Raw genomic sequence first — 72,089 nt, 5'->3', positions numbered from 1 at the left:
TTGATTTACTTACACATATGGATCTTCTTGAATGTGTATGGTCCTCTTGAAATACAAAAAGTTTAGTTTCTACTTCATTTCTATGACCCAAGGGGAAGGAACATCTGTATAAGCTTATTTTAGGAATTCAGAGGCAGACTTTTGTATTATAATTAATACATAGTGCATGAGAGGAAAGTGGGCAGTATTTGCCTATTTTTCCCATGAACAGAGAAGGGCACCTGGCTCTCACTGAGCCTAATCATGCAGGTATAAAAAGATTTGGCTCAAACCATCCTACAGTGAGGGAGGAAGATGCTAGTTACATGTTGATGATTTTCCATCTCTTCAGTGGGATTCTCCCAGTGCCAATCTCTGAAAAGGCTGAAAAGCTCTGAAACAGATCTCCCCAGAAATGCAGCTGAGAAAGAGAAAGATCTGGAGCTTACCCCTTTCTGCATCTGTTTTGCATCTATGTTTCAGCCATCAAGGAGGCACAAGTGCTGTGCCTCTGGCTCAGAGGGCGCAAACTGTGAGTCACCTACACTGCCCTTTTACTCCAACCCCTGTGTGCACTGGCCCGGGCATTCTGAAAGCACCAGGTCATGCTAAAATGTAAAGAATTAATATCTCCTTGCAGATTTCCACTTTAATAGGTTTTCATTACTGAATAAATGCCCCTGGAGTAGTACAAAATGGGGAAAAATAAAGTAAAGGCTATCATATGGGGTCAGTTTAGGGATTTGAACCAAGAAAGAATGAAAGGAGAGAGAGAGAGAGAGAGGGAAGGGAAGGGAAGGGAAGGGAAGGGAAGGGAAGGGAAGGGAAGGGAAGGGAAGGGAAGGGAAGGGAAGGGAAGGGAAGGGAAGGGAAGGGAAGGGAAGGGAAGGGAAGGGAAGGGAAGGGAAGGGAAGGGAAGGGAAGGGAAGGGGAGGGGAGGGAAGGGGGAGGGAGGGGGAGGGGGAGGGGAGGGGGAGGGGAGGGGGAGGGGAGGGGAGGGGAGGGGAGGGGAGGGAGGGGAGGGGAGGGGAGGGAAGGGAAGAATTAAACAAAGGAAGAATTAAAGAAAAGAAAGAGAAGGAAAAAAAGAAAGGTCCTAAACTGGCAATTTCACTACAAGGAATATCTAATCTCATGAATGGTATTTAAAAAGGTGACATATCAGGAATACAAGAACAGTAACTATAATCAGTTTGAAAAACAGAGAAGAAAACTGAGACCTAGAGAGGCAAGACCCAAAGTCAAGGGCAACAGAAAATTGAAACTAAGCCCCAGCTCTCCACTCTTGCAGAGGAGCATACTTGCCGGAGTTCTTTCTCTAGGAGCCAGAATATCACAGTGCTCAAGAATTTGGTTCCTTCAGTTGGAGAAAAACGGTATTAGAAATGCAGGTCAGCCATGTACAAATTGCTTAACCTTTAAAGCCTTGCTGCTCAAAAGAAGGTTCAGAGGCCAGAAATAGCAGCATCACCTGGAGGCCTGTTAGAGCTATAGGATTTCAGGCCCCACTACAAAACAACCTACTGGGAAACCTCATTTTAACAAGACTCCCAGTGTTTGGTGTGGGCCTCAAAGTTTGAAAAGTACCACTTAAGATCAGTGATTCTCAGTCCTGGGTTTTCATTAGAATCACCTGGGAAGTATTAGACACTACTAATAATGCCTGGGCTTCACCGGGAGAGGTTCTCTTTAATAATGCTTGGGCATCAGCTTCCACCTGTCTTACAGAGTTAGTAGGTGATTTCAATCATATAACTAGTATAGAGGGACCATGTGCCTGGATGATTATCAGCTCTTCCCTCCTACAGGTTTTCTTAAGGATCACATGGAGTATCATTCATACCAGCACAGACCACGTGTTCACAAATGTTGTATTTTTCCTCCTCCTCTTTGTAGTCTTCTCCTTCTTCTTTATAACATCATGCACAAGTTAAAGTAAGTTTTCCCTCTTGGAAATGTCAAAAAGTTTTGCTTTTTAAGAATTTTTAAATAAATAAAATTATATATATATACACGCACACACATATATATATAAAATATGCCTAACACTGTTCTCTACTGTGAAACGGCAATGACTCATCATACATCATGATGTCCTTGAAGACAGACTTTGTTTCTGTCTCCACTACACACCCAGCCCTGAGTCCCTGGGTTCCAGCCTGCTTTATTATAGGAAGTTAAACCACTGTTGAGATACAGATGTACCAGTCAACTACATAGGGAGAGAAGAACACCAAAGCCCACACAAAACCTTTTCCTCTAATATCTAGAATAAAGGAAGAGCTTAATGATTTCTTCTCAGTTAAATTTCCTAAACTTTGAAAATTTATTATTTCCCCCCTTGAAATTCATAATAGATAATGACATTACCAATTTATCGCATGCAACAAAATAGTATTCAGAGAGTTTAAGTGAGAAACTACAACTGGAGACCCAGCACTGCATGGTCAGTGATGCTAATGATTGACGCCCCCCACCTCACCCCCATCTCTGCCCTGCGGATGTGAGGAATGGAACAGAAAAGGTACCTGAAGAGCTGCTTCAGGAATATTATGATCAAGGATTTCTATTTTAATATCTCCATGCTTTTGTCTGATTTGAAGATTATTATTCATTGTTTCTAATTGCTCCATTTCTGTATCTGTTCATAAATACACATCATAAAAACATTTTCAAAAGATCTGTCACAGGATTGTCTCTATTTTCTATGCTCTTAAATGTAAAAGCCTCCAAAAGAATCATCAGCAACTCAAAATAATGGTTATGTAAATGAAAAAAAAAAGCCTTGTTTATGAACCAAAGGAAGGAAAAGCTATTTAGAGCAAAGACCCTCCTCTCCCCACCAGGCCCGCCTTGCGGCCAGCCTCCTTCCTCCTCCCTCACACCCCACCCTTCCCCCCAGAGCACACCAACTGCGTGCTCCAGTGGATTAAGGGCCAGTTGCTAATCTGTACATCCACCCTTTATCATAAAATTCAAGCTGTTCTCGATTTTCTGGCATTGCATCAGGCCCTTAAATGTTTGTTTCATCTTTTGTGGTTTACTATAAATTCTGGTTGGAAGGGGTAAAAAGAAAACACAAGCCCTGCAGATATTACAATAAACACACACAGACACACACATACAGACACACACACAGAAGCAGAAAAAAATTTTTTTTCTATCTGCTTTGAGCTTAACAATCAGCAGGGCCCAAATTACCTCTTATTAACATTTATTTTACAAAAGAGGCAGGGTATAATTTGGTGATAGATTCAGATTTGGAGAGGAGCTATAATCAGCCTCCTGAAGTGCTCTGCCTGAAGTACATGGCTGCTATTTTTTGTAATTATATTTCTCTGCCCCCAACCTCCTCCCCAGTCTGTAGAGTCTTTCATGGGGATTTCTGGTGCTTGAATTTCTCCCTCCCCCTTCACTCTCTCCTTTCTCTCCTCACCAGCCCCCCTTCTCTCCCTTTCTCTCTCTAGGCCTCTTTGAATAATGGGGCCTCTTTCAATAGCCCAGGCAAGCTTGCAGATTAGGAAGCCTGTTTGTGGAGATGGGGGCTGGCTGAATAGGAGCAGGAGGCCCCACTCCCCTGGCAAACAAGGCCCTGGGAACCAGTCCAACTGTAGAGAGCATGTGTTGGGGGGGTTGAATAGGCAAGCAGCAGGCTGGCCCATATGTCAGCCTGTGCCACAAAGCCCCCTCTGCATATCTACCATGACAAACAGGATTACCGAAGACAATTAATCTGGCACGCTTTATCAAAATCAAGCACTGACCCCCGACCTCTCCCCTCGGTGTGCGGCAGATGCCACGCTCCAATTCAATAGACCTCAAGTGTTCCCGTTTTCACTGCTGAAAAGAATCCAAGGTCTGAATAAGCCTGGCATGGACTAATTGCAACTACTGTGTGATGGTGACAGTCCTAATCAAATAGGACGAGTTCACCTTTTCTCCCACTTTTAATGGAGATGCTGGGCCCTAGCTCCCTGTCTGCAGTAGAAAGGAAAAGAAATGCATCAATTTTACTTTTATTCCTCTTGTCTGGTGCCTGCAGCTCGCTGGGGTTGGGAGAAAAAGACAGAGAAGCAGGTTGTTGCTATTCTGCAGCTTACAGCTTGATATTTGGGACTTCAATTCCAGTGGGACAAGGTCCCCCAATGGCTGAAGGTCATACTGGTTTTCACAATTTAGTTCGCCCTGCTGTGTGGCACTATATTTGAGAGATAATAAAGCAGCAGAAAAGTCGTGGGGCCTCTGCAATCAACAAAATCTCAAATCTTGATTCCATCTAGTTTATTCTTATGACTCACCCAAATTATCTAAGTTTCTATCTACCCTTTATGGGTAGATAGAAATCTGGGGATAAGAAGAAGCCTGGATTTGTTTCTGTTTCGAATATTTACAAAACTACTACTTTAGAACTGAAAGCCCTTTGAAGAAAGAAAATAATTGTCATTTTTGACACTTTCATGGTTTAAGAGACCAATGAGAGAAGGGACGCCTCTGGCCATATCTCTTCTCACTGGGAAGAGGCTGTGGGAGAATCTGGAGGTCAGAATTAAGCAGAGTTGACATTAATGCCTTTTATTGTTCTTGTTACTCACAATGCTCTCTTCCTCTAGAAATCAGCCTCAAGACTCTAAGCACGGAGAAGCAATTATTAGTTGGTTCAAACTTGGTGACTCCTTGGTTAGACCTTTGAATAATTTCTCAGTTTTGGTTCCAGGAGTCTTTCTCTACAATCAAATGGGAAGCTACTACATGAAGTTGTGCAGCTTTTCTTAAAGCAGCATGCTCAAGTCACTTGCATCATGATCACCCAGAGAATCCATACAAAAATGCAGGTTGTAGACAAAGCTTCAGCCTTATTTCCTCCTCAGCATGACTTAGTGCTTTGTAGTCAATCAGTGATGGCCTAAATAACCCACCACCCCTGATCAGAGAGAATTAAGCTCCATGAACTTTCACTTCCAGTCCTCTAAAATCTTACTGTAACCTCGCCACATTCAGTTTTGAACTCAACTGTTTGTGGTTTCTTAATAAATTATTTATATCAAATAAAGCTTCCTGAACTATTTTTGACACTATTGTCTAAAAATTGGTGTTGTAGTTGAAAGGAAGGAGTTCCAGCCAGTCGACCATGTTCTAGATTCATTGTGGTTGGGTCATTCTCTGTACTTCAGTTTCTTCATCAATAATGGTAGCATTGGATCAAGATCTCCCTTGCCCAATCTAGCTTTAAAACATGTTTCTGTAGATCTGGTTTTCTAAGAGTTCCTTCCTTCCAGCCTGGGGATCTGACAAATTATGTCTTCCCTCACTACCTTTCAGTAATATAATTTAGGTATTGTGTAAGATTCTTAAGAAGACACTAAAGTGAAAGTCGCTATGTGACTTTCTTTCTGGGCCAGTCAGTAAAATTTAGTGGAGGTTGTCAAAGCTCAAGCATTGAGAGAAGATAGAGATTGTTGTTAAAAAGTATATGAATAGAATCAGATAACTGAAAAGCAGTGCTTATATTTGCTCAACTTGAAGAAATTGAAGAAAAAAAAAAGTTTTAATACACAGTATGCGCATCCAAATACTGGAGTGTGTGGGAAAACTGTATTCACCTGCATTGTTGTGACTGTAGCCCCATGTAAGATTTTCTGAATCAGAGTCACTTTTTACGTTTGAGGCATTGTAGATACCTGACTATTGGGCAGTAATCTCTGAGAAGTACAGGGATGCTACGCTCAGGAAAGCTCTCAGCTGTCATCATTTCAGTCAAGGCTGGAAGAGGATTACTCTCTGCATGCATGTCCACTAAAGGGTTACTCAGCCTCTTTGCATTTAGCTCCTAATTTTCCTCATGTAGAATTCTTCTCTAAAAATATAAAATTTTTATATTTTTACTAACAAAATCCTGTTTTACTGTATTACTGTATTTATATTGGAAATTACTTATAATTAAGTTATTAGTATAGGAATTTACAAAATCTAAGGTCACTAAGATTGTCTCCAACTAATGTTGAGCATCTAGCATTGATATATATATATATATATATATATATATATATATATATATATATATATATATATAAATAAAACTTTTAACACAGAGAGAAGCATTTCAAGAAAAATAAGTGAAGAAAAGTAAGGGCATTAATAATATTTTTTATTTTAGAAGGAAAATTGGAAGATTATTTGATTTTTTCTATAAGTCTTCAGAAGGGAATTATATATTATATGTATATATATATATATACATATATATATATGTTTGCTTTTTGTATCCTGTAACAAGAGACATAAAACTAAATTGATATATAGATAGACAGATAATTTCAGACACAAGAGAAGACTGAGTGTAGTCATAGATGTATAAGACATAAGGTTCTTTTTTTAAGTATATTTTACTGATGATTCTATCATAGTTGTCCCAGTTTTCCTCTCCTTTATTCCCCTGCCTTGCACCCCCCACCCTCCAGCATTCCCCCACTTTAGTCCATGCCCATGGGTGATACATATAAGTTCTTTGGCTTCTCCATTTCCTATACTATTCTTAACCTCCCCCTGTCTATTGTAACACAAGGTTCTTAGTCAATAAAATTTGGCCATTAAGTGCTTCACTAGACAGTTTCGGCTCTAGAACTATTTTCCAATTTTGACTTTCATAAGTCAACCCTGATACTTTAATGATATAAGGAAGCCAAACTCATCCGGACCTAAGCATATACGCATGGGTGAAAGTGGTCATGTGCTAGTTATTGAAATGATCCTGGACACAGTTAAATTTGCAGGGCTGTGGGAATGAGATAAAGTGAAGCCCCACGACCTTTATTTTCTGGGGATAAGTAGGGATGAGATTTCAGGCTGGCAGAACTCCAGATCTATGGAATCACTCTCCAGTGTCAGTGGTTGCTGCAGGGTTCCTCTCTTGGAGGAAACAATAGTTTAATGTCGATAAGCAACAGGTGATTGTCTTGATAAGGCAGCTATTGGAGGCCTGGCTTGATGAGGTCTGGAATACACTCTCTCTTTGGTACAACCCTCTCCTTTGGAGAAAAATGCAAGTGCTGGTGCTCTACCCTCACAAATCTTCATTCCTGTTCATGCTGTCTTTCTTTCTTTCTTTCTTTCTTTCTTTCTTTCTTTCTTTCTTTCTTTCTTTCTTTCTTTCTTTCTTTCTTTCTTTCTTTCTTTCTTTCCTTCCTTCCTTCCTTCCTTCCTTCCTTCCTTCCTTCCTTCCTTCCTTCCTTCCTTTCTTTCTCTCTCTCTCTCTCTTTCTTTCTTTCTTTCTTTTTCTTTCTTTTTTTTCTTTCTTTCTTTCTTTCTTTCTTTCTTTTTTGAGTGTCTCATCAGAAAATGCTCCTGTGATTAAACTTAGAGCCCTGGCAACATCTGGAAAACCTTGGGGCAACCAACTACACTTGAACAATGTAAAATTATCCCTACCCCATCCCCTTTATATTTCCTTTTTTGAATTTTTAAATACCATCCCCCCTGCCCTGTGGATACTGAGACAAACAGTTGCATAAATAATTCACTGTCAAAAATATTGAGCAGGCTTTAGTGGATGGCAGTTGTAATGGTTTTTTCAAATGCTGCAGCACAAAAGCTGAGCCCATCAAGATTTTTTGGCAGGCTTTGCATTTAACTTGTCATGTTATATATTGCAGAAATGCAATTCAGGATCAGTACAAATCAGCTTAGATGACGGGGTGTAGAGGGGAGCTGTGGGAACAGGTTGCATCAGCAGCACTTGGGCTAAACAGAAGGTGGCAGCATTTTAACATTCTGGGGTGCATGTACACATAGCACACACACAGGTTCCATTGCCATGGTCATTGGGTTCTTTTCTAAGTTCCTGATGGGCAGTTTACAGTATCATGCTTATTTCAGCAAGGTAACAGAACACAGAGTAATGAGGTTTATTTAGATGTAATAGCACTGGACACTTCCATAATCAATTGTCAAAATATACAGCAATTAGGAAACCATACATCTGGACAGAACATCCCCAGTAGTGTCAGAAAGTTCTCTGTTTTCTTTTCTTAGTTAAAACTCCAGTATTAAAGGTAAAGAATACACCAAATTAAGCCTAGAAAGGGATAGGCAGTTTCCATTTCTCTGATTCCAAAAGAACCTTATGAAACTAATTCATAACAATGGGAAAACTCTGTATTGTGTGTGAGAAAGTTATGCTCCAGGACACCATTTCTGAAAAGGGTGTGAATCCTTGGGTCATAAGAAAAAAGAAAGAGCCGTGCTTCAGTTAGGCTCCCTGGGGTAAGTCCTAGCTCCACTACTGGCTAGCTTATAACCTAGGGCAAATCTCCGAGCTTCAGTTTCTTCATTTTTAAAAATGGAATACTAAATGTTATTGTTAATCTCTCTGATAGGGTTGTGGTGATTTACAAGATCATGCATATAAATCCCAGTTCCTGGTCCATACTGTGTGTTCAATAAATGTTATTTTTATAATCATTACTATTTCTGTTATTAAGTTTTACTGTTTTCAAAAAATTACACACATTACCTCATTTGATTCTTAGAAGTAGAAATTCTGAGAACAGAATTCTTATCTTCATTTTATAATTAGGGTGAATGAGTGTAGGTTAAATGACATGTCCTTTCTTTAAGACTCAGTTTTCTCATATGTTAAATGAAGTGTTTGGACTAGAGAAGGGGAATTCTAAAGTTTTTTTTAGCTTTAATATTTGTAACTCTGTCCCTTAGGTTAATTTACATCATAGTAAGGAAAGATCCAGAGGAGGAATTAATCTTAATGGTAACTTACTACAAATAAAGACAATGACTGTGGTTATGGGCACACACAGGTGTACCTTATGAAGAATAAAAGAAATGTTGGAACACAGGGCTCCTGTGAGTCTCAACCAATGACAAAAATCAACTATAAGTGTGAGTACTTCACAAAAGAAACTCTGCTAAACTACACACAGTTAGGCCCTTGGCTTTATTTTGTCAGCTATATATCAGCTATAGTCCCCATCCATTAGCTCCTTATCCATGAGAGTGCTTCTCCTGAAATTAATCTGACCTAAATTTGTTCATACATGTTCCAGAATGAATGTAATTATCAATATGCTATTTGAAAGAATAACCTTCCAAGAGAGAACATGCAACCATTAGCGAAAGCAATTTAACTAACACAGCTTGCTAAGAAGTGGGGTGTTTTATTTATGACTATTATTTTGGCAAAATGTCTTAAATATCACAATTGTTTCATGTTATGCACATTTAGAATTTTTTCTGTGTAAAACCCTTTGTATGATTACACCACACGAGAAATAAAACTTCATGCATGACCTCAGCTATCTTTAAGATCACTGTGAATATTTTATTCTATCACTCAGATGTGTTTTAATTGCCACATCTAATGCAATGGCATAGCTGTATTTTACAGATTTAAATTAAACCTGTTGTTATAATAGCAAGATCTGCCAGAGTTATAATATTTTAGATGCAGGGAGGAAAAGAGTCTGTCATTCTAAGATTGTCAAAATAGAAGATAGCAAATGGGTTTGTGAGAAAAGCCCTTCTTCCTCAACAATACACCTATTCATGACAAACATCTGAGCTGCCTCTCTTTCTCTCTTTGCAGTAGACCCTTGACATTTAAGAGGTACATGTCCCAAGGTTTCTGCAAATCTTCAAATTCAAAAATATTTTTATGACAGCATTACACAAGTCTTATCATGAGTCAATGATGACTGATGTTGCAGAGACACTTACTGGTTATTGAATATCAATGTGTTCCCTCCAGATTTTTCAGCCACCTTAAAGTTAAGATGATGTGAATTGTACATTATCTGACTGATGGGACATAATTGAAACTAATGTACTTCCCTTATAGACAGGACCATTTCAGAACTACATTGAAACCCTCCTGCTTTCGTTTTCACTGTCTCAAAGGACAAAATCATAGAACTACAAGAGAGAAAGAGCCTATTTTTCCACATCTTTGAAAATAACTCCCCAAGTAGAGCTACTAATCCCCCAATAAACATTGTGTGGTGAAGAGTAAACTTTTACGTTTGTTACTGATTCAAAGCTAGCCTATCTGGATTAATCCAACTACCATAATAATAACAATGAAAGAAAAACCTATCTTCAACAACATTACACACTAAATAGCAAGTTTATAAGTGTGATTTTGAGATTGCTCCTCTATGTACTGATGTCATTGCAGCAAAACAGTAACTCTTGGAATACCCATGTCTCTACCAGATCTGACCCTATTCATGGAGAAAATTAGTGTAATACACCTAAACTCTATATATGTTTTGGAAATCTATACAATTTAAATCCACTCCCTTCAACTTCATTGAGAATGACTAGTGTAGGTCATCTGGGGAAATGTTGCATTAAGTCGAACATAGATAATCCTAAGAAGTAGATAATTAGCGGTCAGCAAAATTTGTTTACTACCAGATGGACTTTTAAAATCAGCCTTATACTACCTACATACTCAAAAGACTTATTCTGAACCTTTGTGAATTTACCTATTTCTCAGACTCAAAATAACACCTATTTGTACGAGGCTTGGATCAAATCTCTTCTTGCTTGTATTCTAAACCAGATATAGTCTAATGTTAGATATCATATGCATGAGATAAACTGTTCTCTAATTTCATCTCGTCCTATCAATTAGGGTCCATTCAGGAGACAAAAAACATACCTGTTATTTAACAGAAATAAAAAATATATGTATATATAAGAATTAACTGGGCATAAAGTAATTTAACTAGGTTTAAGTTGGCTAACTGGATACAAAATGGTCTTCCCATTCAAAAGGTAGAAAAAAAATACTAGAAATAACAGAGGTAGTATTGAAGGAAGCAGCCTTTACCCCTAGGGCTAAGGAGTCAAAGAAAGAGGTTGGAATTATTACAACATGGAAGGTTAGAGGAGCCGCATGGAGTGGAAGCTCAGGTTCTGAGGAGGAGGCACTGTTTCTCTTGTGCTGGTGCCTCTGAGCAGAGGAAGAGCCAGAGATCTAGGATCCAGACTCTCCCCTCTGTGGAGGAGGCACTGGCTGGCTAGTGCTGCTAAGGTGTGAGTGCGCACAGTAAAGCTGGTTCTACAAGAGTTTCAAGTGCTAGTGATTCAGTTGCTAGTACAGTCAGGAACTGATGTTATTGGAGTGAAGAAGCATTGCTAGGCTGAGTCAGGAACAGAAAACAGGTGAGAAAGATGCAGGGTACCTACAGGAAACAATTGTGATGGAACAAGTCCCTTCTCCCTCTTCCTGCTATGTAAACAGCTCCTAGTGCCCCTACTGACAAAACCAGTATGGTTAAGTAGAAATAGTGTTTTAAGATTTCATTCCCATTTTAAAAAGGCTATTAGAGAGGGGCAGACTTGATGCTAAGAAACAATAACTAAAAGTTGACAGATATTTTCCTATAAAACTTATTTCCTCATTTACTTTGGAAATAATTGCCTTTCAGTAATTTAAAAAACAAATAAGTGATTCTGACAATTACATTTCCATCTTCATCCATAGATTAGCCATTTTATTTTTTTTCTAAATTTTATACTTTAATTAAATTTTCTTTCTGAAGTAGAAGTAGCACTAGCATTAGAAATAATAAATCCTAGCCAAAGAATTAAAAAAAAAACTGGGTTTTGGAGGATTACAGTGGGAAATTACATAGCTTATGAGATTTAATTACCTCATGGAGATGTTCTTAAATTGTAAAAATTTAACATGATATAATTATGCCTTTGGTACTATGATTGCCATGAGAATACATCTGCAAAACACAACCACAGTTGTATAGACACAACTACAGATGCTGTGCTCTGAAATCCATCACAGCAGTTGCCCTGAGACCACATTTCCCATGGGAAGCTCCAAACTACAGACTGTGTGTGACTACCACACTACAGTTGGCCTGTTCCCAGGAGACAGAGGGCTCCTGTGACAGCCTGCTTTATCTCAAAAACTCACAAATGTACTAGTTGTATTTTCCTTAGACTAGATGGGAGTCTAGGACACTTCCACCCAACTTTCTTTTTTTCCTCTACTAAACTTGAAATTAAACTTTCATGGTGACCTGTGGTCTCTCCCAAATTTCCTGACTCCCTTTCCATTCACCTTGAGTTACTGATTGAAATTCAGCTCTCCAGATCTACATGAGTCCCCCAGTCAGAATTTTCTGAAGTTGGGAAGAGTTCTCTGTATTTATAAGTAGTTTATTAGGTTATCATCATTAATATTAAATCAGCTCTACTGCCATACCAACATATCTTTAAATAACTTTAATGATCTCACTTCCCTCTTCTCTTACTTGTATGGTTTCTGATAAGAAATTGAGTATAATTTTTGTTCCTGTTCCTCTGTAGGTAGAGTATTTTTTTGTTCTCTGTCTTCTTTGTTTGTTTGCCGTTCGAGTATGATAAGCTTAGGTGTGTGGGCTTTTACTATTGCTCTACTTATCTTGCTTGTTGTCTAAGATTCCTGGACCTGCAGTTTGATGATGCTCAACAATTCTTGGAAAATCCTTGGCCATTGTTACTGCAAACAGTTCTTCTGTTGCAGTCTTTCTTTCCTCTCCTTTATTTTAATTTTACATATGTTATCTATACCTTTTGAAATTGTCCACATTATTGGACATTCCAGGTTGTTTTTTCTTGTTTTCATACTTTATTCTTTGCACTTCTAATTAGGACGTTTCTTTTGACCTGTAACTAAGTTCAGTGGTTCTTTTTTCAGTTACATCATCTACTGATGAGCCCATCCAAGGCACTCTTTATTTCAGTCAGTGTTTGATTTCTAGTGTTTTCTTTCACTCTTTCTTAGTACTTCCATCTCTCTTCTTACCTGCGTGTTAACTGCTTTTTCCATTAAAACTGTTAATATATTTTTCATACTTATTTAATTTGTTCCAACCTGATAATTCAAAAATCTGTGTCAAATCTGAGTCTGACTATGATGATGGCTTTCTCTCTTCAGGCTCTGTTTTTCCTTGCCTTTTGGCATGTCTTGTAATTTCATGCCAAAGCCTGACATGTTGTTCTGGTAATAGGACCTGAGGTGATAGGCCTGAGGTTAAAGATACATGTTAATCTGACTACGGCTTGTGTTGTGTTTAATGTGTCCTGTGGGTGCTAGAGACTTCTCAGAGAGAGTCTATGTCTTGTAGCTTTCATCTGGAATTCATTGTATTATACTGGTGACCTGCTGGAGTGAGGGAAGGTATGAAGTAAGAGTGTAATCTATGATCTTAATGATTGCAACTCAGTCTTTTTGTGGCTGGATGTTTTCAACACAGACCTTTTATACCTTTCTGTCTTCTCAGTAACTAGTAAGAACCTTGAGAAAAGGAACTTATTTATTTTTGTATCTCTTGTGAAATAGAAAAGGTTCAATAAGTATTTAATGAGTAAATAAATCTAAAGTTATTATTATCAGGAGTTTCTATTTTTAAATTACTAAAAATGGTTTAAATACATGTCCTTGACTGGTAGCCCCTTTTAATAAAAGTATAGGAATAAGATAAATATTTATGTGTATAATAAGTTATAGGCAAGAGCCTACATAAGTTCCCACTTCAATATTAATTTAAAATTTGTGGAGTATGACATAGTGGTAACCAGTATCTACATGCCTAACTAGTTATTTCTGTCCAAGTTAAGAACTGTCCTTAATATCTTGTTCAACTTCTTGATTGTTGGCAATATTTTTATGTCTTACTCTCCTTGGTACTCATATTTTAATCATGAATTTTATGTAATCATGTACTTGTCATCCAGTTATTAGTTCTGCCATTGATAATTTATCAGGAATAAGTTAATAAGAGTCCTCTTCTAGTTGCTGTGATAATACAAGAAAAATATATGGTCACTTGTTTTTAACTAACTTTAATATTGTAGGTTCAGGAAGGCTAGATTACCTAAGATGGAAATGGTATTGCAGGAAAAGCTTTACAGAAGAGGTGATGTGAGCTGACATTTAAAATATGTAAATATTATGAAATAAAACATACATACAGAGAAGAGATACTTGTACAGCTCAATGAATGTGTACAGCAAAGTGAAAACCAGTATAACAAGCACAGAGTAGGAAGCAGAATGTAACTATGACCCAGAAATACCTGCCTGCTCATTTCAATAACTCCCCATCCCAAATTCACCATTATTCTGATTTCTAATACTATAGATTAATATTTTCTATTTAAAAATTTTACTTATATACATAGACTTAATTAGACTTTTATTTTTTTAAGGCATGTATAGAATGTATAGAAGTCATATAGTGGTTGTGAATGTTATAGAAATGTATGTATGTATAGAAGGTATACCTTCTATCAGGCAGGTAGAAAATTAAAAAGAGTGGGGAATTCTAAACAAAGGTAATAATCTGAACAGAGGGTAAGGGTCAGAAACCATTTCATCCAATAACTGCATTCCATTTCTGTGCCCACTCTGGGTCTCTCATTGTACTTAGAAGAGGAGGGACTTAGCTAACTCTGTGCTCTACCACTCTCTCTTCATCTTTGAAGACTTCTCCCTTGAAGTGAAATTATAGTAATGATTCTTCCCTTACCTTCCTTTGCTTTCCTTCTATAGATATTGTATTTATTCTATAATAACATCAGCATTTCTCATCTTATATTGTAAATTCCTATACAGCATGGCTACTTGTTATTTATTTAAACTAATTTTTTTAAATTAAAACATTATACTCATATGAGGGTACTTTAAGATTAATATCTTTTCAGTTATGTGATTGTTTCATATAGAAAAGTATGCATGATGAACTACAGTAATAGCAAAAATAATATAATGAGTATATATTTGACAAAAGTCATAGTTATGGTACCTTTAAAAGTTATTTCCTAAACAGTTACAATAAGTTTTTATTTTCTAAGGATATAATGTTTATCCTGTCATTCTTGTTTCAGTAATGTTTACAATGCTTTCATATTTACTCAAGGCTTCATTTTTCCTTTTCTGTGATACATTTCCTATAATATTTGCTAGTCTTAGTGAACACCAGATGCACTACCATCGTGTACTTCAGACTTGCAAGGCCCTTAAAATTAACCAGAAATCTTTTCTCTCTTTCTGAAGGAATTGGGTGATTTTTATGGATTTTTTTATCACTGATGCTGGCTGTGCAGAAATGCCTACTAAAAGGTCCACATTGTTTTATAGTATGTTTTAATTTATCCAAGCCAATGGAAATCATGCTTATCTCACTTTAAAATGCCTAGCTCAATGACAGAATTCAAGTTCATTATTATTGTGTTACCCCAGCATTTAAGACTGTAATTTGTTTTGTTTGTTTGTTTTGGGTTTTTTTTTTTTGCTATTTAAGGGTGACAATAAATGTTTTCATTAATGGCAATCACGATAATTCAAATTTGTTGCGTGCCTGCATGGGTCTGGCTCTCTTCTCACTGCCTTATTAATTTATTTAACATTCACAACCACTATATGACATACATATGACTATCATCATCCCTATTTTGTACAGGAGGAATCTGAAGTACAGCAACACTAACTTACCAGCTTTTCAGTGGTGAAACTGAAACTCCAACCCAAGCAACCTGACTCTCAAACCTGTGTTCCTAACAATGAGACCTTGGTCCGTGTGGAGGATTGAAGACTATTAGCTAGAAGCCATGTTAACTTTTTAAAAAATCAAATACTACTCATAAATAAGTTCTTAGTGAGTTACTGTCATGTTCCTTTACTATACCAACAGAAGAGATGTTCCCTGAAATTTGGGAAGAAAGCAAGGAGACTGATGTTCCCATGCTCAATTTTGGTGCAAAGAGGATTAATTATCGCTGTGACCATATAAGGAAGGAATGGCATATGAATAAAAATAAGTAAGGACAGCTGAACAGAAGAGGCAGCATCTTTCCAGGCTTTAAAAATTTGGGAGGATTTAAATAGGCAAAGAGAATAAGGAAGAGCATCCCCCCAAAATGAAACTGATGAACAAAATGGGGGTGGTGATGATGCACCAGGGCTGTAAGGAGTCTCATGACTCTGGACCTGAGCAGAGAGGAAATGAAGGTGAATGTGTACACTACTACCAGAAAGGTGCAAGATGAGACAGAAAACTTGCAATCACTTATTGTCAAAGTGAAAATTTTTCATTTGCAGATATAGGTAATTTTAACATATTTGGAGTTTAGACAGAATATGTCTAGCATTGCTCCTAATTCTTCATGAGTCAAGTGGCTCTGCTTAGAAACTCGAGAAGATGCTTTCAAGAGAGTGTGTATATGTGTTTTTAAGGTGATTTTTCAATTTTTTTCAAGTTTTGCGCTTCCTGACTTTTCACATTGATTATTAGCCTTAATACATTTATTTATGATTCACTTATAATTCACTTATAAAGAAGGTATGATGAAGCCTTAAAGTAGACAATTTGAAGATTGTAGAATAATTTCCTTATCATGGCCATTTAGTTTCCAAGATGGAGTGGATGCAACTGAGAACTTCTGGGCTTTTTCCAGAATTTATCATTCTTGGAATTAAACTCTCCTCATCAAAGGACATTCAGTAGCACGCAAAACACACTTTAGAAGTGAGGAGATAAATATTTCCAACTATTGGTCCCTTGGGATAATAATCCCATGGCTATCACAGAGTAGCCCAGTGACCAACTACATCAACATCACTTGGGAGCTTGGTATAAATAAATATTCTCTAAGACCATCCAGGCCTACTGAACTAAACACGCTAGGAGTGGGGTCCAGCAACCTGTATATGAGCAAGGCTCCCAGGTGATTCTGAAGCACACTAAAATTTGAGAATTCACTTTGCAGTAAGTGTCTAAGTTTACATTTAAGTAAAATAAAGAGGATTAAATGTGATCACTATCCCCATCAATCTAACTCCTGACCTCCTAAAATTATAAACTTTCAAAAGCTCTGCCTACTACTGATTAGAAAGAATTTAGCTGGACTAGCTGTATTTCTTGGGGAAGTAGGCATCTTGAGATGAGTTAGCCAAGACCTGAATGCTAAGGTGATAGATAACAAACCTAGTAGATCTTCTGTTAAACATTAAGACTTCTTAAATGTTATAATTACTTTACTCACATTATAATAAACAGGCCCAGCACTACAGAAAAAATGACCCCTTTAGTAACACTAAGGATTATGTATACTGTATCTAACAATTCTTTTGTGTTGTTGTTTTATCAGGAAAAAGAACAAGGCCATTAGACTCCTTTTTAATTACCTGGAGAGGCTCAGCGTTCAGGACTGTATTTGGTATCTACTGGATCAGAATCATTAAAATATTTTTAAAACATTTAAGATACTAAAAAATAGTTAAATGGCAAATTTTGGCTATAACTATCAAAAATTGATTAAAATATGAAAAGAGAAATGACTGGAGAGGAACACATCTATTGCCCTAGTTGGAGACCACCCAATGATTTAAAAGTGAGCATATCAGAAAATAAACACTTTTGCAGTAAACAGCAAAAAAGCAGCTGTAAAATAATCACCCTCTCTTAAAACCAGAATTCAGAAAAGATGTCAGTTTCTGTTATCTTTGCCAGAGGAGGAGCATGGTCAGTCCATATGCAGGCCCGCGCAGCACAGCCCATTGCAAGGATGAGGCTGGAGGGTGCTGGAGAGCGTGGTGACACTGGGCAGCTAGAGAATAGATAGAAAAACAAACAAACATACAGCACATTAGGTGACCTCATTCAGAAGAATAATGTGGTTTGCACTGAATAATATCCCTATAGCCATTTCTCATCTATATTTTTATAAAATTAACAAAGGCAACTATTCTCTCTGTCTTGTAAGCTACTTATAGTTGTAGAATCCGACGATGGGTACTTCTGACCTTAAGTTTTGGCAGTAGTAGTTTTATGTGGATCTCTATTTTTCTTGTTTACTAACAATTAAACTTTGTTTATTTACGTTGATATTTTTTGAAAATGAAATGGAGGCTTATCTTTTTTACATTTTATACTAGCACTGATATAAAATTAATTTTGGTTGCCACGCAAAAGAAAATACTCACTGTAAGCTAAGTTAAAAGTAATTTATAAGGCCTGGACCTAAACCTGTATATACACAAGGAAAGTTTGACACACTTGCATACATATATCCTCAAAAGTGACTTTAAGTGATCTAACTTTGCTTAGAAAAACTAAAAAACCAGCATTTTTAGAAAGTAGGTATATAATTCATATACATTTCTAGATACTCATAACCATAGTTACATAAGATCCATGAGAAATTCATATGTAAATGAGTGAAAGGCAAAATCTTAGTTTACTTTTGCTATGTAGACTAATGGGTGTGATTGAATGGTCCTTAGATTCACACAGGGTCTCAGCAGCATCACTTCACAGACCATGGATGGGATGAGTTGGCTGACCTTTCTGGGTATTATTGAATTCAGCTATAACTTTAGCAAATAGAGTTGCTATAAGAAGGAAGTGACAGTGGAAGAGGGACTTTTTCCTATGTGGTATCTACTTAAAAATGATTGATATATATTAATTATCTTCCTTTTCATGAATAGAATTTCCTTTACAACATCCTCATATAAGGTCTTTAGTTCAACAGAATTCTGTTATAGTCATCTTCTATCCCTCCCTTCCTTCTCTCTCCCTCCTCCTCACTCCTTCCTCCTTCTACTTCTCTCCTCCTCCTTCTTTCTCTGTCTCTCTCTGTCTCTTTTGTCTCTGTTTCTCTATCTCTGTCTCTCTCTTCTTTACAGAAACTTGCATTGGGAACTTACTATCAGCAGGATACTGTGCTAGATAACGAATATCACTGATATGAGTGACATATTCTGGTTTTGAAAGAGTTCATGGACTCCTTGACTTTGACAAACAATAAATCAATTATACCAAGGAGGGATGAGTGCTCTGACTGAGAAAGTGGCAGAAGAAGTGGGTCAGGAGTTCACAGGAAGACACATGGGGAGAGTGTGCTGAAGCAGGGAAGAATTGATGAATGGGGTGGAATAAACAGTTTAGAACTTCTAAGGAGTTTTAAATATGACTGAAGCCCATGACGTAAGTCGGGAACTTAAAAAAAAAGACAAAATAAAGAAGTAGAGTGTATTAATTATAATGGGTCTCTCAATTCCAAACTTCAGTATTAGATTTTATCGTGAAGATGACTGTCAGTCACTGAAGAACTTTAATTAGAAGAAAGAGATGATTAGATCTGAATTTTTAAAAAATATCTGCCTTTTCCAGTAGGAGGGTTTAGAGTCGGGGTTTTTTACCGGATTCACAACCTTTAGGGGGCACTATACAGGCTTCAGAGGTCCACAGACCCCTAGATTACCGTCGTGATTTTGTGTGTGCATTCATTTACGCAGGTCTCTTTGGAGGAGCAGATTCAGTTGAGGAGTTCATGATTCAAAAAAATAATTAAAAAGAACTAGTCACTTAAAAAGAAAAAGATAAAGATAAAGCAATGGTAGGGAGATTATTTACGAATCCTTTGTTCTCATTTAGGTGAGAGAGAGAAGAACAAAATAAAGCCAATGAAAGTAGTCAAGAGAAAAGTATCAATTTCAGGGATATTTCACGGGAATCATATATAGTTTTTGGTGTCCATTTGGATGTGGAAGATAAAAGAAATGAAGAGTTCTGAAAAGACTTCTAAATTTTTAAGTGACCATTGTGTGGTGAAAGTAATAATGAGGATACAGAAGACTTCCTAAAAGAAATGGTGAGATCAATTTTGGGAGGTTTGATTTGAAAAATTAGTGGTATGCCCAGGAGATATATATAAGGAAGCTGAAATAAGGGTCTGGAACTGTTAGGAAATCATAGCTTGAAACACTAAAATAAAAGGAGATTACAGATGAAAGAAAGGAGTCATCACACAGATAGAGAGAAAAATAGTAGAGAAAAAATGCCTAAAAGGTTTTTGAGTCCACTTACTCCTGACCATCATAAAGTAGAAGAGAGAGAAAAGGAGGATGGTGGGTCTGAGGTTATTCCTTTTTAAAAAGGTAAAACAGCTTATCAACAACAGTGGTCCAACTAATTGTCCTATATTCTAACAAAAGTGTGGCATCTTCTTCCTAGAGGGAGATCTAATAAGTGGTTGAATTAAAAAGCTAGAATTGTTTCTCTACTTATGTCCCTTTGCTTTTGTTTCCCTCCTTTTAGAGTGTTTTTAAAAACGAAGCTTACCAGCTCTGATTGTGGTTGTCCAGGTGAGCAACAGCCACCCTTGGAGCTATATTTAATTCTTGCCTGCCTAGGTCCCTGTCTAATCCAGGTGAAAATGATTTCTCTATTTTCTTAATGCAATATTGTATATGCCTACCCATGTTGCTCATGTTGAATGTGTAACATATTTACTGAGAATCAGAAACTCAAGTTGCTCCAGAACCATATAGCAAGAATGTGAATCCCAATTCTACTTCTCACTAGCAGTACAATATTGGACAAATTCTTGACCTCTCTGAGCCACAATCTCCTTTGCAGTTGAAATAAACACTGACTGCAAACATTGCATTGTAGACGACTTATGGATATTAAGTAAGTTGGCCAATGTAAGGTTGTTGAATAATATCTGGAACATACTAAGAGTGCAGTAAATGTCAGCTTTCATCTCAGGCATTGTTTCTGTATAAAGAATAATCAAATATGGCATGCAATAAGAAGTTCTTATTTCTCATGCATCTGTGGATTATCTAAAAGAGCTCTGTTAATCTTGACTAGATTCACTAACTTGTCTGTGCAGTGGCCGATAGTTGCCTGGTTAAGTTGGTGGCTTCGGGCAGCTCTGCTGCAAGCTGCAGTTTGGTAAGTTGGCAAAGTCACTCTGCTCCTTTGTTACCCCTTTTCCTTGGGCAAGTAGCTAGCTAGGGTATGTTTTCAAATAGTGAATGGAAGAGGCAAAACCAGACAGGTACAACCAAACATTAAACATTTCAAGTTCCTCCTTGTATTATGAATGCTAAGGTTCTGTTAGCCAAAGCAATCTATATGGCTAAGCCCAAAGGCAAGGGGAAGAGAAATATATTCTTCCATGAAAGTGAAGGGGAGAATGGGACTAAATATTTTAAACAATAAATACAATATTACTTATCATCAGAAAAATGCACATCAAAACCTCAGTGGGATATAACTGCACACAAATTATAATGGCTATTCTTTTCTGGGCATTTACTGGAAGAAAATTAAAACACTGATTTAAAAAGATGTATGTGCCTCTATGTTCATTGCAGCATTATTTACAGTAGCCAAGATATGGAAGCAGCCTAGGTGTTCTAGATGTCCATTGACTGATGCATAGATAAAGAAGATGTAGTGTATATAATGGAATATTACTCAACAGTAAAATAGAATGAAACCATAAATCATGCAATTTGTGACAATATGGATGGACCTAGAGAGTATTATGCTAAGTGAAATAAGTCAGACAGAGAAAGACAAACGCCACATGGTTTCACATAGAAGTGGAATCTAAAAAAGCAAAACAGATGAATGAAAGCACAAAACAAATGCAGACTCAAACAAGCAGAGATTACATTGATAGTTGCCATAGGGATGGAGGTGGGGGGAAGCATGAAAAGGGTGAAAAGGAACTAAGTCAATGATATTGTGATACATTTGTATGGTGGCAGGTGATTAGCAGACTTAGTGCGATAATCACATTGTAAGGTATATAAATGTCGAATCACTAGATTGCACACCTAAAACTCATATAATATTGTATTCCAATTGTATTTAAATAAATAAGAAATAAACTACCCCAGCTAAAATGAGCACAAGTGTTTGTAATGTGAGTTCCTGTTTGCTTTGCTCATTGGGCTTAACATTAAAAACTTTGGAACTCTCAAAGCAACTGGCATTGAATCTTACCCACAGTAAAATAAGATTTGAAGTTTTAAAGCTGGAAGAGATAAATACAGCTTTACTAATCACATATTTGTTGATAGTTTGATTAATTGAGCTATTTGTCATTGAAGAAAGAATGTACTTCGAATTATCACTGAACTCAAATAAATGAGTCATTTATTATCATCGTCAGCCACTACCAAATATTGAACTAATATGCATTTGGGGGAGAGAAGAATTGTATATAAAGTACAAATGATATATTTTTCCCTTAGATAAATCTGACATTCATTACATTTCCTTTTGGGGGGGAAACACCTCCCATATATTGTGATGTATACATTTCTATGTCTTAAAAGCATTGTGTGATGGTATTAGAGTTGCAAGAATGAAGCAATTCTTAATTTTAATCTCGAATTTGCATACCTTAAAATAATTAGAGTATATTAGAAGGGAACTCAGCAACTTTTAAAAGTAGTATGGGATAAAATACAGGATCACAACTCTTATAAAGAAGAGGGGAATGTTTTCCTTAATTAAGCCAAATTCTGGCTTCCAGAGGCTTGAGGATATCTATACACAAAATAACTGATACTATCACATTTCTTATGGAAAAGAATTATGTAGTTCACTTCTCCTGATTTTAGAGGGAAATTTCACAGTTATAGTAACTGCAAGGAATTAAATAATATATCATGATATACTATTTTAGACATTTTACTAATAAGAAACATTTGGTCAATTTTAACCAATATGTACTAAAAACTCATTCCATAATCCACCAGACAAGATTTTATGAAAGTAATCCCATCTGAACTTATATCAAAACATATTTATAGAGTGAATGTAAAAGGGCAAAGGATAATGTCAGGTAAGAATTCTAAAATAAATATTGTGCTACTCCTAAAGCAATTCTCTAGTTCTTCACTCTCCTTTTTTATTCAAGGGATCCAAAATACAGTTTCAAATAGCTCTGATAATATAATTTGGTTACAAACAATTCATAATTTTGCATTACATAGAATTGACTTTTTATACTTTTATTGATATAACATTTATAAATAACAATTTCAAAAATACCAATTTTAGTATATAACAGTTTGTGTTTTGTTTTGGTCTTTCTGTTTTAGAAATTTTAGGTGAAGAGTGAACACATCTTCGACAATGAGTTATCAAAATATATCAGGGCATCACCCTGAAACAAATGATAGCCTTTTAGATAGTTGAAACATGAATATTTTTTATAAGATCTATTAAATTTTAATGGCATCTCTATGTAAATTCAAGTTAATTGAAACAGTTACTACACACAGAGATAAGAGGTTAGAATTCTTAAAATTAATGTAATTTTCTAGCTGACTTTTTGTCCTGTCTTTTCCCTTTCATTTTGTAAAACATTTTTTGCATACTACTTCTGACCTCTTTCTGTTTCCTTCACCTGAATCACAATTATTAGTGATACTGGTAGGATTACAAGGACATTGACACACACATACAGTGAAACTCATTTTTGGCATTCAACTTATAATCATTTTTGGCTCCTTTTTAAATAAAAGTATTCTGTGGGTTATAACAGATCTCCCTGAATTGTCCCCACATGGAGGGTTTTTGTGCTGATTACAGGGCAGTTCTTCTATTGCTCTTTCTGCGGGCCAAATCCCCCAGGATTCTGAAGATTTCGGACCCTAGACCCCTGGAGCTCAACTCCATATGCTTCACCTGAAGAAGAAAATCCAAGCAGATGGCTGCTCAGTCTGCTTTGTACATGTGATAAAAGAGCCCTGAACAAAATAAATCGAGGAGGGCTATATTGGTGAGTTAAGAGAGAAGGCAGCTGACAAAGGGGAGAGAGAAACAAAGTGGTGACACTACAGTAATTACATATCTGTCAATTCCCTTTCTTCCTGTTAAACACTCACCTATTTTTTCCCTGTGAAAAGTTCATTTAAAGCTGTCTCCCTCTAGCTATATTAAAAAACCCCGCCATGTATTCAATAGTATAATACGAGTCCAGAATGTTTTCAAATTTCCCTCTTTTGTGGGTTTTGAATTGACAGCTCTATAATTAGGGATAACAAAAAAGAAAGGAATTAATAAGATTCAAATACAGGGCCCCAGTCAGAAATCTGGAGTGGGGAATAGGGGGAGAAAGAAAATCAAGGGGTGTAAATCATATAATTTTATTGTAGACTGGAAAGTTAGATGTTCAGATTTTATACAACAGTCATTTGTTTAGATTTTATATAAGTTAGAAGTTCAGATTTCTGTAGGTCATACAAATCTTAAAATTGATCCTAGGACTCCAATGTATACTTATTGATCTGAAATATAAATTTGGTCAAAATTTCCACCAAACACTTGGTGCATTAAAATGTCTCCATTGTTAATCAGTCTCCTGAACCATAGGTGAATACGACTGTCTTTGTCAGAATGAAAGGCTCTGGGACTGTGGTCCAAGCACCCTGCTCTATACCATTATTTTAAGCAAAAATCACTGACTTTAATTCCAGGGAGCTCTTCTCACTTTTTAGGACATATTCTTTCATTCTTTACTTGTTGTTGTTGTTGTTGTTACTGTTTATTTGTTTAAATTAACCCATTTGGTGTTAAAAAGGATTTAAAAAGTCATGTAGGTTTGTCTCTTTTAATTTTTTACAGTATCTGCCATATTGTATTGTATTGCATTTCTTCTACTTATTTTATTTATTTATTTAACATCTTCTTTTAGATATTTCTGATTTAGAATAGATTTCTATGATCTTCTTCCATTCAGCAAGTCAACCTACAGTGACAATAGCACTGGAAGTTATTTGGGTGTTTATTTAGTCATGTATTAAATGTTAATGTAAATTACTAGTCAAATGTAAGTTGCATGGGGTATACCTTTAACAAATAACCTTAAGGAAGCATATGAAAAACTGAAATAGTTATCAGGAAACCAGCTTTAGTTATTAACTCTTGACACCTTTTACACATGATGCGTGGGTCACCGGCCAGCAGTGATCACGGAACACTGCAGATGGCTTGTCAAAACGTGAGAAAAACATACACAGAGACAACCAGGTCCTGTGGGGGAATAGAAACGGCAGGGCCACTCCTCACTTGGGGAGCACGCCACTGGGCCACCCTCCCTGGTGTGGAGAGCGCACTGTTCCCCCCTCCAGAGAGGCTTTTTATTGGTTTCATTTGAATAAGAATTCAGGTAAAACCATTACTCATTGCTAGGAAGTAAGGATCAAACAACAGATAACAAGGAAGTCTGAGGGCCTATTTTGAGTCAGGATCAAAGAGCTTTAAAACTTTAAGGAACAAACTTATTTCTTCCTTGGGCCCTTATCATTCATCCGGGAAACCCACCCTTTTCAGCACAGAGCTGCACCACCCTGTCATTGTTTCAGGCTTAGGTGGAGCAAGGGAACTAAGGCAACCAAGGGATGAGGAGATTTTCTCCCAGACGATGAGGACTCAGGCTATGTCAAAGCAGCGGAGTGAGGGTCCATCACCCCCTATGGCTGTAGCCCCCAAAGTCCTTTCTCAGGGGCCTCCCACGTGATCGTGCCTGTCTTAGGTCGTTCCCCCCTTGGGGAATCTTAACCGTCATTGGCTAACCGACCAAGCTTTGGGGTTCAGTTATGAACGAAGCAGCAGAAGCAGTGCTCCTGCCAGGGAGATAAGCTTTTGTCTCCTTGCTGGCTTATGGTCCAAGGCCACTCCTCAGCCTTAGCCTTGGTGGGGGTTACAGCTTCTGATACCAGGCAGGGAGGTTCCCAACATACACATCCTTACCAATTCATTTTGAATATTTATTTGTTGACAATGCAAATCTCTCATTGAGATACTAAAACATTAGTGAGGAATATTAGCAACCAAGAGCAGAGTGATTTTACATAAGCTCTAAAAGATTCAAGAAACTTGTAAATATGTAATAGGTACTGGAGATAAAGTTACAAAAACCATTGGCCCTACCTAGAATGAATAGGAGAAGCATTAGAGAGAAGAAAACCTTTAGCCCAGGGTTTTGTAGGACAGAAATTCTTCAGCAATCAAAAGGAAAAAGGGGACTCCCTTGAGGCAGAGGATTCAGCCTGGTCAACAAAGGTAAAAAGGACACTGAAGTATGTGATAAGCAGTGGGAGGGTCTAATACTTAGGTCCTAGATACAGATGCACTTACAAAGGAAGAGAGCTCAAAAGATACAGAGTAATCAGTGAAGGTAAATGGAAAAGCCTTGTTTAGTGGAAAAAGCTTTAACATGAAGATTAAGGGATTTCAAACTTTAGTGTCACAAACTCACCCATGGAACTGTTACAGCTCAAATTCTTGGGTCTCATCTTCAGATATTTGCATTCAAAAGATCTAAATTAGGACTTAGGAATCTGCATCTTAATAATTAGCTGCAGGCAGGACTGCTATAGGCAATGTGAAACCATTGAAATATGTAATTAATGAAATGACATGATGATCTGATGTAGATTTTAGAATAACAATTCTGTCTTCAATGAGAACAATGCTATGGAAAAGGAATACCTTTTAAATATTTCTAAAAAGTTATTGCAAACATTCTTCATTGTTTTATTTATTTTCTGTAGGTTTTTTTTTTTAACAAGGGTTTAATTTGTCCTATAGTTGAATGCTAAGGACCCTCTTTTCTTTCCCAATGACTTGATATCTAGTTCTCAGATAAAATCTATAAAGCAACCCAAATAGTCAAATACAAATTTTGCTTTAAAGCTATATTTAGCCTCAGGTTTTAGGAAAGATATTTTTCTCTATTGTGCTTTGTGTCATTATTATTTCTTAAATCTTTGTTCCATATTTGTAGCTTTCATGGCAAGTTATCTTCTAATGTTTTCAAGAAGTAATGAACACTAAAGATTTAATGAATAATCAATGTTTTGTTCACTTCTAAAAATCTTCAATAGTATCTTTGTTATTTTCCTCTGGCCTCCGAAATTATGAAAGAAAATTATTTGTATGTTTTCTTTCTGATAGCTATTTAGGAACTATGACTAATGAGTAAATCAATTAGGTAGCATTGACAATGGGTAACTTAAAACAAGAACTAGGATTGGGTTATTGACTTGTTATAAACCTGTGATCTAGGCTTCATTTAGAAAAATAATAAATTATGCATCAAGGTGTTCACTTGCAGTAGATCATTCAAATGAATTGTTTCATGCCCAGCTCAGTACACAAAACCATAAAAAGTCAAAATATTCATCAGTAGTGTTTTCATTAAGTAAAACTGAACATCTTTATTACAAATGGTATTTTTTAAAGTCGAATTTTTTTCTGCCTCAATTACCTCTATTGTTTTTCTTATTTTATTTTAATTGTTGTTCAAGTACAATTTTCTATCTTTTACTCCCATCCCAGCCTATGGTTTTTTATTGAATTCCTTCCTTCTTATCAACTTCTCATTTGCAGCCTGCACCATTCTAAACCTTATTTATTTTTACTTATTTTTCAAGCTACCTCCTGTACTTTAATATTCATTTATTATTTATTTGTTTGTTGGTTTGTTTGTTTGTTTTACTCTTTCACCTCCAGATAGTTCTTTCTGTCCACTTTATCTTCTATTTTTTTTTTTGATGTTTTGTCTTCTGAGAATTTTGAACTTTTTTTTAGTTTATCCCCAAATAATTCTTTGCTTTCTGGCACATCTTCAATAATCAAACTGACTCTTATTTTTATAAATTTTAAAATAGTTTTATGTTTATTGCTTCTCATTCTTTAGTTCCTAATTTTCTCCATAACTTAGCAAAACATCAACCTAAATGATTTATTTCATGTCCTTGACACAAAAAAATACGAGTTATGTAAATAAATGTACAGACTGAGTTTTACAGGTGGCTCTATTACTAGACCTTCAAATTTAAGACCTTTAAGAATTAACCATTTGGTCATTTCTTCCTGTCCCTCAACAATAGGTCATGAATTCATATAAAAGCTTCTTTGGGGACACACAATCAGTAGTAATTCCAATAAATAAGATATGAATTACTAGAAAATTTAACAGAAATTAATTGCAATGTTTGAAAGGCTCAGGGATATCACATTTTTACTTGGCAAGGTTACATAATGGAAAATAACAGAACTAAGGAATTTTATTAATTCACTTAGTTGAGTACACAAACTTACGTTGAATCATCCTATCTCAGAAATATTTTCCATAAATACATATAAAAGACCAACACTGCCACAAACAGTAAATTTATAGACAGAAATGAAGATATTTTAAAGTTCTATTAATCAAACAATTAAACTGAAGGTGTATGCTCCAGAATGTTTTGATATTAAAGAGAATTTGTTAAAGGAGAGGGAATTTGACATATGGTTAGCATTTTTATCAAATAGCCTGAAATCTAAAGTTTCTAAGAAGATTATTACAACCTACAGCATTGAAGTGCTTTAGAGAAAATATAGTGTCAAGGCAAAAACCTACCATATCCCAGTGAATAATATATTTTCACCTGGTAACACTGTTCATATTTCTTTGGTACTTTAACTGCTTAAATATTTTATGTATTCTAATTGAAAAGACTGAATTAATCTTTATCACATTCTAAGAAGTGGGTACAGTGAGTGTCATCATTCCCATTTTAAAGTCTGAGAAAAAAGTTCACATAATTATTATTTAAATTATTTGAAAATATATAGATTTTCCTCACATTAATTCAAGAGAGTCAGAAAGCCCATTTTCATCACAGGATTTCAGAAATTTTACTTTCTTACAGATATAAAGCTGCTTGAGCAAAGTATTTTTCAAATCATAAAATTCGACTTGATTTCTCTCTTTTGCAGAGCTGTTAAAAATAATAATTTACTCCAATAAATTTAAAGATAAGGCCAGGGAATACAACTAAATAAAAATACACTTATAAAAGTGATATACCTGGTAATCACAAGAGTAATTTCTTTTTGCTAAACTATCAATCCTAGGTCTTAATTCCATTATTTTTATTACTATAGGATTCATAAACTCCCTCAAGTTTTTATAGATCTTTTAATGCAACAATCATTTGAATGGTAATAGAAATGGTTACTTTTAGGGATCACTTGTGTTTTTAGGTAACATTTTGTAATGTGCTACAATGCACCCATCTTTAGGGTCTAAAATCAAACATGCAATGCTTGATATTGCCCTTCATCTGCTCTATGATTGCTCACCCATGGTAAGTTTTATTTACCAGTGAAGGTGCAAGGCTTTCAGACATATCAAAAGGAGATCATTTAGTTTCTTTCTATTACAGTTTCCTTGCTTCCTAGTTGTTGCCTCTATATAAACAGTGATGACTGTTGGCATGGTATATTATGTTCAAATATCTTAGCTTTTCTCAAGATTGAAAAAACTTTGGAATTAAAGTAATACTGAACAAAACAAAACAAAAACCAAGCTGCCCATTTCCTGTTTTATCAAAAGCTGTACAGGTTTTAGCAAAGTATAAAGAAGCAAATTAATACTTTTCTAATAAACATTTAGAGACCCCATCACCAAAATTAGTTAAGAAGTGACACAATCAAAAACAAAAAAGAAATATCATCAAACAATAAAAAACATTTCATTATCAAGAATTGAAATGCCTCATTTTAAGGCAATGCCAAAGATTCAACTTAAGTATACACTTAGCTACTTCTTCCATTTATCCACTGCTCATTTATGTAACTGGTTCTGAAATCCTAAGTATTCATATACCACAAAACAGCTTCCAAGCAGTCAGAGAGACACGATGCACTCTTACTTATAGGTGGTTTTAGTTTCTTTTTCTCAGAGCAAGGGCACTGCCTTGACTTCACAGCACCCTTCTGCCTATGGCTACAATCTTTATGTCAGGCTTTTACACTTACTGAGTAAATGATTCATTATGATAAAAAACATCAGACTGTTAAGGCATAGGTTATATACAGTTAAATAAGTTAATATGTATTTATAAGTTAATTACAAATACCCTGTTTACATCTTTTACTGGCATTCCATGTATCTACTAGTTGGTAAACAGAAAAGTTCTCTTTTTTTTTACTTTATTTTTCAGTTACAGTTTACAGTCAATATTATTTTGTATTAGTTTCAGGTGCCCAGCATAGTGGTTAGCCAATCATACACTTTACAAAGGGTTTCCCTCAATATTTTGTACCCACTTGGCATCATACGTAGCTATGACAACAGTATTGACCTTATCCCTATGCTGTTCTTTACATCACTATGACTATTTTATAAGTACCAATTTGTACTTCTTAATCTCTTCACATTTTTCATCCAGTCTCCCACCCCTCCTCCTCTGGCAACCATCAGTCTGTTCTCCCTATTTGAGTCTGTTTCTATTTTGTTTGTTCATTTATTTTGTTCTTTAGATTCCACATATACATGAAATCATGTGGTATTTGTCTCTATCTGGCTGGCCTAAGAGTGGATAAAAACACTGTGGCACATATGCATATATACAATGGAATATTACTTGACTATAAAAAGGAATGAAATCTTACATTTGCAACAGCATGGGTGGACCTAGAGGGTACTATGCTAAGTGAAAAATTTTCATTGTATGTACTGGTTCCAAATGTAACCTGAAGAACAAGGGCAAGGTGAAAGGGACAAAAGAGGCAGATCACTTTACATTGCTAGGTGGCAGATTTAAGAAGCAAAGGAAATGACTTAAGAAGCTTGTCTTAGATGGCCACAATACAAGCATATCTATGTCCCTGCCCACCAGAATCCTAAAAGTTTAATAGAGGCCTTAGCTGGGTTCTGTCACATATATTGTCTAGATAGACTCAACACCATATTGCTCTCTCAAGTCTGCATTCTTAAAAACAATTCCTGCTATGAGAACGGTGGGCAGAGCACAGAGTACAGGGAAAGGGCCAGGGCGTGAGGAGCCTGATATCACCAAGGTCCAGCTGGTGGGTCAACCTGTGTTACATCCTCTCACTGACTTTCTTCAATACTCCATCCCTCATGCATGGCTCTTACAATCTTACGCACTCCCCTCTTTTACTATGGGCCTTGAGTGGCTAGCCAGGGGTTTCACTAGAATGGAGGGGGCTTGTTTGGTGGTTCTTTGGCTACACTGGAGGCTGAGATTACAGGAATGATGTAGGCACATGCAAGAGAAAACAGAGATTAAGATAATTATTTCCAAAATAAGTGACAATTTTTTTTATACCAAGAGCCTCATAATCCAAACTGCTGTTAGTTATTAAGCCCCCTCTGCTGGAGGTTGGATCACTCAGGGCATTCACTTGTGGCCTTGTGTGATTTAATAAAGATGACACATTAGCAGATGCATAAACACATAACATTCTATTTGATTAATGTCACAGGTGCCTCCTTACCAGGCAGTAATAATGTCCAAGGCCATCCTATTTCAGAGGACAGTTTTTCTTATTAGAGACATTTCAGTGTTCTGTAAGGGCAGTGTCTGCAGGCTACTATTTAAGGCACTCTGGGTGCAAGTAGTAAGGGCTTCGATGTGTGTCTTATAACATCTTCCAGGCCAGTGGAGGGGACAAAGATAGAGACCAAATAGGAAATAAAGCATGCTCACCTGGCCTTGAGGAAAGGGGATTGGCAATTTTTGTTACCATGGGGTGGAACCTGTTCCAAGAGAAAACCCAGGGAGCAGTGGCCCAACCACCCAGAAGGAAGCCATGACCAAAAGCCTGTGCCACACAATCACTGGGAACTATTGGGACTACCCAGTGCATACCTGGGCCGTGCAGCCAGACAGTGTCAAACCAGTTTCTGTCCTGTATATGTGATGGAATGACTTCACATATCCAACCCACATTTCTCATACAATTGGGTTGGTTTTGCTTGGAATGATTTTTCTTTTCTTAACATAGGGCTGCCTTGGTACTCAAATGTTCATAACCTGGGGTGAGCCACAGGAACCCATTCAAAATCTGAGTGTAACCACCATGGATCTGATGGTGGTATTTTTAGGATCCTTTGGTATTCAGGTTAAATGGGCTCCCTATGTAGTCTGATCGATAGGGAATGAATATCATAACCAGTGTTGTTGACAGTGTGTGACAGAGGTCAGGTCTCTGGATCAATATTGGTAATATCAGAGGAATTAAGAGTATTAGTCCTAGTGTGTCCATTCTTAATGTACTGCTTTAGGGCCTTCTGATTCCCTCCGTGGAGTGGTGAAACCCACATGGCAATTCTGAGGAACTAAAGATGGGCAGCTTCCCACATGACCAACAGTTGGACTGATTTCTTTGTTAAGCATATGAATGGACCCCATTGCGGAACAGTATTTCCATCAAGTACCCATCCTATAACCAGACATCACAGGAGCAGCTGAAACCTAAGGTAAAAAAAAAACAGATATTTAGTAGGACCATCTACGAGAAGGTCTTTCCCTTATATAAGAATTATATTCGTGGCCTGATCCTTAGCTGTTAAGGGATTCGGCTTTAAAAATTTGAGCTGGTTGTGCATACCAGACATGGTGGCCAGGGGTGGCACTCTGTCAGGCATGAGGAGATGGAGTGGGGACAAGATATGCCAGACCAGTATCCCTACCTTCCCTCATCTTTCAGTGGAGCATGTTTCACCCCAGGTATAGCAGCAAAACAACAGGATTCTAGTGGAAATTGAATCGTTCCCCCTTGCCCAAGGGTACAGAGTAACTTACCTATCCCAGTGACATCCATAGCAAATTTCAATAGGTAGCGCCTCTCCCAGGCATGATGGGGCTTGGTGTTCTCAGAAGCATAGCACATTGATCCACAGTGAGGGTCCAGACAATGACTGTTTGCTGTGACTTCCATAACTTAACAGTATTGGGTGTCTTCAGGGAACCCCAGTCTGGCATATGGGGCAATAGGCCCCACTGGTTGACCATTCAAATGTGTTAAAGCCTGGGGCAGTACATTTAGTCTACTTGGCCAAGGTGGTTTTTATCTGTTAGTATTTTAATCTGATACTTTCATATCCCATCTAGAAGTAGAAAAACATCACATATATATCATACATTCAGACATGTACAGACACACAAACATAAGTAGAGACCCATTGTTTTCACTCCAAATTTTAACTATAAATCAGGAAAAAAAAATAATGTTCACAGTTTGTAGTTTAAATTTATAGTTTAAAGTTTATAGTTTTTAAATAACAGCTAAATCCAAATTGTGACCAGCAAATAGAACAAGATATGGTTACCAGGCAAATGGCTAAAGCTTCTGCCCCACTAATATTTGTAGAGAGACTTTTAAGATTTATATTTTCCTTTGACCAATATCTTACAGAAGCTGTGGACTAATTTTGAGTAAGGGAGTATAAGCAGTCTGTATTTTAAAAACCCTCTTCTCCCAATTTTTGCTTCAGTCTCAGGCAATCCTGGGTGGTGTTTTTACTCATGTGCTGGGATGTTCACATTTCAAAGAGATACGATTTACAACTTCAAAGGACAGAGAAAGAATGCAAGTTTTCCTCCTATGAGTTTTGAATATTTCTCTGTTTTCAGAAGTCTAGGGTAACTACTATTAAAGTTTTTCTTTGTATTAGGGGTCAGACTGTATGGGGCTTTTCATGTCCACTTTACTGTCCATCCATAACATCTTCCCCTTCCTCCTCACACTACCCCAGGGATTCCACCTTTGAGTGTCTGGGTGAGGCTTTGTCACAAGCTCCAGGACCTTAGTCCGCTACAGTTTGTGCCCTCGCTTTGCAAAGCAGCTTATTGTTCTGCTCTCCCACCTGTGTGCTGCCCTGATGCTAGCAGAGGAGTGAACAACCTCAGCTCTTCTTCCAACTTTCTAACTGTAGGGTTCAGACTAGTGAGGCATCGGTGGCAGCTGGACTCCCAGCTAAAGGCCGGTCCACTGCACGGCCACGACTCATTGCCACAGGTGCCCGGCACAGTTGTTCAACAAATGTGTGAAGCCAGCAGCTGTTTTCCTCACATTTGAGTAGTCACATGACGGTGCACAGCCTCTGACCTGTGGCCACTCTACCCACATAGAGGTCGATGGCCAACTCAGGATTTCCACAGTAGATACCACTTTCCCAAAAACCATTTCTTCGGTCTCCTGGTTGTCTCACCAAATGTGAGCAGGAAACTCAGCCTTCGTACATGGAGGGCGGGAGAAGATGGAAGAAAGAGGTAGACCACTCCAGATGGTCTGTGGCAGGTTTACTAAGCAAGGGAACTTAGGCAGCTTGTCCTGGATGCAGAACATGAGTAGTTTTCTGAATCCGCCCACCAGCATCTTAAACACAGCGGCCTTTAAGGTGTTGGTTGTCTCACATGTACTGCCCGGGTAGTCTTAACACCACATTGCTCTTTCAAGCCTGCATCCTTGGAAAGGGTTCCAGCTGTGGGAATGGTGAGCAGACCGTACTTTCTAAGGACAAGGAAGGGGTCGGGAGCCTCTGTCTGCCTAGTCCAGCTTAGTGGGACAATTGTAATCATGTCACCTTTGGGACCCGCTCCAAAGTGCTGTGTGTGAAGGGTGGCAGAATAAGCCAATTCAAAATATGCCACTTTGGCCAAAGGATTATTGAGCTAAATCTAGTGAGTCAAAAGAGTTCTCTGAGCTCCCCCTTTTCTTCCTGACAGTAGGAGATAAAACTCCCAGTACCAAGAGGAAAGAAACATTTTCATTGCCAGAGAGGGAGCTCCAGACTGAGAGAAATCTGTACAAACAGACCTTGTTAAAATAACTTTCATCTCCTGTTAGGTTCCCTATATATTTTAGCTACTTTTCTTCTCTTTGTTCAATGGAGTAAAAGCATGAAGGTTTGGTATTTCCTTGGGTCCCCATTTCCCTGTGAGGGCTCCCATGTCACCTAAAATTTGCATGAAATAAATCTGTAGGCTTTTCTCCTGTTAATATGGTTGATGTTGATTTAATTCTCGGTTCAAGCTGAAGACGCTATAAGTGTGTAGGTAAAGTTTTGCCCCCCATACATGGGCATGGTGAAAAAGTAAATGAAGTGAGTAAGACAAGCTCTGAATCCACATTCACTGTCTTTCACTTGGTTGTCAAAAACAGGATAAATGTTGGTGAGGATATGGAGAAGCCTGGTGTGCCATTGGTTGGATTGTAAACTGGCATAGTTTTTGTGGACTGCAGTATGAAAGTTCCTCAAAAAATTAAAAACAGAACTATCCTATGATCAGAAATTTCACTTCTGGGTATATTTATGAAGGAAATAAAATCAGTGTTTTAGAGAGATTTGCACTCCCATGTTCATTGCAAAGTTATTTTAAAATCCAAGATGGAAATACACTAAGTGTCCATTGATGGATGAATAAAAAAATGTGATGTATTCACACATACACATACACATGCCACTGAAAAATTCAGCTTTGAAAAAGAAAGAAATCTTTCTATTTGCAACAACATGGATGAAACTGGAGGACATTATGCTAAAGTAAATAAAGTAGAGAAAAAGACAAAGTAGGTTTTCATTTATGTGGAACCTAAAATGAAAAATGTGCAAACCCATAGAAACAGAATAGAATGGTACTTGCTATATAAGAAGGGTGGGGGGGGTGAGAGAAATGAATGGATGTTGGTAAACGGATACAAACTTTTATTTATAAAATAAGTAAATTATGGAAATCTAATACACAGTATTGCAACTAGAGGTTTTGTTTGTTTCAGCTTTATTTAAATATAAATGACATAAAATTTAAGACATTTAAAGTGTACATTATTTAATTTGATATGCATGTACATTGTGAAAGAATTCCCTCATGTAATTAAGACATCCAACACTTTACACATTTATCTGTCAATATGGAATACAGTGTTATCAACTGTAGTCATGATATTTACATTAGATCCTCAGACCTCATTTACTGTATAGCTGAAACCTTTTGCCCTTTACCAACCTCTCTCAAATTTAGGTGATACAACTTAAGACACAAAGATCACTCTGGATTATCTGTGTGGGCCCAATGTAACCACACTCTTTATGGGTAGGGTGATGGGCAAGAAGCTCACCTCTAAGGTCTACAAATGTATGCAAGACATTTTTTTGTTTCATAAATAATTATGCTGTTATATAATTGTGTTTTGTTTGTTGCCTGTATGTTTTTAAGTCATAAGTGATATAAAGTCATATTCCTAAAAGAGAAATCTCCTATCTCTTGCCAGATTTCCACATTTCCCTGAAGCTGTATAGCCTACTTGGTACTGGTTTTGAGTGATATGATAATAATAGAGTGTTATTCCTGATTGTAGTTCATTTTGCTTGCATATCCATCTTGCTGTACTTGAATGTATACAAAGAATACTAATCACTGTACTGTATGTATTTAATCTTTGTCATAAAGAAGCATCTTTATTTGCATATGCATAATTTCCACTAATATTTGCATAAAGAGAAAGTCAGACACTGATTACTAGTAATCTTTTCACAATTTATAAGGTTTTATGCTTGAGGATAATTTTTTTCCCTTAATTATTTTTGTTTTCTTGTTAGGTTGAAGTTCCTTTCATTATGCCCATCTTAGGGTATGTATCAATAAGTAGCAATTCATCAAGATGGCAAATTAGAGAATCTGAATCAAAAATTGTCAATGCTGCCCTGGCTGGAGTGGTTCAGTGGATTGAGCGCAGGCCTGTGAACCCAAGGGTTGCTGGTTCGATTCCCAGTTAGGGCACATGCCTGGGTTGCAGGCTAGGTCCCCAGTAGGGGACACTCAAGAAGCAACCACACATTGATGTTTCTCTCCCTTCCCCTCTCTCTAAAAATAAATAAAATCTTTTTAAAAGATTGTCAATGCTGATTAATAAACTATCAATTATGAGTAAACTGTCAATTTATGAATATACTCAGAACAATTCTTAATCTAGGAAGCTAAAAATTTAATTATTTAACCCTTTAACTCTCATATTTTCTCTCCATTTCCAGATCATAAAAAGGAAAATTATCAAAAATCCAGTGTTTTACATATAATACATAAAATTACATAAAATTTTTACATATTTTTTCAAATCTTGTTTAACAAAGAGATAGACAATTTTTTTCTTAAAAAGCTACAAAACAAGTTACATTTTCAGAAAAAAATTGACAGAGCACCAAGACTATTTTGTCCCTTTTCCCTTCAATTCTCTCATAATAACCTTATTCTGAAATGTGTGAAAATCTGCAATCACTTCCTGTTTAAAAATTTTGGAAATGTCTGTGTTCTATGGCAAGCAACAAGCTAAACCAGGTAACTGTGGTCGGCTTTTATTAGGGTTTTCAACTATAGCTACCAATCTCTTCCACAGTGACAACTTTTGAATATCGTGCTTCTGGATATCCACCTGCTACTCCTTTATTTTTCTACTGATCACACTAAATCTCTGAAGATCATATCCTAGGTCTCATTCCATCAGCTTCAGCCCAGCCAAAGTTCTGTAATAATGAATGCTCTCCTTTCTTCATTCTGGTGACAATTTTGTATCAAATTTTCTTCATAATATCTATGTTTAAATATATTACAAAGTAATTTTTGGTATAATGTGATATAGGCTATAATAAGCTATAGGAGAATTGAAGGAACTAATTAGTAACTCAACCTTCTAACACATAGAATCTCTGAAGTTTGTCACTCCTTTTGTTTCTGAAGTAGTTTGAATTCATCTCCCTCCCACCATTTTATTGAATCTCCCATATGTGTGCAGACACAATGCGGACTTGTGGAAATGCTAAGGGTTCTACAACCTATTTTTATGCTGCAAGGAACCCTCATCACAGAAGCTCTGCTCTGAACTTTCAAAGCTAGTGTTTACTTGTGAGATATTTTGCATTTATTTTACAAGCATGAGAATGTAAGATAACACTGTTATTATCCCTATTTTGCTCATGAAACAAACTAAGAATTAAGAAGGTAAAATAAGATGCCCAAAGTAAGATACAACATCTAGCAGCTTGACCATATTCTGAACCTCATGCATTTCACAGTTGTCCATTTTCTGTTAAAGTGCTACCCAGGCCTGCCTTAAAATGGAATAGAATTAGCATGAACATATTTTGTTATTTGATCCTGATAACTGTGAAATGGGCAGGAAAAATATTTTAGTCCCTTTAATAATTGTTCCAGGACAGGCAGACTGGGGCATGTTCAATATAACTGTAAGGAGCATTGACAACATTTCTACTTGTTTCCTGGAAAAAATTGTCTGCCTTCTTGTCACTATGTGCTGATCTATAAAGGTCTACTGTGTTGTTTGGGTCAGTCAGTGATACTCTCCCCATTTCATTTTTTTTGCAGTGAAATTATATAATTTCTACATGCCAAACTACATTTGGATGGGATAATCTGTGAGGGGATGAAGGGCAAATTGAACTAAGTTTTGAATCAATATGTTTTAAAATATTTTATGTTTGTATTGAAGGTTTGGTTTGCAACAAATGTGTCTGCTATGTGTTGGGACTGAAAGGAATAAAATATGTCTATGACTCTCTTATATGGTAGCTATCTGAAAAATATTTGCAATAGCCTCTTTCTTTCATTTAGCTTCACTTAGAGAGACATATGGGAAATGAAAAAGCAACCCCAGGAAGATCGAGTCCATTGCCTTTCTCTCTCTCATAAACACAGACAACTGTGCAAGATTCAAAATCTGATTAAAAACAAATTAATTTGACTAAACATGACATATAAACTATACTGAAATGTGGCATGCCATAAGGTGTTCTTAATGGGAAGAATTAATATGCTTTCATGTATTCCATTTCCAAGGGGAAAACAACATACACAACTAAGCAAAATGCATATGAATCTCTTAACCACGCCATATGCATCTGTCTTGACTGCCTGTCAATGCAGTAAATGTGTGCACTCAACAAGTCTATCTTGAGCACCTACTGTGTGCCACAGGCATAAATTTACAGGGCAAAAAGCAGACCTTATATTAGTAATCAACCAAAAAGTAAACACCAGATTGTGAAAACTGCTGAGTGAGATAATAGGAAAAAAAGAGGCAGCAGTGACTGAAACCATATGATCAGGATAATGGGACAAGGTAAAAAGTCAGAGTGAAGGGTCAGGCAGCAGCACAAATAGCAAGCAGTCTGGAGCCAGACGGAGTATAGAGACTGGTAGTGTAGTCATTATTTTCATCACAACACATAATGTCTCAATACAAAGAAGGCAAAACTTTTGTTTGTTTTTCTCTGTAAGCAAGAATTTTTTTTACAATATACTAAGCGAGTTTCAGTTATGCAAGATGCAGAAGTTCTAGAAATCTTCTGTATAACAGAGTACCTATAGTTAATTCAGTATCGCATACTTAAAACTCACTTTCAGAATGACTTAAAAGGAAAAACTAACAATCTGTCACCTTGATCTTGGACTTCCAGCCTCTAGAATTCCTGGGCCTACCTAGACTTCAGTCAGTTAGAATCACTGAAGATGGAGCCCCAGAGCTTACAGTACATTGTCTGCTCATTTTCCTGGAAAGCTTGACTGTCGCCAACATGAAGACAGGGACACATTGTGATTTGTTCAGTGCTGTTCAGCCAGTACCTAGCCAGAAGCAGGTGATATGCTATGTGCCCCATAAACATTTGCTGAATCTGGAACAAATGTTCCATTTAAATTCTATAGTTAAGATAGGAAGGTAAAAGGAGACTATGAAGGTATAGCCTCCAGGTCCCATTTGAACCACAAAAGAGGATATGGACTGGAAGGAAAGTCCAGTGAATTATCAAAGGCAGAGAATTGAGGACTTCCAGCCAAGATGGAGGCATAGGTAAACATGCTGTACCTCCTCCCACAACCAAAAGGACAACAATAACTTAAAAACAGAAAACAACCACAATTGACAGAAAATCGAACTGTATGGAAGTCTGACAACCAAGGAGTTAAAGAAGACATACTCATCCAGACTGGTAGGAAGGGCAGAGACAGGTGCGCAGAGAGGACTCACAGCAAAGCGGTGGCTGGAGGACCAGGGCAGGCAAGGCTGCAGCTGGCGGACCCAGTGCTGGGTTGTGAAGTGGGTCATGCAGGGCTGCGGCTGGCCGGCAAGGCTACTGTGGCAGCTTGTGGAATAGGCAGTTCCACATTCTCATGAAGATAAACCAGGAGGAACAACTGGGGAGCAAGACAGACCTCGTAACCCAGAGCTCCAGTGCCAGGAAATAAAGCCTCAAACCTCTGACTGAAAACACCTGTGGAGGTTGAGGTGCCGGGAGAGACTCCCAGCCTCACAGGAGAGTTCGTTGGAGAGACCGACAGGGTCCTAGAACATACACAAACCCACCCACATGGAAATCAGCACCAGAAGGGCCCAATTTGATTGTGGATAGTGGGGGAAGTGACTGAAATCTGGCAGAGAGCAGAGCAAGTGCATCAGGACGCAGTGATGTGGGTTGCCCCACCCTGGTGAACACCTAAGGCTCCACCCCTTATACATAACAGACACACTAAGACCAAAAAAAAAATGGCCCAAATCAAAGAACAGATCAAAGCTCCAGAAAAAAATACAACTAAGTAATGAAGACATAGCCAACCTATCAGATATGCAGTTCAAAACACTGGTAATCAGGATGCTCACAGAACTGGTTGAATTTGGTTGCAAATTAGATGAAAAAATGAAGGCTATGCTAAGTGAAATGAAGGAAAATGGACAGGGAATCAATAGTGATAGGAAGGAAACTGAGACTCAAATCAACGGTGTGGACCAGAAGGAAGAAGGAAACATCCAACCATAAAAGAATGAAGAAACAAGAATTCAAAAAAAATGAGGAGAGGCTTAGGAACCTCCAGAACATCTTTAAGTGTTCCAACATCCAAATTATAGGGCTACCAGAAGGAGAAGAGGAAGAGCAACAAGTGGAAAAGTTATTTGAACAAATAATAAAGAGAATTTCCCATTCTGGAAAGAAAATAGACTTCCAGGAACTCCAGGAAGCTCAGAGAGTCCCAAAGTTGGACTCATGGAGGAACACACCAAGGCACATCATAATTACATTACCCAAGATTAAAGATAAGGAGAGAATCTTAGAAGCAGTAAGAGAAAAGACAGTTACCTACAAAGGAGTGCCCTTAAGACTGTCAGCTGATTTCTCTGAAGAAATCTTGCAGGCAAGAAGGGGCTGGAAAGAAGCATTCCAAGTCATGAAAGGCAAGGACCTACACCCAAGATTGCTCTATCCAGCAAAGCTTTCATTTAGAATGGAAGGGAAGATAAAGTGCTTCTCAGATAAGATCAAGTTAAAGGAGTTCATCATTACCAAACCCTTATTATGTGAAATGTTAAAGGGATTTATCTAAGAAAAAAGAAGATAAAAAATATGAACAGTAAAATGACAGCAAACTCACAATTATTAACAACCACACCTAAAACAAAAACAAAAGCAAACTAAGTAAACAACTAGAACAGGAACAGAAACACAGAAATGGAGATCACATGGAGGGTTATCAACAGGGGAGTGGGAGGAGGAGAGAAGGGGAAAAGGTACAGAGAATAAGTAGCATAGATTGTAGGTTGAAAATAGATAGGGGGAGGGTAAGAATAGTATGGGAAATGTAGAAGCCAAAGAACTTGTAAGTATGGCACATGGACATGAACTAAAGGGGAGGAATGTGGGTGGGAGGGGATGTACAGGGTGGAGGGGAGTGAATGAGTGGAAAATGGGACAACTTTAATGGCATAATCAATAAAATCCATTTTTAAAAAGGCAGAGAATTTTGTGACTATTATTTTGAATAAGACTATTCTGTCTTACTGCTATGGATTGGGAACTTAATGAAGAATCTATGTTTGGATTATTTTCAATGCCCGTGTTGGAAGCAGGTTGCTTTTCACAAACTCTCTGACTAGCTACAATAGATAATACTTCTACATCATATATAAAATATATAACATATATAAAATGTATATAATAGATAATGCAACATGTATGTATGTGTGTGTGTTTATATATATATATATATACAATATCAATACATGTAGCTAGTGTTTTCACTGCATACTTCCCACTGTGCAGTGGGACAAGCATTTTACTGAGAATAAAAGTTCTAGAATTTTATTTTAACTCTGACACAAGCTACATGCTCAAGGGCAAATTCATTAAAAATCTCTCAATATCTGTTGTCTGACATTGAACTTGTTCTGATGGGTCCTGAACACTGTAAAAGTCAATGATTGAACCCAATGATTCCATCATTGAGAAAGTTATTATTCTCCCAATCACTGATGGTTTAGCAAGGAGGCTTTCAGAAGATACCAGATCTCATTATGAGTTAATACAGAGAACGAACCCCTGCTACCCATGTAAGGCCTCCTAGATCTTTGAAGAGAAATAAATATTCATATTAGTCATGTTTGGATCACCATAAATGTTTTGTTTTATATTTTGTTGCTACTTTTTCCATACACATCCATGAGACACTCATATGCTAGAAGACAATAAATCAGTAATTTTCAACCTTTTCCATCCTATGGCACATATAAACTGATGGCTAAAATTCTGTGGCACACCAAAAAATTTACTTTTTTGCTGATCTGACAAAAAATAGGTATAATTTTGATTCACTCACACCTGACAGCTATTGTTGTGTTAGTGGTTGTCATTTTTTTTTATTTGAAAATCTAAGAGAAAAGAGGTCAGTGCCCCTGACTAAATGGTCAGGTATCACATATTTAAAAAATTCTTGTGGCTCACTGGTTGAAAATTGCTGACATAAAGGCAGTAGTTCTGTCACACCAGTATAAATCCAAGCATGTTCCACTCTAATCTTGTTTGATGTAATTAGCTAGATTCAACTACATGAAATTAAAAATACGTATTTTATTTGGTTAACTGGGACAAAATGTTTTTATTTTTGTTGTTTATGTGTTCAGTATTTGGTGGGAGAGAATAGATGTTGATGTAGGACATTATCTATTCTGGAGAAATTAGAGCATATTTGTGAGAAATAATAATGAGATGAACTGCAGATATGTATGGATCCTAGGCTGCCTCACAAAGCCATGTCTGATTGCTGCTTTTGGCCATGGAACAGAAAGGAATAAGACTAACATCAGTCATTTTGTAACTCAACTGCTTTCAACATGTCTTAAATCATCCCACCACGTACCTCTGTGATTGATCTGGCAAATGCATGTGACTGAGAAAAAAATTCATGGGAAATCAACAAACATTCCCCAAGCTAGTGCTATTTCATTGCTATGTCTTTGCCTTCCCCACTTCTGTCTGTCTCCTCTGTCCAGAGTTTTGAAGTAAAATAATAGTGACCACTCATTGTTTTTAGGAACAAACAGGGGATGGACTGAATCATGGAGCAAGCATGGGCTGCTGTAAGGTAAAGTGTGGAGACAAAGTCTTTTTTGTGTAATTGTCCCTACTATTACAATTCTCTGCCTACTAAGGAGGCTAGGGACTGAGAGGGAACATAAGAGTCCTCTGGTGTTCTCAGAAAGCCTCCAGGAAGATTGGGAGAAAATGTCATTGCTACATAACTTGCAGCAAGAAACAGTGGTAAAATTAATTTTGTTTGGAGAAAATTAAACAGAATGAAAACTAATTTGTTTATTTTAGAGGTATGTTCCCATTTGATTGTATTTAGTGGAAACATTGACTGTTAGCAAACAATTTATAGATCCGATTTATTACTATAGCAGTAGGAGAGCTTTAAATGAGCCTACTGAAAGCCATTACTTAATGAAATACTTTGCATATTAGCAGCAAATCTGCACCCCCTTTATTCCTGAAGAAAGACACTTACACACAGGGTATATTCCCCAGGAAAATACATTACTGCATGTAAACAGGAGCACTTGTGAGCATAGAGTTTTCAAAACAGTGCTACAGAACTGTGCAGCCTTCCCCACAGCCTGCTTGGCCAGCTCTTTGTCACTGTCCTTTCTGGGGCAGGAGTCAAGTTCAGCCACTCTCCATTGGCTCCCCTGATATCTCAGTCTTTCCATCACCAGTACTGCAGCGCCAGTCACATGCATACACAGGCTCACACACAGAAACCTTATATGAATTTCAAATACAGATCTATTAAAATTCAGGTAACTTTAAAATAGGAGCTCTTGAGACCATTCTAAATCATTGATCTCTGGAAAGACAGTTCAGGTTTTGGATCAATCTACAGAAATTCTCTTTTCTTTAATTTTGCTATTGCTGTTTTGCTAATTCATACCTTAGGGTGTTTCCTCTATCATTTTGAAACTGTTTTTTAATCAGCATCATTGTATTATGATTTTGATATTATAAAATTCACTAATTTTAAGTGTACAATTAATTGACCTTGAATAAATGCATATAATCAAGTGACCAACACAAAAATAATAATATTGAGTATTTCCAGCATACCAAAGGGCACCCTGTGCCCCTTAGAAGTCAATCTGCTACTCCCTTCTTCAGCCACTTGGAAACATACCTACTTTCTGTCAGAATTGCATTACATTCTAGAGAATTTCACTTGATAGAATCATTGACCGTGTAATCTCTGTGTCTGGCTTCTTTTTCTTAGCATCAGTACCTTGTGTCTTTTTATTACTGAATTGTATTCCATTATATACATATTGGAATATGTATACAAATTACATGATGTAATTTGTTTATCCATTGACCATTTGATGGACATTTGGGTTGTTTCCCCTTTTTACTGTTATGAATAAAGCTGCTATGAAAATTGGACTGCTAGTCTTTATGTAAACATGTTTTATTCCCCTTGGATAAATACTCAGGAATGGAATTGTTGAGTCATATGGTAATGTATGTATAACTTTATAGGAAACTATTAAAGTGTTTCCATAGTAATTTATATGTATTTTTTCCTACTAGCAATACACAATGGTTTTAATTGCTCTACAGTTCTTAAGGCAGACTTTTTAATTTTAGCTCTTTTAATAGGTATGTAACAGAATCTCATTTTGCTTTTAATTTTCATTTTCCTAATGTTAGTGATACTGGGCCTCTTTTCATTTGCTCATTGGCCACTCTGTATCTTTTTTGGGAAAACATCTCTTCAAATCTTTGGCTCCTTTTATAAATTGGGCTTTTTTCTTTTTTTTTGATTTCCAAGTGCTTTTTATATTTTCTGAACATGAGTCCTTTATCAGATAGATGTTTTGCCAATATTTTCTTCCATTCTGTCATTTTTCTTTTATTCTTAATAGTTTTAAATTTAACAACATCCAATTCTTCAATTTCTTTTGGGGTTAGTACTCTCTCTATTCTGTCTAATTAATATTATTTTACCTAGGTTTGCAAAGGTTTTTCTCCAAAGTTAATGTTTATAAGGTTTATCAGCTCTTTTATTTAAGTTTATAACCTAATTAGAAGAAAAGTATGTATGGATGGGGTAAAGATAGAGGTTTCCTTGTTTGTTTTGTTTTTGTTTTGCAGTTGGATGTTTAATAATTCTAATTCCGTGTATTAGAAATGTAACATGTTCTCTCTTACACTGCCTTACATTTTGTTCAATATTGACTATTCACACACCTACATATGCACACACCTCTTTCTTAACTTTCTGCTTCATCGATCTATATGTCTATATTTAAACCAATAGCACAGTCTATTTATAGCTTGTCTTACAATCAGGTAAGTCTTTCAATTATGTTCTTATTCAAAATTTCTTTGATTTTTCTCTTACATTTTAAAATCAGCTTGCAATTTCTACCAAAAAAAATTTAAAAGACAGCCAGAGTTTTGATAGGAATTGCACCAAATCTGTAGATCAATTTTTAAAGTGTATATTGAATCAAAATGTAGCTTTTTAAACTATAAACATTGCTCTATTTATTTATGTTTATTGATTTTTCTCAGTGATGTTTGTGTTTAGTTTTTAGTTATATATCTTGCATATATTTAAAAACTATATCCTAAGTACTTCATATTTTTATGTTGTTACAAATAATTTGAGTTATTTTGTTTCAATTTCCAATGGTTCATTTCTAGTATATACAAATATAATTGATTCTTGTGTGTTTACTTTATATGCAGAGACCTCACTAAACTCAGATAAACTCAGTTCTCAAAGCATTTGTTTTTGTAGATTCCTTAAGATTATTTGTATAGGCCATTATGCCAGTTATGAATATTTTCTTTCTCCCCTTGAACTATATATACCTTTTTTTCTTTTCATATAGTACTTTCTAGGACTATAAGCATTATATTAATTAGAAGTGGTGAGATCTGACATTTATGCCATGTTTCTGATATTAAAGAAAAAACATTTACTCCTTCTACATCAACTGTGATGTTAGATTTAATGCTGAATTTCTGCTTTATTTCTAGTTCAGTGAGAGTTTTTATCATAAATAGGAGTCAGTTTTGTCAAGTGTTTTTATATACTACATCTATTTATTTTTCAGTTCGTTAATGTGATGAAGTATGATGATTGGTTTTTTAAAATTACATTTCTGAGATAAACTACACTTGCTCATAATATATTCTTCTGTTTCTATGTTGTATAACTCAATTTTCTTATTACTTCAAAGGATGTTTACATCTATATTCATTAATGATATTAGCCTGTGGTTTTCTTTTCTTGTTATATCTTTCTTATCTTTGAATCATCAAACTGCAGGTCTTATTACATTTTAGAAATGGACACGGTGCTCTCCTCATTTATTTTTCTGGAAAATTTCATGTAGAATTGTATTATTAACTTTTTAAATTTTGAAGAAAATGCACTGATATCATCTATGCCTGGAATTTCTTTGGGGGGAGTATTTTTAACTATATATTTAATCTCCTTAGTAGATATAGAGCTATTCAAGACTATCTATTTCACCCTGAGTGACTTTTGGTTTTATGTCTTCCAAGGAATTTGCATCTTTTGTCTAAGTTGTAGAATTTACTGGTGTGAAATTGATTATAATACTCCCTTATTATCCTTTGATGCCAAGTGAATCTCTAGTAATTTCCATGCTTTCACTGATTATCTTGGTAGATTTTATGCTATATTTGCTATCTTCCTGATCAGACTTGTGAAAACTATGTCATGTTTGTTGGTCTTTACATAATAAAAGTTTTCGATTTCACTGATTTTCTTTATTGTGTTTCTATTTTCTATGTCATTGACTTGTTCTCTTATCTTTATTGTTTATTTGTTTCTGCCTCTGTGTAAATTTTTTCTTCCCTTCTCATGTTGTAAGGTAGACATTTAGAATATTAATTTAAGACCTTCCTCTTCATAAGTTAAATTTAGATACACAGTTTTAATATTTTTGTCTAATTTCACATGGCTCAAAATATTTTCTAACTTGACATGCAATTTCACATAACTATTAATTAAAAATGTATTATTTAATTAAAATATTTACAGACTTTAAAATATTTTTATTATTAAATTCAACTTTATTTCTTTTTGGTAAAAACTATAATTTATGTTTTCAAATATTTTAAAGTTGTTGAGACTCATGCAAAATATCTGTGATTGCCAATATTTTGTGTCTACTTAATAATTTATCATTAGCTATTGATAGATGGAATACTTTATAAATATCAATTATATCAATTTCCTCAATAGTGTTGTGCAAGTATTTGTTATGGATTTTTTGGATTTTGTGCTAGGTTTTGCTATCAATTACTTTGAGCTGAATGTTGATAAATCTAACAAGTGTAGATTTCTTCTTTTCATTCTATCAATTTTGGCTTCATGCATTTTGAAGCTCTGTTATAAGGTGTTTCATTTTGAGGAACTAACTTTTTTATGACTATAAATACCCTATATTATTCCTGATATTTCATATTTGCTTTTTGTACATAAGATAGATCAGATGTTTGTTTTTTATATATATCTAATTTCTTTTTTCATTATTTATATAATTTACCTTAAATCATAACTATTCTTGCTCTACATATTCCCTCTTAGGGAATATGTAGGGAATTCCCTCCTATTCCCTGTATTTCTTCCACTTGTCCTGTATGCATTTTGTTTCTGTTTTTCATTTTTCTTTTTGTCTATTTTTATTTTGACATATTTTATCAAAATATTTTTACTTCACACTAAAATAAGCAGTAGTTATAGCTAATAGAAAGCAAAGGAAAAAGTAATGATTAATATTTATTCCAAAAAAACAGCCTATGGTTCAGTGGATTGAGTACCAGCTTGTGAATAAAAAAGTTGTTGGTTCAATTCCCAGTCAGGGCACATACCTGGGTTGCAGGTCAGGTCCCCAGTAGGGGGCGTGTGAAATGCAACCAAACATTGATGTTTCTCTCCCTCTCTTTCTTCCTCCCTTCCCCTCTGTCTAAAAATAAATATATAAAATATTTTTTAAAAAACAGAAAAATAGAAAAAGTATAAACAAAAAACGAATAGCGTGATGTAAGATTTAAAACCAACCATATCAATTATCATGTTAAATATTTTGTCTAAACATCATTATTCATGGTAGAGATTATAAAATTGGATATAGACAACAAGACCTAACTATAAGCCACCCATAAGAAAACAACTTCAAATATAAAGATACTAATCATTAAAATATTAAAATAAGATAATTTAATTCAAATAATACTGGAATATAAAACTTTTAAAAATTATAAAAATTAGATTTCAAAGAGAAAGTATAAGAAACAGTTGGAGTAGTTTCATAATTATAAGAGTCAAATTAAGAGTATATAACAAGCCTAAACTTGTGTACATCTGATAATAGTACGTTATACAAAAAATTAACAACTAAGAAAATGCAAAGAGACATGCACAAATTCACAATTCAGTCAGAGATTTCAGCCTTCCCTCCTCCCATCAGTAACTGCTAGAGCAAAACCAGAAAGCCAGAAAGAATATGAAAACATGGACAATATAATCAAGTCACTTGACCTAATTGACAGTTATAGAAAAATGCACACAACAGGATACATATTTTTTTTCATGTGCACAAAAAAAAACATTCACCAGATAGGCCACATTATGTGCCATAAAATCAGCCTTAATAAATTTTAAAATATTTGAGTTAGTAAAAGTATTTTCCCTACCCACAATGGAATTATTGTAGAAATCCTTTCCAAATGTTTGGAAACCAAATCACACTTGTTGATAACCAATGGATCAAAGAAAAATATCCAAGGGGAAATTAGATGGGTTTTTAACCTAATGAAAATGAAAGGATGCCATACAAAAATTTGTCTGATAGGAAGGCAGTACTTGGAGAGAAATTGTAGTTCTCAATGCCCATGTAAGAAGAGAAGAAAAGTTTCATATCAACTACCTCAGCCTCTAACTTTAGAATCTAAAAGAAAAGAAGGAAGGGAGGGAGGGAGGAAGGAAGGAAGGAAGGAAGGGAGGGAGGCAGGCAGGACAAATGAATTTAAAAGTAATCAGAAGAAAGGAAGAAATAGTTATAAGTACAAAAATAGCTGAAATAGGAAAAATTAAAATTGACAAAAATAAAGGCTGATTATTTGAAAAGATAAATAAAATTGATTAACCTGTTGTCAGTCTAATCAGGAAAAAAGTTTGAAAAAATTAACAATATCATCTATAATAAAAGTTACATCACTACAGATGCTTCACATTTAAAAAGATAATAAAAGACTATCACAAACAATTATAGCAATAAATAAGATACTTTAGAGGAAATGGCCAAATTTCTTGAAATTACCAAAGGTAATGATAAAATAAAGAGATAATCTGTATAGCCTTATATTTACAAATAAAATCAAATTTGTACTTGAAAACTTTCCACAAAGAAATCTGCAGGCACAAATGCCTACGTTGGTAAAACTTTTAAAAATTAGTTTTATGATAAAGGAATACCAATTCTTTAGAACTCTTCTAGAATACAGTCATGCACTGGATTACAGTTTGGTCAGTGATGGACCGCATATTGACAGTGGTCACACAAGACTATAATGAAGCTGAAAAATTCTCGTCACCTGGTGACATAGTGGTCATCATGATGTGCTTGTACCAAATGTTATTCATGTTTGGAGTGATGCTGGTGTAAACAAACCTACCATGCTAGCAGATGTATAAAGTGTAGCACATACAATTATGTACAGTACTTAATACTTGTAATGATAATGTATGATGATGTTACTGATCTGTGTATTATTTCAGATTGTACTCTTCCTACTTATAAAAAAGTTAGTTGTAAAACAGTATGTCATGCTACACTGGCACCAGCCTCATGTATTTCTCTACATACTGTGCCACTTGATTGCATCATTATCTCTTGTGCTTGATTCAGTCTCTTGTTGTTTTGCACAGTAATGTACTGTAGAGGCCCATAGCCTAGGAGCAGCAGTAGACTATACTGTACAGCTTGGCTGTGTAGTAGCCTCCACCATCTGTAGGTAAGTGTATGTATTCTCTATGATGTTCATACAACAATGAAATTGCCTAACAACACATTTCTCAGAATGCATCCCCATCATTAAACAGCACATGACTATTTTGGAGAAATGAGAATTCTTTTCAGTTCATTTTATGAAGCCAAGTTTATTCTTATACCAAAATCAGACATATTAAAAGAAAGTGAACCTATAGACCCATATCACTTATAAACATGAAAAGAGGAGTTAGGGAAGAAAAAATCTGTGACAAGGAAGAAAGAAATGAGGAAGAGAGGTAACCGAGAGAATGGGGTGGGGGGAGTTCAGTGAAGTGGTGGGCAATGGTTTGCAGTGTTTTCTAGGTTAATCCTGCAGGTAAATCAACAATTATTATTTTAATTTACCTCACATTTACACAATCATTTTGGTGCTACTTAGAATCTAAGACATGTTCACTGGCCACTGCCCCAGGTGAAGCTTACAGGCCAAGTCTCAGCATACACAGATGACCTATGGACTGCTCATGGACACAAGGCTGCATACAGAGCTCAGCATCTTGGGTCTCTCACTGTGCATAAAGTGAGGATTACATAAGTATTCAGGTGTTTCATACACCATGGGCTTTATACGTATAAAAGAGGAAGATTATTTTTGCACGATAACAGCCTATATTAAGGCACACGTGTGTTTATATTGTTTTTGGCATCCAGGGGCCCTTTTTACTAGGTTTTGTCAACCACGTTTCCTTTCTGAACAGAGGCCACATACAACAATTGGATGAACAATTTTGAAAAATCTCTCAGGGGGCCTCTCGTGAGGCTGAGCCTGTATGAGATCATGATATGAGAATATGGCTTGGCTGGATTTTTATTTCAGTAAGTGATCTCATTCACTTAAAGCACTAATCATTTTAACAGGAGAAAAGTACAGTCTTCCAAAATCACAGCAGGAAAAAATAAGAGAAAAAACATCAGAGTGATCTTGTGGAGGTTCCCATGTGATTTTACACTGAAAATTTTCCATTTATTCATCATCAGAATGAATATACAGCCTGATATCACTGGTGAAAGATATGCGAGAAAAGCCAACTTAATACAAACAAATAGAATTCCAGGTTGCAAAGCTGACTTACCTGATTTGGGTTTATTACATTTGACATGAAGAAAACCACTTTCCCCCTTTGGAAGTCTTTTTATTATAAGACACATAACATCTGCATGAACATAATTCACAGATGAGAAAAACTGTAATGTGCTGGTTTACCTGATGCACAATATCTGAATGGAAACTGCACATCTTAACACAACTCTCCCAACTATGCACCCTGGTTTTACTTTATTTTATTTCTGTATTCAGGTTAGCTATATAAAGCACTTTGTTTATATCCCCCATCTTTCCAACTATATTTCTGTCCCCTTGCTTATTTCTGATTAACCACAACGAAAAACTTCGGTCCATAGCTGCAGTGAAGCACTTTTGAACATTTCACACTATGGGGAGTAAGATTACTTCCAGCTAAACCTAACAAATCTGGAAAACACATCAAACTCAGAAAAAAGGTGGCTTAACTTTGTTTTCCTTCAGTAAATGCATTGGGAAAGGACTCAAGTAAGTTCATGGAATAGTGGTTATTTTGAATGAAAATATGGACAATAAATAGCATGGTGATTGCAGGGATGGAGGGAGGAGGGGGGAGGGGAGGAGGTATAAAGGGTCTAAATGGTAATGGAAAATACAACAAAAAATTTTAAACAAACAAATATATATATATATATATTTGTATATATATATATATATGCTGGGAAAAAAAGTGAAAGGATGTTGAACATTTTGCAATTGCATGTGTGACAATCATAACTCCTGGTTTTTATGCACAGAATACTGGAAAATGCAACCCACTGTATGATGTTTGAACTAGTATAAGACCGAGATCTATTACTAGAGATGTTCCTAGTCAGCGGCTCCTGTGAATTTATAAAGCTTGGATTAGTAATGAGCTGCTCTCACCTTCTATGGCCAGGCCTCACCCGACATCTCGAACTCATTGTGCATCACACACGCTATAACAGAGGGAACCTCTGCGTATGAACCTCATACCCAGAGCCTGTTATCAAAGACAATGCCAAGAACTCAAGTCAGAATTCTCTCACCGAGTAACCTTCCCTTCAGAATTATAGTTACTGAAGACATTGCTGATTCTCTCAAATGAATAAGAAACTGTTACAGCAAATCATGGAAGTTTGTAGCCTGTTTAGTCTGCCATTACTCACGTCTGTGATCCTTTCTCATTGCCCGATATCTGACTGCTTCTACTCATCTGCAACCTAGCTTCTTATACACATAACTGCTTCAGGCTCCTTTTCTTTTGGGCTGACCTCATTGCTCAGTACTCACCGTCTATGTCCCTTAGGAGAGACCCTGATCCACAATTACTAATTTCTCCCTCATTTGTCAGTTCTTCATTGAACATCCCCACCCTTTTCTACTTTAACTGGAAGGTGACCGTGCAATGAAAACCCAATATTCCCCTGAAGCCCTTTCATTTGGATTCTGCTCTTTTACTGACGTGGACCTCACTTTGGGGAATTGGAGTTGGCAGCATTCTTCTGACCTACATTCTAGAATCTACACTATTTTTTTCTCCATGAAGTAAAAATCCTGCTCCTTGGAGACTTATGCCAAACCCTACTCATCCACCTCATAAATTATCTACAGTCCTTCTGATTATTCTTGCTCATTTACTAATAATATTGTAGTACCTGGTCACAGCCTTTTATTCCTGGTTAAGCTGGGTCTTTATTTTAAGTGAGTTTGTATTTCATTTTTGCACCCATCTAAATAACATAAGAGCCTCTTGGTTTCTTTACCTTTTGCATCCAGTCCATTCACCACCACTTTACTTGGCATTCCCATCTGAAACTCTTCTACTACTGGACTAATTTTCCAGAAGCTTGGTTGCGATGGACAGAAAAAAATGTGAGGAATAATTCAGAGATTGTTTTTCATTTCTTTATTTTTACATTTTTACACAGAATACTTTTAATTATATATTCAGAAAGTGTCTAGTGGAGAGTAAATGCATGAAAATTATAAATTTCGTTCATTAATGTTGGATAAAGGTATTTAAGAAAGAAGAAGAAAATATGAAAATATGTGGAAGAATTAAACTTGGGTAGAAGAAGAACTTTTCCTTTGGAAAAAAATGAAAATAAGGTCAAGGAAAGTGTTTATAATAGTGGCAAGTTTGGGAATGCATACTTAGTGATTTCTAATTTCTCTATAAGGAATACATAAAAATTTCTTGCTGACAGTGAAAGAATGGGAATAAAGTAAAAGAACTTAAGAAAAGTGTGTAATTTTGAAAGAAGATGATCAAACTGGGTTGCATATTCAGAAGATCAAAACTACAAATATGCCAGGAGAGATGGATAGGAATGATACTTGATATGCTTGTAGCAGAAGACACAGAAACTGAAATTGCTGATGTGCAGTTGATGGACAAGTGGGGTGACATTTGTTAAGGAAGGAGGTAAAGCCACACTAGAAGGCTAAGAGATTAAGAATAAATTGGAGGAATCAAAGAACAACAAGCCTCAGAAAGGTCAAAAAAATATAATGAAAATAGAAGAGCAAAACTGAAAGGTAAAAGATGTGAAAGAGCCAAAACCCTGAAATTTTTCCTAATATACCTTCCTCACACACAAAATAATATCATGATAGGAGGCTTATGCTAACTAGTAGAGGAATACCATTTCTTTGTAAAAAAAGAAAAAAGAGAAAAGTTACTAGGCTTTCACAACATCAAAAGCAGATAAACACATTTTAGTGACACAGTCCATTTGTAATTTGGAGATTGACAGTTTGTTCAGCCTTGTCACAGCCTAAATAAAGTGGTATCTCTAATCCAATTGTTTATTTAAAAAGGAAAAGGGAGAGCTAGAAAAGAGACTCCTTCAGTGGAAACAATTTAAAAAACAAATCCATACCTAATTTATTTAACTATAAACTTTTTGATTCCTGAACCCCATAGCAGACAGAGATAATAGTCATTCCCTTCAAACAATACAAAAATATCACATATTGAATCATCACACTTTTTTAAAAAATAGAATATTATTATAAAAATGCAATCACATTATTTCATGCAACATTTTACTTAAAACAATGAAAATATATGTTTTGACATAGACAAAATGAAGTCAACCCCAGGTGAAAGTAAGAAAAGTAGGACCCCTGGCTGGATGGCTCAGTTGGTTAGAGCATTGTCCTGATACACCAAGGTTGCAGGTTTGATCCCTGGTCAGGGCACACACAAAAAGCAACCAATGAATGTGTAAATAAATACAACAAATTGATATTTCTTTCTTCCTTTCTCTCTAAAATCAATACAAAAAAAAAAGAAAGAATTAAAGATAGCCTGAATAGTAAATTTAACAAGACTGTTGAACTTTTTTTCAAGCAATTTCTATTTTTCATCAAAAGGAGAATGAAGAAGCAGGCCTTAATAGCATTTTTAAACATTAAAAAAATGTATTTGTTCTGTGGGACTTAGGCTCTCAAGGTAAATTCAATGAATCTTCTAAGAAGCGTTTCTTTGCTAAAACCTGGAAATTCAGCATTTGAAATACTATATATCTAATAAAGCATTTTTTCAATCATATTTTTCAATCATATTTCAATCATATGTAAAGAGCCAGTGTTTGTATTGCCTTTTCAGGAGGTTGTGAATTCCAGACAAACAGTTTTAGCCATAGGGGATAGTCGATTATATTACTGTTCTACACTTGGCTATTCTTGTTCACTGGGGACTGTGACTTAAGTTCAACTTGTGTTCCAAAGAGAAATATATGTGCTGTTGTCAATGAAGCCTCTTGTAGAATATAATCTGCACAAAATTCAGTGGCAGTGGCAAAAACCTTTAGCCAAAGCTATCAAAGAAAATGAAATACAGCAGAAGTCAGTCCCTTTGGGTCAACCCAGAGGCCAGTTGTTTGGGGAGTATATTTAAAGACAGAGATAGAGTAGAGCAGTGATATGTGTTCTGTCAAGATTTACTGAAAGATAGTCACAGGTGAGGGAGTCAGCAAATGCATTCTATGCCCTTGAAACAGTTAAGCGAAAAAGAGACAAGAAAAGCTTTCTCATGCTGGGTCTCAAATATGCAAACAACATACCATCTTACAAAGTCACAATTCAGATATAAACAAGCAAATTACATAATCATCCTGATCTCTGCTGGAGTAGCAGTTATAATCAGTGTTACCTAGAGGAGGGTTAAGTAACCTCTTTCTCTGGGAGGACAGAGCAAGCAATCAAAACACTTGTGCATATTTGTTTTTTTCTTGCTCAACAAATATGTATTGCTTACCTATGAGCCACATACCGTTTTAGGTGCTTGGAATACATCTGTGCACAAAATAGACAAAACTCCTTGTGGAACTTATATTCTACTTGGGGGAGATAAACAATAATAGTAAACATTATAAATAAATTAGGCGGTATGTTAGAAAGTGATTGCTGTATGGGGGGAGAATCAGGAGGGCCACATCAGCAAGGAAGGAGATACTTTTAATTAAACCAGGTGGTTGGAATTGAAGGGAAAAAAAGCAAACAAGCTTGTAAGCCAAGTCTTAAAAGACTGGAGGAAGTTCTGTAGATAGCTGGGGAAATTACATAAGTCCATCAAGGAGGGTGAGCTGTGTAAAGAAGGGACTTCAGTCTTCTACCTTCCTTAGAAAGCAGGAAACAAGATTATCTACTAAGAACAAAACAGGCTTCTGTAAGGATCTACTGAGAATAATTAGAGATAGGAAGAACCACTATAAAAGGAAGGTAACTGGGGAGAATACAAAGTGCATCTCAGCAGTGGTGGAAATCTAGTTAGGTTGGTGGTCACTAAACATCTGTAATGGATTCAATCTGAATGGTTGCATGGTCTTCTGAACACAATGCTCGACAGAGCAAGAAATGATTAAACTTATTCTAAATTGGGGATTGAATTGGCAAGCGAGAGAGGGATGATGCAGTGAAGTTTTCTGGTGAAAGAGCACATGTGGAGATGGGTCAGTGGATTCAAGTTTAGTAGAAAAGCAAGTGAAGACACATGTGGGACATTGAGAGAGAAAACGAGGGGTCTCAAGGGACTGGGATATTGGGAAAAAATATGAGAAGTAAGCATGTTAAATGCTGTGGTTTGAGTGAGGCTTTAAATTTAAATTTTAAGGATTAAATTATTTCAGACAATGGGAATGTGTGATCTTGAGAGTGAGTATACTTAGGGTTTGTTGGGTAAGACAGTTGGATTGTAGAAAGTCATTTAAACTCCTGTCTTATTCCATGCTCCTTCCCGCTGATAGGCAGGCTGTCTCATCTACCATAGCTCCAGGAGATAAAACATAAGCTTGGTATTTGAATTTAAAAAACATAGGCCTTTCTGTCACTTACTAGATCAGTAACCTTGAGCAAGTTTCTTATGCATAAAAAACTCAGTTTTGTCATTTCCAAATGGGTAAAATTGCAACACAGAACTATTGAGAAGAGTACATGAGTTAATGCATGTAATATGTGCCTGGTGCAGTGCCTGACCCAGTAAAACATAATAAACAATCTACAGATGTTACATTTTGTTGCTTATAAAATATTTTTCACATTTCAAACATCTGTGATAACAATTTCCCCATGAAGCTAATGTTAAATCAATGATGCTTCTCACCTTCTTGTGGTTGATAATGTTTTAGAATCGCAGCATCATGGTCATTCCCTTCTCTTTCCTCCAGAATTTTTTCCTAGTGAGTGAAGAGGACTAATAAAAATTTAAGAAAATGATAGTTGTAAGTACAAGCAGAGGCTTGAAGAACTGGCTAGCAGGAGTCTGGAAGAAAACAGTGTCAGCACTGGGTAACATAAAATCAAATGATCCAGAGATGGCATTATGATGACATCGATGCTAACTTTTTGTCTGAGATATGATTTGATTTCCCACACTTAATTTTGGCCCTCACCCAAAAGTCTCAGAAGGAATTCAAGGAAGTTTCAAGAATATAAATTTGAGGAACACAAAAATGATACATAACAATACCAGGAAAAGATTAAGATGTAGTAAGAGAGCATCTTTTCCTACAGTCTAGAAAGAGACAAATGACCCAAAACATCCTTATTTATTCAGCAAACATCTTTCCCACCCAGATATGACAAATAAGAGGAGTTAGGTTATAGCTTGAGTCAAAGGAGTAAAATGATTATGAATTACGCATTACTGTGAAGAGTTATATGGCTTTGAACCTTTTTGTGATAGCAGAAATGTGGGGCTATTACCAAATCAAAGGACAAGTGTTAAAAAGGAGTCTTCACAATGTCCTTATCACTATAATAAATGTTGGGCTCAGGTTCAAAGTTAAATATTTTACCGAGAAATTATCTCTGATTGTGGGATTCCCTCATAATCTGGTTCCTCTGAAAATGTCACACACATATGCCTTTAAGAGTAGGTGTTGAGGTATAAGGTCCTTGCTGGATCATTCAGGTTATTTACAAAGAGTAACTCATGGCAGCTTAGAAGAAAAAAAAAAACACTTCCCGGCAAAGGAAAAAATGAAAGAACAGCATTGTCAATGATGCCGAGGTTATATCTGGGAACAAATAAACTATAATTGAAAGGGAAATCACAAGTTCAGAACCCAGAAACATTAGCAAAAGATGAGAAAGTCAAAGAGGAGTCAGGTCAGAGTAAGACTCAAGGCAGGAACAAAGGGACAGGATCAATGGCCACGTTTTACATGGTGTTGGCATGAACAGTAGTCTGCTGATTGAGTCAAAACTAACCTGCAAGTGGATATAACCCATAAGAATTTCAACACTATTTTAATGTGATTGTAGTGACTTTGATTTATATTTTTGTAGGTAAAGACTGATAAAATTTTCTAACAGAAAAAACAATCATGTTGCAAAGAATTGGGTAATATTTATCCTTGAAATACCATAGGTTGGATAGAATGGGATATAAGTGATATGTGGCTAAGAAATAATGTTATCTTGCATTCATGTGACTGCAGATGCTTAGGGTTTTAATGACAAAGCATATGATGTTAGAATTTTGTCTATTCTACTTAGGCTTTTTTTTTAACCATTCTATTTAACATGTGATCCATGATTTAGGGCACATAAACCATTTAACTCATGTTGAAATCACAGGTGCACAGGTTATATTTTAATTGGTGAACTACGGAACACAGTCTCTTTGTTATAACTTGATAGATTTTTACATTTGGGCCAGGATTTAGTGCCATTTAAAGTGTTCAATCTGCCTCTTGACTTCTCTCTCAATTCCATGTAGACCTTATTCTGTGGCTCTCTCAGTCACAAAAAAGCAAAATCCTGTTCTACTTTTTATGTATGTCAAACTGATGTCCAAGTAGCTCCTGATTTAAGACTGTATGCTAATATAATAGTACTATATTATGCTTTATCCATGCTGTTTACTGACCATTGATATGTACTAGGCACTACGTAAAGTATTTTACATACATTATCTCATTTAGCCTTCATATCAATAACTCTAATTATATACATACATAACTTTCTCCATTGTACAAAATAACAAACTGAGGTACAACTAACATGCCTAACATTTCAAATATTATAATTAGCAGAACTTCAAAGCCTGACTGCTGACTTCCAATTCTTATAGCTTAGCCATTTTATACTACTTTGAGCATTCTTTCACAGAAATCCCTTTAAATTCCTTGTATATGTTTTCTGATTAGCAATTATAATATTTTCATTTCCTATAATTTTTCTAGCACATTGGGCCATGTCAGCTAATGTTATTTTTTTGATATCTTATGTAACTAGTCTATTCCAGCCCTAATAAAATTATCATGCTTTCAGATCTCCAAACAATCTACTTATCCCATTACTCTTGTCATTCTCTTGGTGATCATGTCTGGGCCTTCACTTAGAATACACGGGCCATTCAATCCCTGTTAGGTCACTGGCAGCCCATCTTCATTTGTTATAAGCATTAGCAAGAATGAAACTGACACAGGCTTATGATGGTGCCTTTCTTTAGCAGACAACACATTTAAATATACATCTATCTGGAAATGCATTTTCTTTACAGAGATTATTTTTTCCTCAGTTGTATCCTATGAAGTTTATAAGTAGTGACTTTGTTTTAAATAGGCATATTATTTTCATTTTAACCTTTCCCATTTGGCTTCTGAAATAAAAAATATTTTAGGTCAAAACAAATGGACAAACAGTAGCATTACCGAGATGATAACGTTTATAATTTGTCTCCTTGATATTCAGTCAGGATTAAGTAACTCACCTTACAGTATACTCTTAGTAAATACTAGGTAGAATTTGTGAGGTATATAAATGGACATTGACTCTAAGCATCAGTGAAATGGTGAATGTCTTATTCTGTGTTGGTGGATAGTATTTAAATGTTGGAGTTACTAGAGAGTAGAGGAAACTATTGGGTTCCATTTCAAAATTTTAAAGCTATTTAATATCAACACATCTGTAAGCAATCAAGATACTTAAAATAGAGTTGCTGAGGTTATTAATTCACTCATTTTTCCCTAAAATTTACAAAATGTTTATTCAACATCTAATTTGTGGTATAGTTAAAGGTATAATGCTAAATTATAAATTATAAGATGAAATTTAACTTAACTTTTCACTCAAATAATAGGATGCTTTAATTTACAAATATGCATGCAATATCATCATATATTTATAATACATTTACAAATGTTAAATATAAAGAAAATTATATATTTACATACATTTTTATGTTTTTGTGTATTATCATATGGTTTTTGTATAGTTTAATCACGCTTTTTAAAGACAGTCTATCCAATTTCTTTTATGTATAAACTCAGAATAGGCACCTTCCCATTCAACAAAACTGGAGAGCAAGAGAGGAAAATGTGACAGCAAAGTAGGGACTTTAACATCTCAGTTTACAGTACTAGTGGTACTTGGTTTATCATGTATAGACAGCTCCCCCTGAGGAAGGAGGCAGAATAGGATATTTTCTGCTGGTAGAACTGAGACCTAAGAACTGTTGCTGCACCATTTTTGGAAACCTATTTTCCCTTACAAATTCACCAATACTGGAAGGATGCACTCTGTAGTTCCACAGTTATAAAGAGAGAATGGATACACAAGTTATGTTGAGAAAGTAGTCAAAGTGTAAGCTTTCTTTTAGTCAATAGTTTTGTAGTAAGTTTTATTAGAAAATATATCCATTTTATTATAAATATAGTTTATTTAGGTTAGAACATTTTTTATTAAATGTGTTCATATATTAAATGCTAATTATTAATTGTAGTTTTGGAAATTAATTCTTAAAGTGACATTAAATTAAAATAATTAGGGTGAATACTAATAAAGTCTTATAATGGTTGTACACCATAGAACTTTAACAAAAATTGTTAGAATTGTGCACACCCATAGTGAAGTGAAGAGGGTGAGCATAGTCTAGGAAAGGAGACATCAATAAAAATGCTCAGATGCAAGGAAAAAAATTATTTTAAAATGTAGAAGAGATTTGATATTCTCTAATGAATATTAGAGATATAAGGGAGATAAAGTTGCAAGTTTTAGGCTGTGGAGATGGTAAAGGGTGATTTATAAACATAGGGCAGGTTGTGGAGGCATAGATAATGATTTCAATTTATAAAGAAAAGGAAAAGGAAAGAGCAAGGAAGGGAAGGAAAGGGGAAAATAAAAGAAGAGAAAAGAAAAGAAAAGAAAGGAAAGGAAAGGGAAAGGAATGAAAGAAAAGAAAAGAAAAGAAAAGAGAAGAGAAGAAAAGAGAAGAAAAGAGAAGAAAAGAAAAGAAAAGAAAAGAGAAGAAAAGAAAAGAAAAGAAAAGGAAAAAGAAAAAAAAGAAATTTGTTTACCAAGAGTGAGTGGAGAGACCTCCTGTACGAGCAGCTTAAGGAGAAAGTCACTAAGAGGTTTGGGAGAATGTCAATGTTAAGTAAGACAATTTTTGTGTCTTTGAAAATCCTGTAAGTTTGAAGACAGAGTTTAGAACATCAACATCTAGGGGTTTATTGTAATCTGACTTATGTTCCATATATATGTGCCATTGTTGGGAATCGCCCTGACTGGTATCAGAAGCTGAAACCCCCGCCTAGGCTAAGGCTAAGGGAATGTCCTTGGAACCGTAAGCCAGCAAGGAGACAAAAGCTTATCTCCCTGGCAAGAATGCTGCTTCTGCTGCTTTATTCATAACTGAACCCCAAAAAGCTTGGTCGGTTAGCCAAAGACGGGTAAGATTCCTCAAGGGGGGAAGGACCTAAGACAGGCACGATCACTTTGGGAGGCCCCCCAAAAGAAGGACTTGGGGGGCTGCAGCAAAAAGGGGTGATGGACCCTCGCTCCTCGGCTTTGACATAGCCTGAGTTCTCAGCATCTGGGAAAAAACCTCCTTGTCTCCCAGTTGCCTTAGTTCCCTTGCTCCACCTAAGCCTGAAACAATGACAGGGTGGTGCAGCTCTGTACTGAGAAGTGCGGATTCCCCGGGGTGATCAGGCCTAAGAAAGAACATGTAAATTACTGTGAAATCTTCTTTGTTTAGAATGCTCTCAGTTGAATGAGAAGGGTCTTAGGAGGAAGTTAGTTTGTTCCTCAGTCTTACAGCTCTTTGACCCCGACTCAATAGATCGGCAGAGTTCTTTGTTTTCTATGGTTCCTTACTTCCCCCTAATGAGTACTGTACTTTACCTGAATTATTATGCAGGATGAGCCCAATAAAAGCAGGTATGGACTGTAAATCAGCGCGCTCCCCACTAGGGGGGTGGCCATTCCATCCCTACTTCCCCACAGAAACTAGTTTGTCTCTGCATGTTTTTTCTTGCGTGTTTATCGTCGAGCCATCCACAGCGTTCCGTGGTCACTGCTGGCCGGTGACCCACGTGCAACATGCCATATCCCCACTGTGACTGTAGTTGGAGACAGGGCCTTTAAGGAGGTAATTAAGGTTAAATAAAATCATAAAAGGGCCCATCATTCAACAGGATTGTACCCTTATGAGATGAGGAAGAAACACCAAAGATCTCTCTCTCCCTATAGAGCAGAGGCCCCATGAGGACACAGGTAGAAAGTGTCCATCTACAAGGCAGGAAGAGATATGTCAACAGAAACCAACCCTTAGTGCCCCTTGATTTTGGACTTCTAGACTCCAGAACTGTAAGAAAATAATGTCTGTTTTTTGAAGCCACATAGTCTGTGGTATCTTATTATGGCAGCCCAATCTGACTAAGACAGGAGCAGTGTGTTTTAACAAATTGATCAGAAAAAAAAGACATTATAGCTTGTACTGAGGTTAGGAGACTTGGTATAATGATGTGCTGGGATTTTAGGTGGGCAATAAACAACAAATTAAATATATACTGTATGTTATATATTTATGTTATAAGTATTATTTATGATATATTTAATTCCTTCCTGAATCAAGTCAACTGACATAAGTGCAGATCATATAGATGAAGATCAAAATATTAACTTTGTCACTATTAAGATAACTGGAGATCATGCTTTTGAGTTCCAGTGTATTAACATTATAGTTGTGAATTAGATTCAACATTAATCACAGACACAGCTGGATGCTCACATGGCAGAGAGCAGACCAGAACACATGCTGCTTGCACGCAGACCTCACTCCAAAAGGAAAGATGATGGAGCTGGCTCCTAGGGTTGCTATAAGAAATTACCACTAACTCTGTGGTTGAACATATTCCTTATTCTCTACCTCATAGGTCTGCAGGCTACAAGTCTGAGATCAATATGTTGGAAGGGCCATGCTCTGAAGATTCTAGGAAAGAATCCTTTCTTGCCTCCTCCCAGCTTCTGGTGGTTCTCAGCAATCCTTAGCATTCCTTGGCTTATAACTGCATCATTCTCAGCTATGGCTCCATCTTCATATGGCCTTCTTTTCTGATATCTCTGTCTATCTTATCTTCTTATAAGGACACCAGTCATTAGATTTAGAATCCACCCTAATCCAGTATGACCTTATTTTCATTCTCCAGTATGAGCCCTATTTCCAAAAATGGACATATTCTTAGATTCTGCGTGGACATGAATTTGGGAGGGAGAACACTATTCAATCACTAGATACTGGCTAGCTATGCCCAAATATTTCTTCCAATTTCCCTTAAATATATAATTAATTCTTCTAACAAAGAAGGATAAGAGGAGCAGAGAGAGACCAGGTGTGTTACTCTAGCAGGGGTGTTCAACCCACAGCCTGTGGCCCACCTGTAGCCCAGAATGGCTATGAATGTGGTCCAACACAAAATCATAAATTTACTTAAAACTCTTTTTTCTGTTTTCAGTCATTAGTTTTCATTAGTGCTTGTATATTTAATGTATCACCCAAGACAACTCTTCTTCTAGTGTGGCTCAGAGATGCCAAGAGGTTGACACCCCTGCAAGTGGAAGCCCTATCAAATAGAAAAAGGTCAGAAACCTACAAATTCTTTCAATTACATTTGACCTTGTTGTTTTCTTAATTCATTGTACTTAACTCTTGGTTCTGCATTTCATTGGTGGTGTGGCTATGCCTCTCAGAGGAGGCAAGCATGATTCTATGAAAACCATCTTACTCATCTTTCCTGAGTATATACCCCAAACACCCAATACTGCTGTTTGGGCTTCCTTCTACTCCTTCTACTCCTAGGAGGAGTTTAGCTTTTGCCCCCATAGGGGGTCTGAAAGGGTTAGTACCATGTATTAAGTGAAAGCCCTGCTCTTCTCTAGGGCATACAAGTATTCTTATTCTCTTTTTTACTTATTCTCAAAATACACCCAGCCATATTGTGTAAGATAACTTTACCATAAGTTATATGTTAAATCAGATGACATCATAAAAACATTCTAATAACATCATGTCAGAAACATAGAAATATTCCAAATTTAAATATAAACACCCCTCATTATCATACACCTGAAGAGAAAATAAAGACCAAAAATAATATCCTACAAAGTTATGTCCACAGAAATAAAAAAATACTCAGGTTAATATCTAAATAACATAAATCTCAAAAACAATTATCTTGTTGAAATCCAGAAATTATCATTGTCAATATTGTGTTTTTAATTCTAACCTAGACAGCAGAACTCTAACTCAGATGCCTGAATAGAGTTGAAGAATATCAACAGCTACCCCAATCGGTCTCGCTCTGAAAAGGATGTAGCTCTACAATGCCTCTGAGATAGGATTCCTTCTGCTGAGTGTCTCATGTGACACCATTTGTAAAAAGTCTCAAGTACACTTTGGGAATAAGGAATAAACACTCTCAAACACTCTCAAAATGAAGGCAATAACCCAATCTCCAGGCACAAGCAAAAAGAAGGTTCCCAAAATACAATTTAGATTTACATTCCCCTTCCTAAGACATAGTGATACCTGACCAATGGTAGGTAGATAAAATCAAGAAAAATCTTTGTTTTTCAGGCTTGCCAATCATTCTGCCCCATGGGTCTAGCCATTAAGATTGGTAAATTAACATTCAGTAAGGGGAAATATCTCACCTGGAATTAATTATGATATTATTTAAATTCCATGGTGAGATATTTCTCTTTAATGAATGTTGGCAGAAAAGTCTTCTCTCATTGTGTAGCATTAGAATAATCCTGTTATTTTGAGGAGCTCAGAATTTTCAGTGGTGGTAGACTCAATCTTCGGGGTTTATTTTCATCTAGCACATTCAAACTATCTTAATTTCTTTGTAGTTTCCCTTTGAATATAGAATAGCCAGTGTCCTGACTCTGTAGTGGTTGTGGAATATATATGGCGGCAAATTTCCACTACCTCCCCACACATACTTTCTTGATTTGAAAGAATTTTTTCTCCAGCTCCATCATAGCTTCTTGAAGACATTTATTTTACATTGGCATGCTTTGGGCCTCTGAAGCAGTGTTATGCAATTCCTGCAGCTGGAGATTCATCATTTCCAATTATTTAAAGGAAGCTGTTCTTGCTGGGTATAAACTCCATGACCCTGGAGCCCTGATGAGACGCTATTTTTACTTAATTTTCTTTAATGTTTTGGATTTTGAGAAGAATTTTTTGGTACATGCTTTCTATGCAGCAGTGAGATATCTCCATGAGTCTCTTTCCTCCATAGAGTATGCACTACTTAGAGGAAAGCTCAGCTGAACTTTAGAAAATTAAACCCACTTTTTATCTCATGCAAGACTGGCATTTTCTTGCTAGATCTGAGTGTCTCTTCACTTTTTCACCTTCTTTCTCTTTGTCCTCTGGTCCTGACATTTCTTTGTCTTGTGATCCATCATAGTGAGAGATTTGAAATGAGTACCACTTTTACTAAAAGCATTAATTGTTCACACAAGTTTTACTCTAGCACTATATCCATCATCCCCACTTGTTAGCAAAATCTAAATTTTACTAAACTACTTACTGCCCAGATTCTCTCACAGAAAGCCTGGCCATGAGACCCAGTTCTGGCTAAAGAGATGTATGTGGATATTACACAGTTAGGGCTCAAATTGGTTTTAAAAGAAGACAGAATTGGTAAACTTGCTCTATTTGTCCATTGCCCACCACTCCTCCACCATTTTCTTCCTAGAGTGTAGACATAGTTCCTAAATATACAGCATTAGTCTCAATTAACATTTGTATCTATCAACATACAAGGGCCAACATGTAGGACCAACATTCTTCAAGCACAGGATTAAATTAACATTCAAAGCCATCAGACTAATATCCAAACACTGCAAACTCAGCCTAACATTGACCATATGTATCACCTTAAAATAATGTGTCTAGCCCTGGCCGGTGTGTCTCAGTGGATTGAGCACCAGCCTACAAACCAAAGGTCGCCAGTTTGATTCCCAGTCAGGGTACATGCCTGGGTTGCAGACCGGGTCCCCAGTAGTGGGTGTCTGAGAGGCAACGACACATTGATGTTTCTCTCCCTCCTTTCTTCTCTGTCTAAAAAAAATTAAATAAAATATTTTTTAAAATAATGTGTCTAGTTTTCTCTATGCCTTTATAATCCTGATTTCATACATTTGCAGACTGGATTCATCTGGGGCAACAGCTACATCTTCATATATAATATTCAGATTTTTCAAATTAATGCTTTAATAATTCCATGCTGGTATTTTGCCTTTATCTCTAACATTATCCTAAATGTTATGTAACCACTTAGAATATGTCCCCAGTCTTAAAGAGGTGTTTTCCTGATAGCCCTTATTCTGAGTTTCCTTAACAGAATGGTTTTCAATTGTTTTCTGTATTTGGGTTGCTGCTGAGGAGTAATTCTAGGTTATTAATGAAGATATATGTCTCTTATGGGGCCCCGGTCTCAATTCTTGATTTAGTAGTAATGCATCCCTTCCTAACACTCCCTTCAAGAGTAATTACAATACATACACATGCATTTCTGTCCTGCTATTATTTCTGCCCAGATCTGCCCCATTCAAGGTCTCTTTTATTTACTACTTATTTGTCCTACAGATCTTCCAAAATCTCAAACTTTTTTTTTCCCACAGGGTAGCTCTTTCTCCACCTCAATCAATCCTTCTAGCTTTATTTTTCTTTCACTCTTTTGGTGCACTTTTGCTCATAGTAAGACAAAAGTCCCACAAATTTATTTTTGATTTTCTTATTCTTAGAGGCAGAGATTTCCAAGGATAGGAATTTTAAATTGCCTTCTTAGCTTTTGGATTCCCAATGATTTATCTGAGTCATTCAAAATATTCAGAGAGGGAATTTGCTTGGCCTGTCTCACTGTTTTGTTCCTGTCTGTATCTTCCATGGAGGGTCAGCTCATAAACTGACTGCTCTTGGAGCTAGCAACCTCCCTTAATTTTATCAGATGTGGAAAAGCAGCCTGGGAATTCCAAATAAAGTTGCTCCTTTATTGCAAAACTGTGGAAATCATGATTTTCTGAAACAGAGTTTGGGGACTGGAAGACACTGATTTGGGTTTTAGTTTAATGAAAATCTGAATAGGCTCCTAGAGTCCAGATAGACATAAACCAACTTCTGTCACCAGGTGTTTACGGGTGTAAAGGAAGCATCTGCCTCTACTCAGAGAGATGCTTTGTACAGTCCTATATCAGTTAAATCTAGGAGACATCAAATACAGACATTGAATACATTAATGTTGAGGAAATAAGAGTTCTTGAGGAAAAATATTAGAAAATAAGGATGCAACAGAGCATAAAGTCATGGGATGCCTGGGTTAGGTCACTATGTTAATAAGAGAAAAGAAGAACACTGGTCACCTAATACTGAACTTGCCTTTCAGATGGTGATTAAAATTGTCAGGGATGTGAGGCTGATCAAACATGTCATTTGTCTAGATCATGGATAACCCCATATGTATCATTAATAAGTGCAATTTTAACCTAGAGATTATGAAAAATCCTTGAGTTTATTGTAAAGATACAAGTGCCTTATTAAATACAATATGTTGCCAGAAACTGTACCTATGTTGCTATGTAAGTTGTTATATGGTTGCTGGTCAGCATACATACAAGTGAAACTGATTTTAGATGAAAAGGGAATATGATCTAGTTGTCAAATTCTGTAGACACTTTATATAATAATACAGGTACTTGATGATAAATACCAGAAGTAAATAACCCAAAGCAACATAGTATTTATAAAGTATATATAAGATTTTGTTGGTAAATGCCCTGGAATATACAATCAAGCTATGTATAAGTGGGTCTTTGGAGCCCAAGTAGAGAGAGTGTCTTCACTTTACTCAAAATTTATCTGAGTGCATTTTCAGTGTTAGTGAGGTGAGAGCATGAAAAACAACATAATAGTTCCATTTTTAAAACTGCTTAAGAAGTCTGCTTTCCCCAATATATCTCTTCGTAGATAAAATATTAGTATCAAGCTAGAAGACCAATGAACATATAAAACAAATAATACTGAAAAGCCATTTCCATTGCTGTAATCATTTCTTCATTTAAATCATTCTGCTTAATAATGGAGCATACTGGGAGTATAATGAGGCAAAAAGCCATCAACGTGATCATTACCATGAATGCTGAGATTGAAAAAATGTTCACTTTTCAACAAGGCCTTGCTATAACCATAGGCAAAGACTGAGTCAGGACAAACATTTACATTTCAAACAGCCTGCTGGGAAGAAACATCCAGGCCTACCTACAATTATCTCTGCCAGCATGGTGATTTTTATTATTTGGTTATTGTTGTTCAAGTACAGTTGTCTCCATTTCCCCAAGACCACCACTATCCCCCTCCCTATAGACACCTACCTCCTACCCTCAATTCTACACCCCTTTGGCTTTGTCCATGGGTCCTTTATATGTGTTCCTTGATGACCTTTCCCCTTTTTTCCCTCATTATCCCCCTCCCCCTCCCCTATGGTTACTGCCAGTTTGTTCTTTATTTCAATGTCTATGGTTATAGTTTGCTTGCTTGTTTGTTTTGCTGATTAGGTTCCACTTATAGGTGAGATCATATGGTATTTGTCTTTCACTGCCTGGCTTATTTCACTTAATATAACACTCTCCAGTTCCATCCATGCTGTCACAAAGGGTAGTACCTTCTTCTTTCTCTCTGCTGCATAGTATTCCATTATGTAAATGCACCACAGTGTTTTGATCCACTCGTTTAATGAAGGGCACTTAGGTTGCTTCCAACACTTGGCTATTGTAAATTGCCTTGCTATGAACATTGGGGTGCATAGGTTCTTTTCAATTGATGTTTCAGGATTCTTAGGGTATAATCCCAGCAGTGGAATTGCCAGGTCAAAAGGCAGTTCCAGTTTTAGTTTTTTGAGGACATTTCATACTGTTTTGCACAGTGGCTGCACCAGTCTGCATTCCCACCAACAGTGTACTAGGATTCCCTTTTCTCCACAACCTCACCAGCAGTTGCTGTTGTTGATTTATTTATAATGGTCATTCTGACCAGTGTGAAGTGGCATCTCATTGTGGTTTTAATTTACATCTCTCTGATGGCTAGTGATACTGAGAATCCTTTCATAGGTCTCTGGGCCTTCTGTACATCCTCTTTGGAGAAATGTCTGTTGAGGTCTTTTGCCCATTTTTTAATTGGATTTTTTGTCTTTTTGGAGTGGAGTCATGTGAATTCTTTATATATTTTAGAGTTCAAACCCTTGTTCAAGGTATCATTGGCAAATATGTTTTCCCATATGGTTAGTTCTCTTCATTTTGCTGATGTTTTCTTCAGCTGTGCAGAAGCTTTTTATTTTGATGAAGTCCCATTTGTTTATTCTTTCCTTTACATACCTTGTTTTAGGAGATATATTAGTGAAAATACTGCTGCATGGAATACAGAAGTACAGCAATAATCATATTTCACCTACCCAGCCACTTTTTATAAAAGGTGAAAAAGAAATGAGATTCTTTTTTTAAAAAAGATTTTATTTATTTATTTTTAGAGAGAGAAGGGAGGGAGAAAGAGAGAGAGAGAGAAACATCAGTGTGCAGTTGCTGGGGGCTGTGGCCTGCAACCCAGGCATGTGCCCTGACTGGGAATCAAACCTGCAACACTTTGGTTCGCAGCCCACGCTCAATCCACTGAGCTACACCAGCCAGGGCTCAGAAATGAGATTCTTATTAGAAGGGAAAAAGAATGTGAACTAAGAAGAAAGAGCGCTTATGTGAGGTTAAATGGAGGAGAAATGATGAGAGTAAGGCATAGAAACTTGGAGTAGTGTGAGAAAAAATAAAGTTAACCACAACAGTAATAAAGCTCAGGAAGTTGGCAAAATGGATTAAGACTGGGGAAGGGTGCTGTGTGTGATTTGGAACAACAATAGTATAAGAAATATATAATCTGAATAAAAAGAATAAAAAGTAATAGACCAAGAGTAGTGTGTTATTTGGAATAACACAGAAGTGACAGAAGAAAAATTAAAATACAATATGAAAGGAAAAATAAAAAATCAAACAATAAAAACAAAACAAAAGAAATAAAACAGAACAAATGGAAAGAAGAAAAATTTAAAAATGCAAGTTCTGAAAAATAGCAAAGTGAAATTTGTCTCAGCTGTTGGTGTTTTCCTTCTGACTTCTGATCTCTGGTTTTCTCACAGCTACAGGTCTTATTGTCTCACTCTTGAAAAAAAAATCTCCTTCTGATTTTATACCCGTCAAACCAGTTTTGCAGGTCTTCCCAGATCCTGCAGGCAGAAGGGGGCCTGGGCTCCATTTCTTTTTCCTTTCTTGTGGTTCCTCAAGGATAGGGTCTTGGTCTGGGTTACAGTGATCACAGGTTCCCAGTTTCCATCCCACACCCTAAGAGCACTGTGCACCCACATTGCCCACTCTGTGCATTTGTGCCAGGCCAGCACCATTAACCCACCTCATTTAGGAGCAAATCGTGCCCACACTCTTCCCTCTTTGTTGGCCTGGCCTCTGCACATGCAAGGTCCCTGCATGGCTGCTCAGTTCTTATTTTAAGAAAAGTAACCTTGGGTGACACCTACCATGCTACTAACAAGTATGGGGCTTTCCACATAGTCCAACTCTCTGGCAAGTCCAGAGTCTGTCTGGGTCACAGCCAGTTGCTGTCCATCTCTTCTCTTAGCTCCAGGTGTCACCTGGCTCCCCAATTTTTCTGGTATTGTCCCAGCCAGTTACTGCCACACCAGCAGGGGTATACCACAGATTGTGTGTCAGTTACTGCCTTTTTATCCCCCCAATGACTCAAGGAGTCCATGTCTCTCCTGGCTGGGGTCTGGGACTTCACCCCTCTGGAAGGGGAGGGAGCCATTAAGTTGCTATCACTGACCCAGCTCTCCTTCGGTGCTTCCCCCGGCCACTGCAGTCTTTGGCATGGGGCCCAGGGACCCTCCTGTTGACCTACAAAAGCTCCTTACTAAAAGGGTCGGGCCAGTTTCCCAGCCCGCCAGACTGCTCATGACATAGTCAGGCCAGCTTTCTAACCCACTGGACTGCCCATGACTCAGTTATCCTGACTCACTTAATAATCCTAGCTCCATCGAAATTCTCCCACCGCACCACAATGGCTGGTGGTCAGACTGACTGACCCTTATGTACCTGGGAACAGCCTGGCCCTTTACCTAATCCATTGTCCCATCTCACATCCTGGAACCCTGAGGCACTCACCTGGAAGAACAAGAGACTAACTACCCCCATCCCTTCACAAACCCTACGCTTTTTCTTTTAAAAACTGCCTCTCCTTGCTTCTGCAGTGGATCCCAACCCAACCTGCCTGTAAGCACAGCATCAAATCAAGGCACTTGGGTCAGATGATCCGGTTCCTCCTGCCTCTATTTCTCGTGCATTTCTAACACTTACCACCCATTTTTAAATGTCCTCTACAATCTATGGCTTCCAAATTTCATACCAGCTGGGATTCTGTTGGCTGTTCACACTGTTCTTCAGAAGATCAGCTAGGTGCCCCGGTTGGGTGCACAAGCCAAGTTGGCTCAGCTCCCACCTACACTGCTGCCATCTTCCTCCAGGATGGTGATTTTTAGATAAGAACTAGTGCCCCCTTTTTAAAAGTAAAGTCTTACCAAAAAACACCTAATATATGGTAGAAATAAAAGAAGAACAAAAAAAAAGGAAAACATGTTCATGTCTGGTATCAGGTAGGAAGGAGGAGCCCAGTCATTCATTTCTCCCCTGCTCGCCTCAGGTGGCATCTCAGGAAGTTTTGCAACATACAGGTACTATGGTGAAAGAGACCTGATAAGTTTTATACTAAATTGACAATTTGGGTGACACCAGGTAGTCAAAACCACCATCACAATAGAAAACCCTTCTTTGATAGAATATGTCAAATAAACATATAGTTATGAAACATAAACATTAAAGACAATATAGCACTGTCCAACTGACCACACATCCCAAGAATCCCATTTAAACCAATTCCAATAAATTAATAATCCAATTTTGTAGGTGAATCACTACCCTTCCATGAATCTCTAGTTCAAGTTCTCATTTTCATTCATCTGATGTAAGAGGATCCAGTTCTGATTTCTTTCCTGTTCATCAGTTTTGTGTGTATTTCCTAAAGCACACATCTTTTACCTTATCACAGAGAAGGAAGAAAACAGCTCCACACACCTTGGAGCT

This window comes from Phyllostomus hastatus, unplaced genomic scaffold, assembly GCF_019186645.2.
Source record: "Phyllostomus hastatus isolate PE091 unplaced genomic scaffold, TTU_PhHast_1.1 phas_contig_524, whole genome shotgun sequence".
Taxonomy (NCBI): Eukaryota; Metazoa; Chordata; class Mammalia; order Chiroptera; family Phyllostomidae; genus Phyllostomus; species Phyllostomus hastatus.
Note: the sequence above shows the minus strand (reverse complement) of the source record.